A 68,708-nucleotide genomic window follows, 5' to 3' on the forward strand; every position below is an offset into this window, starting at 1 on the left:
GTCCGAAACTTGGAGCGTGTCATATGGACCGTGCGTCACCACGTCCCGCCTGGGTTGCTGTCACGCTATGAACAAATCTGCTAATGTACGTAGGACACAGAAGATAATATATCAATTAATTTCGCAAGCTTGTACTTTACCAAATCCATTTTGTATCCCGTGGTCACGACAAAATCTAAAATGCTTCCTCATTTTTGGAAAATAATAAAAGCATTTTTCGTCAACAGTTTAACAAACTATTTGAAGAATTTTGCAGGAATTATTTCGCCACCGTTTCCGGATGATTGATATACTCTCTGTCCAATCACTTAGCTTGCACTGTAATATAATGCGTTGTTGCAACATTCAGGGGTAAGCAATAGGACAGGTTAATTATAGTACTGTGGTTAGTACTACCCATTAAGAGTAAGTCTTCTATCTGACAGCAACAAATACTCTGCACTCTACTACTCTAGGACTGTTTTGATTGCCAAATTAAATTGACCCTGGATTATCCAGAAGCTAACACATTACTTAGCTTAATAATAATTCCACGGGTACGAGACACGTCTCTTGCACTAAACTGAAGAAAAGCTCAGTAGTGCTGAGCGTTGTGTAGCACAAAGTAAGCAGCAACAACCACCGGCCTTACAGCTAAAGCGAGGAATTCCCTTAGCTCCAAATCCACCGTTCTAACGCCAAAGCCTTTTTATTCAGTGTCGATGGATCAAAGCTTGACGAGGAAGAGATCTCGCTCCAGAAAGAAAATTATTGGTAAGGTTGTTGTTAGGTCGTAGAGGTGATCGGTAGTTCCCTGTGATCATGGCATGATCCATCTTGAATCCTTGCTTGCCATCAACAACAGCTACTCTACCTGTTATGTGTTACTTACATCTGCAGCTAGCTTCATCTGGCAAAGAGAGATACGAGCACAAAAGGAACAAGCTATATGTGCAACCTAAGAACGACTAAGAACGATCTGCTTACATCTGCAGACTGCAGCTAGCTTCATCTGGTACAGATATGGCAGAAAAGGAACCAGCATAAGAACAATCTGCTTTATGCCTGACAACACGGTATTCTGAGCTCTGATGAAATGTGGGTTCAGAATCTTCAGCTATATCTGTCTACAACCTATGGCAAGCCAGGTCAAAATGGAAAATGCTGGTTCTTCTTCCATGGGTAACACAAGAAACAGAGAGGATCAATGCCTCACTGGAAGCGTCCAAAGCCTAGTCCACTTTAAGCAGCTACTTGCAATGCAGTGTCGGGCAGAGGGAAAATCATGGGGGGAAAAGCGTCTGCCCCGGCGGCCATGAAAATGGCCTGCCTGCCTGTACTCAAGTTAAACGCAATCATCGTCCTTGCTTTCACTGGATTGAATAATGGTCCATGCTTACTTAGCAACAGTCCAGATTAGAAATTTTCTACTGAATCATGCACTCGCTAACCACTTTAGGAATCCTGCCATTTTGTGATTGCTCTCGTCTTTTCCCCGTACGCCAACTTGGAGAGCAAATAGGAACAAAACATATGGTCCTGCGCCTATCGGTGCGTTCTTCTCTTCAGCCCAAGCCTACAAAACTGAAGTACATTTCAGTGACAGTTTCTCAATTTCTGCCCCAATTTTGTTTCGTTTTGGGTGATTAATTTGCAGGGAATTTTAACTGCTATGAAGTGGGTAGTTAACAGAACTTACCGACAGTTCCAATTTTCTTCTGAAAAATGGATATAAAAAGTGGAGTAAAATGGAAAGGGAAAAGAAGATGGTCCAAAGGTGGCTCCTTTTCGCTGGGTGTGGAGCTGGCTGGCTCTGAGATGCACATGACATAGGGCTCAAGCAACACTCAAAAGAAACATATGCCAATATCCTTCCATTGCCTTTTCCCCCTCTACCCTGATGAGCAAGGACTGTACAACTCTCTCTGCCCGGTCTGCTTGAGCCATTGGAAACATCTCTGTGCAGCAATCAAGATGGCCAGGTAGGCCTTGAAGAGCTTTGGGGTGCATCATTGTCTCAGCACCGTAAAGGAGAGGAGGAGGGCGATTGGTGGCAGGCAGCTTGGCAATGCGATTATCCAAATGCACACATAGCCTCTTGACAACTCATTTCACGGCGAAAGCTGCCTCCAAAGACTCAACGATGTGTTGGCACCGAGAAAGATGTTACGACTACTAATTTAGGGAAATTGCAGCGGCTAAGTAGGAGTTGCACTTACGTGTCATGTTCTTTTTTTTCCCCTGAACATACAACATGAAACTATCAAAATGCCTATGCACTGCCGACACTGCGATCCTGCCTGTACATTTGAAGCTTTGCTCATCGTGGAGAGCTATGTTGGAATTTGGATCCCTTGCGTATTCTGCTGGGGGAATCATGGCCTGTGCTTGCATGTGATGTTTTCAGAGACTAAAATCTACTAGCTCGGTTCGTATATTCAGAAAGCTCAAATGATTGACTGCTAAAGTTTCTCCTTTCCAATTTATTTTAGAGATTTTTTTTCTAAATTTTTCAATTCTTGTATGAACATTTCAAGATAAACTATTGATCATGCAGCAATGTTGTAATATTAACTTCGAGACCCGAGAGCATCTTTCATTAGATAAGATAAGCAACCAAAGGAAATCATTGCGGGAGCAGCTTGCTGAGTATATGTATCTCAAAAGGCAGGGGAAACGAAATGAAAATGCAATGGAAAGTGTTCTTGGATGTATAGATTACTTCACTGATTGGCACGGGTTATGATCAAACAGCGCTACGATAAGCTAATGCAAAATTAAACATGACCAGGCTACCTAATCTAAGGGGATCTTAATGTAAGAATCAGTGGGCGATGCCATCATTGCACAGGATTGAGAGAATGGCTTCCAGCTCACTCGGGGTTTCCAATCAGTAAGTATATGGCCATGATTTCTCGGGGTCTCGTTCTCGCCGGGTCGTCTCGATATGATAGTCTGCTTCCTTGCAATATGATTTCTAGAGAATCACGCGTGCTAATCCAAATGGTTTTATCGTGGCAAAATTCTACTCACGCATAACCGGAGAGATAAATTCTACTCACGCAGTGGCCCAATTCACGGCCTTCTCAGGACCGAGAGAACTTGGCCCAGATAGCAATACTGGGAGGAAAAAGTACAACGAAGGTCCCTCAACTTGTCATCCAGTCACAAAATCGTCCCCCAACCAAGAACAAATATCCGGCGTCTCTTAACTAATCAAAATAGGTTAAAATAGGTACTTCGATGATTTTAACCCGGTTTTATCCTATGTAACAGCTGAGTCAGCATCCATATGTCAGGATGCCGCATCAGCGCACACTCTCTCTTTCCCCTCGTCTCCCTTCCTCTCTCCTTTTTCCCCTGGGCGTTGTGGATGGCGACAGCTTCATCGACGCAGCGGGGAGGAGGTCAGGAGGCCTGTCGTGGCCGGCGGCTGGCGAGGGACGACTGCGGCGGTCGTCTGCCTTCCCTCCTCCTCCTCCGCGTGCCGTGCGGCGCCATTGCCGTGGTCGAGAGAGCGGAGCGGGGGCGGTGACGGCGGGCCGAGCCGTCGGGCTGGACAAGGCTGTAGAGCTCACCGATGCGGTCTTCCTTACCTCCTCTTCCTCCTCCAGCTGCGCCGGCGCCGCCGCGGATGCCGCCGCTACTCCGCTCCGCTCCACCGCCCGAGTGCTCGCCTGCCGCCGCCGCTCTGCTCCGCCGCCTGCCCGCCCGCCCACTGTAGCGCTCGCCCGCTGCGCGCTCGCGGCCGCTCACTAGCCTGCCGCTGCCGCTCTGGTTCTCCAACTCTGCATACATATACCTCTCTGTCTCCTTCATCTAGATGCTCAAGGCATTCATGCCCGTCGCCGTCTACTCCCTCATCGTCTCCTTCCACACCGACTCCTTCCGCCGCGCCTCCATGCTCAACATGCTCGGCATCTCCGCGGGCGTCGCCGTCGCCGTCGCCGCCTACGGCGAGGCGCGGTTCGACGCGTTCGGCGTCATGCTACAGCTCACCGCCGTCGCCGCCGAGGCCACGTGGCTCGTGCTCATCCAGATACTGGTCACCTCCAATGGCAAGTCGCTGAACCCCCATCACCTCGCTCTACTATATCGCGCCGTGCTGTCTCGTGTTCTAGACGCTGCCATGGTACTTCGTCGAGCTGCGGATGCCGCCGCCGCTCCGCTCCACTCCACTGCCCGCTCGCTCGCCGCCGCTCTGCTCCACTGGTCGCGCGCTCGCCCGCTGCCGCTCCACTCCCCTCCATCGGCTGCCGCGTGCTCACCCGCCTCCTCGGGTCGTCTTCATCGACCTCCTGCTGCTCACCGTCTCGGCGCAGGCGAAGGCGGCGCCGCCGTGGCTGGCCGCGAACGACGTCGTCACCGCTGTCACCGCCGCCGGCCGCCGGCTGCCGACACCCTCCTCTCTCGTCGGCCTCCTCCCCACACTGACTAGCCTGCGCAAAGAGATGAGAGAGAGGAGGAAGGGAGAGAAGAAGAGGAAGAGCAAGGGGTGTGACATGGAAACCCTGACATGTAGGGCTCATATGGTCGCACGCTGACTCAATCGTCGCGTCATGGGTCCCACGCTGACTCAACCGTCAGATGGTTTTATAAGTTAAGAGATATTCTATATCTGGTATTATGGTTGAGGACGATTACGTAACTCAATTACAAGTTGAGGATCTTCGGTGTACTTTTTTTCATACTGGGAGGAGGCATGTGGGATTGTGGGCCATCCACATGGTTGCGAGTTGCGACCCACAGCAATGGCAGCAGTCTGACACCATTGTCGGTGGTCGAGGTGGCATTACCGACAGAGCAGAACAGAAGATGAGAAAGAGGGGAAAACGAACAAAGATAGCGATACATCAACTCAGGGTTAGTACATTGTCAAGTCTAAGCTTTGTGTCGTACAAAAACACAAAACGCTCACGAACTCCGCGGCACACAGGCTGCGACGAGACGACGACTCAAAGTGATCGCCGGGTTTCCCAGCGAAACGCCCATTCCTCTACCACGCTATAGCCAGCGTCGCACACGGAAACAACCGCACATAACACATTCGCGCGCGCGCCAGCGCCATGGTCACCGCCGCAGGCTCCCCCTCCTCCTCCTCAGCCCGCAAGCCAGCCTCCCGCCCGCGGCTGCCATGCCGCGACATCCTCGTCCACATCGAGGCCTACCTCTCCCGCCGCGACGGCGTCGACAACCTCCTCAAGGTCTCCCTCTACGCCGCCCGCCTCGCCCTCGCCCTCGCCGCCGGGCAGCCGCCGCTGCCCCACGCCGCCACCGCCCGCCTCAGGTCCTTCGAGTCCAGCGTCGGCCTCAGCCGCAAGGCCTTCCGCCTCGGCAAGTTCGTCCAGTCCATCAACGCCCTCCGCGCCGCCGCCTACCACCCCCACCCCCACGTGCACCCGCTCCTCGTCCTCCTCGCGTACGGCGGCCAGGGCGTCTACAACTTCCTCGAGCAGTTCGCGTGGCTGGCCAAGGCCGGCCTCCTGCCCGCGCGCCTCCTCCCCCGCCGCCTCCATCGCATCGGCGTCTGGGCGCAGCTGCTGGCGCACGTCGGCTCCATCGCGATCAAGCTGGAGGAGGTGGCAGAGCTGGAGTGTGGCGTCGAGGCGCGGCTCGAGGAAGGTTGCGGAGAGGAGAGCGAGGTGGTGAGAACGCTGAGCCGGAAGCTGCTGCTCAAGCTGATGTCCCTTGTGCAGGACATGGTGGATTCCGCGATGACGGTAGGGGACGTGACCGGCCGGAAGGGTTTGCTCGGCAGCTCGACGCTAATGGCGTCCGCCGGCTTGCTGTCCGCGCTGATCAGCGTTCACAAGAACTGGAATTCGTGCTGAACTGAAAGCCCACCAAAGGTACATGTTATAAAACATGATGTAATTGAACAATAATTAAATCTTAAAGTGGTGAGAGTTTGAATTAGTAAATCAAATTACTCCTGGACTCTGGATGTCGGGGTATAAATTAATCAAAAGGTGGTGCTGGTGCATTTGAGCGGATACAAAAACTGGGCTTTCTCCGCCATGGTGATCATTCAATTTTTTGCTCATGCTTCTCCTTATTAACAAGTGTATATCAACAAAGCCGATTAATATGTTTCCTCATAATTTTTTATTTCTTTCTGGAACTATAGCCTGTATAAACTTTTTTAAGATATATAAACTGTTTACACTGTAAGGCTGCTGTAATACTAACTTCAAAAGCATCTTTCGTTAGATAAGCAACCAAAAGTAAATAATCGTGGAGCTGCTTACCAAGTATATAGGAGTATGTCTCAAAAATTAAAGCAGAGGGAAAATGAAAATGCAACGGAAAGTGTTCTTAGATGTACTAGTATCCCCTGATTTTTTAGATTACTTCATTAATTGGCACGGCTTGTGATCAAACAATGTATGCTATCCCAAGCTAATGCGAAATTAAACACGATCATGCTACTAATCCAAGGAGATATTAACGCAGTAAGAATCAATGGGCGATGCCATCATGCATTCTTCAAAGAAAAGAGTGGCCTCCACATCCTCTGAAGTCTGAATTCCGAAGCCAGGCTTTCCGGTCAGTGCCAGTATAAATAAACATGATTTATCGATATGATAGGCTACTTAATTTCATGTGATATTTACTATGCATCCAAAATCACAAATGGTAGGTGCGTTGTGAGCGTCTATATTTGTACTGTGTTTCTAGAAAAAATCACAGATGATTTTGTTGTGACAGAATTCTATGTATACATAACAAGAAAATCCCAACAAAGTGGGTCAGGAAACACTGGGCTTAAAAGCAAAGGTCCAGAAAGATGATAAAGCGGCCCAAGAAGGTCCAATGTAAGAGTTTAAGGCCCATTTGCTAGGCTGACGCATGGGACCCATATTGCGGTTCGGCCCAATGACACGTCACCCTTCGTCAAGTCCAAGTTCCAAACCCGTACGAAACGCCCACTCCCCTACCACGACCAGCCCGCACCGCACACGCAACCACCGCCCAACTCGCGCGCACCCAACGACGGCGCCGCCGCTCCGCCTCTCTCTTCCACGCAGCAACCGGCCGCCATGGCCGCCGCCGCCGCCGCCGCGGGCTCCTCCGATTCCCGCAAGCCAGCCGCTCACCCGCCGCCCCGCGACTTCCTCGTCCACGTCGAGGCCTACCTCTCCCGCCGCGACGGCGTCGACAAGCTCCTCAAGATCTCCCGCTACGCCGCCCGCCTCGCCCTCGCCGCGGGCCCGCTGCCCCCCGCCGCCTCCGCCCGCCTCAAGTCGTTCGAGTCCAGCGTCGGCCTCAGCCGCAAGGCCTTCCGCCTCGGCAAGTTCGTCCAGAACGTCAACGCCCTCCGCGCCCATCCCCATCCGCCCCCGGCCGTCGCGCTCCTCGCCTACGGCGGGGAGGGCGTCTACTACTTCCTCGAACAGTTCGTGTGGCTGGCCAAGGCCGGCCTCCTGCCCGCGCACCTCCTCCCACGCCTCCAGCGACTCAGCGCCTGGGCCGAGCTGCTGGGATACGTTGGTTCCATCACGATTAAGCTGGAAGAGATCGGCAAACTGGAGTCTTCCGTCAAGATGCGGCTGAAGGAAGGTTGCAGGGAGGAGAGCGATGTGGTGAGGACGCTACGGGTGAAGCTGCTGCTCAAGCGGATGTCCGTTGTGCAGGACGTTGCGGACGCCGTGATGGCGCTAGGGGACGTGACCGACGGGAAGGGTTTGCTCGGCAGCTCGACGCTCATGGCGTCCGCCGGCTTACTGTCCGCGTTGATCAGCGCTCACAAGAATTGGAATTCGTGCTGAAGCCCAAAGGTATATATATATGTTGTAAAACACGATGAGATGAAATAATAAAGCTCAAACTGGAGCAAAATTAAAACAATAAACAAAAGTTGTCCCTGGATTATGGATGTTGGGGGGTATAAATCAAAAGCGTGGCTTTATCACCATGGTTGTTATTCAATGTTTTATTTGTGCTTCTCCTTAAAAAGGGTAATGGTTCTCATCAAAACCGAAAACCGATTAATATGTTTCCATATACCTTTCTCCTTTATGTAATAAAGAGTTTGTGTTCTTTCAACTATAGGTTTAGGTTTATGTAAAAGGTACAATTTGTAGTTAGAATTAAAAAAGAGAAAAGCTAAAGACACTCTGGCGGTGACTTCTTCTCAATGTCTTGTATACATAGCCATGCCAATGAAAATTACTTTGCACTTTGCAGCACTATATTTTCGTATATCAATTTAGTGATTGGTCAGCAACTCACTATAATATGGCCTGCATGCACAATGTACATGTTAGTAGAAAGATACTTCAAAATATTGGATATTTAAATCGTCACCGTTTTATCCTTTTTTCTCCTCTCTGTTCATATCAAAGAGACCAAGGAAAACTTGCCGAGTTGAACAGCATAAACAAAAACTATGAACAGCATGATTAAAGCCTGATACACCATGGAACTGAACTCTGTAGCATAATTATGTGAAGTGGATGAATACAAGCTGAAACCATGAATGAACTTGACAATAAGATGAAATCCAAGCCTGATTATAGTTCAATACAGTTCTAGTATCCAGTCCCTCAGTCTGTGATTCTTTGTTTTGCAGAATCATAAATCAATAGTACATGGAATTGTTAACTTGATCTAGAAACTTTGCCTAACATGGATTTGATACATTTGCTATTATGCTTGATTGCTACCTACTACTAAATTAGTTTAACTCAACATGCAACTATGCATAGTTGGTAACCACCTGCATCTTTTACTAGTATAAAACGTACCAAACTATCTAATTGGCATGTATTCATAGATTCCCTGAGTTACATAGTGAACACATCAGGATTGGTGAGAGTGTTGCAACTCTTATGTGGAATATACTATAATAAGGGCACCGATTGTCTGGTATTGTGTTGTGCTTGTACTTGCTGTTTTTTTTTTCCAGTATGTAGTCCACAACAATTTGAATGAGCCATTTCGGATTTTCCTTTTTATGAAAACCTTCTTTGTTTAGTTCATTACTTCCAAATTCTACCAAGAGTTGCCCTGCAGAGCTTACAGGCGGTCAGGTAGTTGCTTCTTATGTTCCTTCCAACAGTATTGGCCCCCTGGTGTATAAAGTTCTACTGTACTTTCTGTGAGCACTGAAGATCACTTAAAATTCACTCTTCTATTGAACCGGTGATGATGGAGGGCTCCGGCACTCTACTGAGGTAAGCAGTTGAAATCTCCAGAGGGCAGAGATCACTGGTCTGCACTAACATATTTGTGTCTGTTAAGCACCATTGACACTCAAATGTCTGAGCAATCGTTAAGCATCTTAGATTGGTATTTCAGCCACGTTTTGGATTAAGAGGCTGCATATGAAGAATTGATTGTCGAGCTAAGAAAATTGCATATATGGCAACACAACTCTGGTTACTTTGATTGTAGTAATGTCAGTTTAATTACTCGCTGTTCTGGCATTCAGCAACGGCTGACAGGCTGAGTAGGTGCTGTAATTTAAATTCATTTAATCATTTCTTCAATTGCTCAAAGAAAAGAGAAGAAGCCACAATATAGCTATTAATATTAGGATTGAAACAGCAGGATGGTATTATTAACCTATTAGCAGTTGACATAAAAATGTATCCTATGATTCGATGCAGCAAGTTACTTCTATTTCTGTCGAATTTGATTTGTTCAATGCCTGCTGAAAAAACTCGATTTCTAATGCCTGCTTATAATTTGACTGGTAGGAAAGAAATTATTCTGGGTCGTGATGAATTGCCTTTTGGGCGCTGTTTGACAGTTTGAGACGGCATGATTTTGGCAAATCATAGCTGCTGTGATTCCCCTTGGTGTGCCCCTTCACTGAAATCACGAAATGCCATAGTTGTCTCTAACCTAGATGGAAGAAACTCTCATTAATCTTTTGCACCCAGACCACGACATGAAAACAGATTTCTGTTTTAATAGCAATACCTGCCAAGGCGACCAATCATCTGATTCCTACTAGTGCTGCAGCCTGCAGGCTCGAGTCCTGCCCTGTCCATGGAGCAGGTAAAGCTACTGCAACTCTGCGAGTACTCGGGTCGGGCACAAGGCGATGCCGTCAGATTCCAGCAAGGGAAGGGAGAAAAAACGAGGGCCGGCCGATGCGCTCCGAAACGAAGCAATCCGCGCGTCTCCTTTTCCGGCTCCCCGACGAGTCACGTACACGTCAGTCTCCACCACCACCGGCACGGCACGGCACGACACTGCCCCCCACCGCTGGCGCACCCAGCGCGCGCGCGGGCACACGGCCGAAACCCACCAAAAAACCGATGGAAAAACACGCCCCGCCCGAAACACCAATCATCCGCACAGCTGCACAGGCATAGCAGCACGTGAGAAAACCGGGCTGCAGCGTGTGTACGTTCGCCATCGATACCGCGGCGAGCGGGGCGGGGGCGACTAGTCCAACTCCAGCAACGGGCCAACCAACCACTAGTAGCTAGGGAGCCGGAGCCAGGAGGAAGCCACCAGCCCGGCCAAGCCAGCCAGCCACCCCTACCAACGCGTCCCGTGCGAGGAGAGAGAGGTTGCAAGCGAGGATAAAGCGCCCGCACCTCGCCGTACTCCGATCCGATGCTTCCCCCCTCCGTCCCCTCGTAGCCTCCGCGTTCCCCCGTCCCCGTCCCGGCGCGCGCACGCTCGCCCCCCTTTCCGTTTTCGAGCCGAGCTCCTCGCCGCCGCCTTCTCTGACCTGCGCGTGGTCGTATATATTAAACCGATTCAAACCCACGGGGTAACCACTAGGCGCTGGAAAGGGAAACCACCAGATAAGCTCTGGAGCTGGTATTGGATTAGTGGGTGGTGGTGGTGGTGGTGGTGCGAGGCCGTCGCTGGGCGGTGCTGGTTTTCTCGCGCGGCTGGTGCGATCGGAGAGGTGGGTGTGTGCTTGTTTCGGCGTGTGATTTGGGCGGAGGGATCCGGCGATCTGGTTCTGATTCGTTGTTTTTTTTCTTCCTCTTGGTGTGTAGGGATGGGGAAGGGAGGGGAAGGGGCGGTTCCCGTGGGGGAGAGCGGCGGGCGGCGGCGGAGGAGGCCGGGCGAGGACGGAGGCGACGACGACGACGAGGAGTATGTGGTGGAGGAGGATGAGGAGGAAGAGTGCGACGAGGATCTGTCTGCCTCGAGCGCCGGCGAGGGAGGAGAGGGCACAGACGAGGAATACGAAGAGGGTGATGAGGACGAAGAGGAGGATGAGACCCCGCGGCCGAGGCAGCCTGTCAAGAGCCGCGAGAATGGGCGGAAGGGGAAGGCAGACCCACCCGTTGCGCGATCTCGTCGACGTAAGTACGAGGATGACGATGACTACTCGGAAGAAGAAGACGATCGGGTCGACGAGTACGGCGAGGATCTTGAGGAGGAGGAAGAGGATCTTGAGGAGGAGGAAGAGGAGGACGATGAGGCGCCACGATCCAAGCGCATGAAGAAACGTGGTGGCCGCAACGTGGAGGGGAAGCTTCCTCTGGAGCGATCAAATCGCCGGAGGTATGAGGAGGACATGGACTTTGACCCTGACATGGATGAGGAGGAAGAGGAGGAGGATGTTGATTTCGATCCTGAAGTGGAGGACGAGGAGGAAGAAGATTTTGAGGATGAGGAAGATGATGAATTGGAAGCGACTAAGGTGAGGGTTAAGAATATGGGGCGGCGAAAGTCTACTTTGAATCAGCGACGAGGGAAGATGAAGAGCAGCTCTAAGGTGGCCAGTCGGAAGGTGGGTTCAGTCAAGGCAAGGAACGCTGCGTCTATAAGACGGAGGCAGAAAAAACGTTCAATGCTTGATCGTTATGAGGATGACGACTTCATTGTGGAGGACGAGGTTATGGCTGATTGGCAACCAAGGAAAAAGGCTAGAATTAGGAAGCAGATGGAGGTTGATCCTCCGACACCAGTTTTTGAGGCTGAGATATGGCCTACTATTGATTCAGACACGACAGACTTCGAATTTGTAACATCCGATGAGGAAGCAGCCATTGCTGAGCCTACTAGGGTTATTAAGAAGGGGAGGAAGAAAAGGGTATTTGTGTCAGATTCATCCTCAGATTCTGAATTCGTTGTATCAGATAAGGAATTGGGGAATTTGAAGGAGTCTGAGCCTCCAGAGTCTCTGAAAGTGCTGCCTTCATCACCCAGGAAGATTTCTGTTACAGGTAATGGGGAGCACAAGGGGAAGGAGAAAAAGGAACCACAGGAGGCTGGAAGGGCAACGTGCGGGATTTGCCTTTCTGAAGAACAGAGAGTGACTGTGCAGGGTGTGCTGGATTGCTGTTCACACTATTTTTGCTTTGCATGCATCATGCAATGGTCTAAGGTTGAGTCAAGGTGTCCGTTGTGTAAACGGCGGTTCACAACAATCACAAAGTCGTCAAAGGAGGATACTGGTTTGGAACTGACAAATTCTGTAATTAGGGTTGAAGAACGTGATCAGGTAACCTTTCCTTGCTGCGGTTGTCATATAATATCAAATCCGACAGCTAAATTTGTTAACTTCATTTCTGATTTATATGGGCAGTCTATTCAAAATAATATTCATGAATATGTTTACTGTCATTCTGCTGTACACGTTTCATTTATTCTTATAAATACTCTTATCCTTTCATTATTTTTATGTGACTTCTCACTGTTACTGCGTTTGTTCATTTCCATGTTAGAACTAGTTGCCTTAGGGGACAAATGTTATTTGGAGAACTAATTTTCGGAACTATTTTTCATTTACCATTTACAAATCATAGGCAATGTTATTTTTTGCATTAGCTTTCCTGGTACTTCAGCTATATACAGTTTGCAAAGCCTTCCCCGTCTTAATGGTCTTTGCAGAGAAAAGTTATTCTTGCTAATCTGGTGGAGATTTTCCATCATCATACTATGCTGTCAATATAAAGACAAATCTTTATTGCTCTTACGATCAAGTATAGAAAGCTATTTGATGGATGAGATGGCATAGGATATCTGAGGTCCAACTTGTGGCCAGATGATGGGGAGGCTCTTGACAACGCCTTCTTTTGTTCCAAAAATGGAGGGAAAGGGCAAACTTCATGTTTGGTTTATTTTTGTTTGTTGATTTCTAAAATGCCAGAGATCTAGTGTTTTATATAAGAGTTTGTTATGTACAGTGCAATAATATTATAATCTTGGAACATCTGAACATGTAACATCCTGCACAGTTGGCGTTGTTGGAGTGTTCAATGTAAACCACATTAATTCCCTGGTTTGATTATGTTCTTGGACATCATATGCTGTCTCTTGATTTTTGCACAGGTTTATCAGCCTACGGAAGAGGAAATAAGACGTTGGCTAGATCCATACGAGAATGTTGTGTGCATAGAGTGCAATCAAGGTGGTGATGACAGTCTCATGTTACTATGCGATATTTGTGACTCCTCAGCACATACTTACTGTGTTGGTTTGGGAAGAGAAGTACCTGAAGGAAATTGGTACTGTGGAGGTTGTAGACTCGATGGCGAAGCACATTCATACCATAATCATGTGAATGGCAATTCTGGGATGTTTGGTGCAATTTCACCAATTGGCACTTTTGAAAGGCAGGGGATTGATCTAAATGTATCTCCAAGAGAGATTCCTAGGGGAAATCATTCTGTTGAGTCTCAAGCTTCTACTGCAGGAGCATCAACTCCATCTGGAAGGCAGACAAACGCAACGAATTTTAGAAGACGTCAAATGCATGACTGGATACGCAGTTTGCTTTCTAGACCAAGGACAACACTTGGGCCAGTTATGCATCATAATGGTGTGCATCAGAGTGGTTTTGTACCAAGCACTGAACCAGACCACATGAACTTTTGCGCACCATTAGAATCTGACACTTTACACAACACTGGGTCTGTACCACAAAGTGAACCAAGCCAGAACTTCCATGTTATGTCAGAAGCCAACACTTCAGAGACTTCCTTTGGAAGGCATGCAGCTCTTTCTGAAAGACGTCAAATTTATGAACGTTTTTTCATGTTGCTATCTAGACCAAGCCCGACTATTAGACCGGACTTGTGCCATAATGCCTCAGAGCATGGTAGTTCTGTACCAAGAGTTGAACCAAACCACATGAACTTTCATGCTCCGCCAGTAGCCAACAGTCCACAAACTCTGCTTGATGGCATTCCAAACCGCAGCAATGGTTTTTCTTTTACTCAGGCTCACAGTAATTTTGTAGATGGAAACAACTTCCAAGGAACTGAAGGTGTCTAGAGCAACAGCAACTTGTCAAGCAAATATGTATGCAGAGTACAAGTACTTGCTAGGTAAATTGCTAGTTAAGTCATTTCTTTATACTTCACTATACAAAAAGAATGGTGAATTTTGCTACGCATGCCAATGTAGCGAAGTGAAAGTATAGTTCACACTGTTTAGGAATTTACTTTATTTTTCTGGTGTTTCATAGGCTCTAACATGTCCTTGCTTGTTTCAGAAGAAACCCACAAACATATTCAGGGGAGTAAAATGTGCCCATCGATGAGAGGCTTATGGAAATCGAGACAAGGGGACGCTGGTTGTCATCCCTTCATGTCCTCCTAGCAATTGCTGTCATTCTCCGGGCAATTATTCTTGTTGAAAATAGCTGTTCATCATGCTGCTTATCTGTCAGCAATGTGATCGATGACATAAACGGCATGCTTTTGTAAAGTTTTTCTGTTTTAGACTAGGCATTTATATCTGCTGTTACTGCCATTTGTTCAGTCGTAAAGGCGACCTAAAAGATCACACAACGGCCAAGATAATTTGGATAGCTTAGAATGTATAGATTGTGCCATTGGGGAAATCAGGTTTTAGGAAGGCCATTCATTCTGTTGACACGCTCTTTCGCCCATGAATATTTTTTTTTCTAATTGAATTGCCCTATTTGTCTCATTTGTATGATTTTTTATTGTGATGTGGTATTCGATCATCTCTTAAAGGTGGTGGTTTTATCCTTTGCGGCAGGCTGCTCTTGGCTCATATCTTTTAATTTCGATAGAGTTGGGAAAGAAAATGTTATAATTCTAGATGTAAGCTGCCACCGCATATATAATTATAATGATATTAAGATTCTAATTGCTCACCATCTTTATAATCTATATAAAAAAGTGATGATTATGTTGCCTTAGGCGGCAGCTTCAAAACTCAATATTTTCTTTACCAGATTGACATATTTTACTTCAAGATGTATAACCACATACATTTGACATTGTAACTCCTATGTTCATCTTCGTCCGTCTTTGGCGTAATTCCTGGACTGCTGATGATCAGTCTGTAAAGCAGACTGGTTTGTGGGCTTACTTTGAGGGGATCTTGCTTTGCTGCTTTCAGTTTCTACTTCTGCGTGTTGTTTTTTATGCTACTTGTGCAGCATAGATGTACATACATACGTATACTTCTAGCACCTGCATGTTTTTTTCCCCTTTTTGTGGTCCAAATAATGGGAGCAGCAGCAAGAGGAGATGAAACTGAAACTGGAAGCTGTGGCAACCATCCCAGGCTGCGCGACCAATGGTCCATTGGTCCCCTTCCTCCTCCAAAGCTCAAGCTGGAGGGACTGTCTGGTCCCAACGGCAAGTGCTTCAATTCCAAATAATGCATGGCCTGCATGATGCTTCGCCGATCTGTTGTTGCCCTTTCAATGCTATTCTTGCATTAGGTGTGTTTCTTCAATGCGCGCTATTAAGCCTTGGTTTAAGGTTTTGATTGTTCTCCTGGCCTGTGATGCCTGTCCGCGTTCAATCCCCAAGCTTGAACAATGTCCTGCGCTACAGTGCTGGAGGAGTAGCTCATGGTGAAACGGCGAGTCCGGGGGTCAAACCTACTCTACACATGTGCAACCCTGAAACCCGGCGTGGTCTACGTGTGCTACAGCGCCTGCCTTTTGTCCTGGATGGATAGCAGCATCTTGCTGAGGCTGAGCTGTGGACTGTGGTAGTAGTACGCTGGTATGACCCGTCATGTAGCAGTACACTAGTACTGTAGCAGTAGTCGTTTTCCTGTGAAAGTTTCACACAGGATGGGCAACTGTTTCCATGCCTCGAGTTGATTCTTGGTGATTGGCACTTTGGCAGTGCGGCCCGCTATTTTTCTCAGTTCTGGCAGTTAAGTTTGACCGAGAATTCGTCAAAGTATTTTTCCGATCTTGTCTGAAATTTATGCGATTGCTGTGTTCTAAATACATGCTTAACTGCCAGAAGGTAGAAGAAGAGAACGGAGAAGAAGGCATCTTCCGATCTCGTCAAAGAAGGTAGAAGAAGAGAACGGGAATAGGGCATAACAGAGCGGAGAGCACACATGCAAACAACGTGTGATGAATTCTAGGAATACAAACTGGCCAAGCCAGATCACCGGCACAAGGTTTGCACATGGGACAGGAGGAAGATGCCTCTGTCCTTGATCGGCAGCGCCATTAAATCAACTCCTAATTGAGCTTACCGATGACTCCAGTCAGTGGATTACGACTAACTAATGATCGCCGATTATGCCCCAGTCAGAGTGAGAACCCGCGGAACTTGCATTTGTTCTGGCGGTATCTGCTTATCAATTATCATCAATCAACTTATGATGAACATGTGGAGGTGTAGTTGCACTACGCAACTTGCCATGCTCCTCTCTTCATTTTGCAGTTGATTTAAACTCTAACCCACCTTAATAAAAGCTGTTTTTGGCTCAAGTTGAAAAAAAAAACAAGATCAGCCATGACATTCAGGTATTACTGCGAAAAAGGAGGGCTTGAAATTTGGTCGATTAGCCGCTCAACTGAACAGTAGTAGCTTCTTTAAAAGAAAAACTGAATAGTTGCCAGCTGTACGTCATTCGTCACTGTATGCCAGACATACGCAAAGCTACAGAATTGGTCAAAGACAAGGCCCATCTAGAAGAGCGAAAAGAATAGGGAAAAAATACTTTTATATATTGCCCAAGAAAATGCCATACATCTGAAAACACGATGATTCCTTCACAAATATGCCGAGAAAAGTATTCCTGGACCAATATGACCGCATCGCTGCAGCTTGCAATGCAGGACAATGTTAATTGTGGCGTGCAAAAGCAAGTGATGCAGGACGGGCGGCGCTAATTGACGTAGAATGGTTGTTTGATGTACTTAAATTGATACTAGTACTAGCATCTAATGCAGTCATTAGCCTTAAAAGATGCAGTTTTCAGTTGATTGATTGCTTGATAGAGGCTAGGCGACGGCGATTGTTTCCAGCACTAATCACACATTCACACCCTCGCTCTTCGCCGTAAAGCAAATCACATCCTCCGCAAAAGGGTAAGAAAAGAAAAGGTGAAACAAATAACAAAATCGCAACGATCGACGATGCCATTTTACCCGGTGACCGTGGCGTGCTTTAGACTGGATATTTTGGCTCAATTTGCTCGGTAATAATATACGTAGTAGAAAAGGAATTCCTAGTTGTGCCTCCTATTGCAGCACTCGTGGTACCAATTGTGTAGTTGACCTCTACAAGTCACCCGGCCCGCTGGTGTGAAGAAAATTACTTTTTAGTCCTTCCTACGAAGGAGAGAGAGAGAGAGAGAGAGAGAGAGAGAGAGAGAGACCCACTTGTCTTTTACAAGTCCGGCTAGCTTTATAAACCTTTGATACGTATTTGAATAAAAGGTATTTTAAAAAAATATGATAACCTCCCTTTATTAGTGGATTATGGATTTAAGGTTACACGGCAAATTATCAATGAAAATCTTATTCCAGAAATCTGGTTGATATATTCATGATAGTTTAATGAGGATGAATGGAGAACTTTGTGCCCCTTTTGTTTTTTTAAATAATGGAATAGAATCCATTTGTTCAAAGAGTTACAACCAATTATTACACCAATTCAAACAAACCAAAAACACATGGCAAAAAAGTCATAAAAATACAGGCCTAAAAGGACAGAAACACACGCTAAGTACTAAAAACAAAAACAAGAAAAGACTACAAAATTATTGAATTCTATTTGTGAATCTCCATCCGAAGTTGGCAAAAAGTTGTATCACATATTTGCAGTTGTGCCCAGGACCAGAGCCAGTGTGTTGCCCTGAAAAGAACCTGCATATAAGATATAGACAGTGATTTATCAAAAACCATATCATCTCTACTCAACCATAGAGCCCAACATATAGCGGAAGCTCCTACCAGAATAAGTTTACTGGTTTTTTTTATCAATCCCCAGAAGCCAATTCTCAAAAATATGAGATATACTATGTGGAATATTTAAACTAGAAGAAAATTAAAATGCTCTCCAAACAAATTTTGCATAATGACATTCCATAAATAAATGTTGGATAGTTTTATTTTTTATACGGAAGCAACATTTCAGACTACCATACCAATTTCTTTTAACCAATTTATCCTTTACTAAGACAACCCCTTTAAACAGGTGCCCCTTTTGTAACTGTCTTAGAGATTGTTTGTATCTTTGTTGGCTTCTTTTAGGCTTTATAAAGAGGAATATTTTATCTACTTTTTCATGTCTAGGATATCACTATTAACAAAGTATTTTTGTTTATAGGAAGGGATATTTATTCAACTTTTTTCCCCTGATATTCATGCAACATGGTGGAGACTGAGTAGTCAACCTCATACCTTTCTAACCTGATCTTTCACCTTTGCTGAAGAGGAAGAATAAATATTCTGACCTTTTCTAGGCTGTGTTCTTCCCCATTTTCTCAACCCACCTCTCTCGTTTTTCACGCGCACGTTTTTCAAACTGTTAAACGGTGTGATTTATGCAAAAACTTTCTATAATAAAGTTGTTTAAAAAATTCATATTAATCCACTTTTCAAAACAAAAATAGTAAATACTTAATTAATCATGCAATAAAACGAACTTTGTTTTGCGTGCAGGGAAGGAGGGGTTCCCAATCCCCTCCTCTGAACACAGCCTTAAGAAGTGTAAGCTGAGTGCTACTGTGAATCATATATACATTTTTAGGTTTTGTGAGATATTTAGAGCATCGAACAAATATGTAGTGTGCAATATATGGTAAAAACACAAATTTGTAGGGCCACATTTATTAGTTTGTGGTAATTAGGACTTATGAGCAGTTTGTCATATAGACAGCGTCATGATAAAAACACCCTTTAAAGGAAATTTGATGATTTATTATTATCATTAAGATGATGGATTTGATGATCTGTCCAACTGGCCCGCACGTTATTGATACAAACGATTCGATATGTTATTGTCATATGATGATAAGCAGCAATCTACAGAGTGATAAATCATCAAATTTGACCCTTTAAAAATGAGATTTTACTTATTCGCTACGATAGTTGAATTATCTTCGTGAAATTGACGTAAAATTAAGGATAAAAAAGATTGTACATACTCCAATTAAACTAAGGCTGAAACTAGTCCCTTTTTTATTTATCTACATGCGTCCTGTCTCTACTCTAGACCGGTCAATACCAAACCTTGGAGATCAGTTGTCATGATAACTCGATTAACCCGTGTATTAAACATTTGGAGGTTGACAATTACAAAAGGATGACAAAAATGATGGTACACTGCAAGACTGGAGTCCACCCGGCAAAGACACATGATGCGAATCCGCGTACAACCTTCCACAAACCGAGCATCGCGTGTGCTACTCCTGATTTTTTTTTACTTTTAAAACATTTTTTATTTTTTATTTTAAAAGTAAACCATTTTAAAACATATTTATAAAATTTGAACCTTGGATGCTAGCTCGTCTAGCATGCTAAAATAATATTGTCATGCCACTTCTAACGAGCGGGACGGTTTAATTCTACCATAACAACCTAGCAGGACAATGCTATCACGCGATTCAAATAGCGTGGGAGTGTACTTTTGCCACTCCAACTCGTTTTGCGTGACCAATAATTCAGATACTAAAAATAAGTCTTACAAAACTTTATTTTTAAAATTTAAAAATAAAAAATTACTACTCCCCTCCAGCCTACTCCCTCAGTAAAAAAACTCAACCTAACAAATAGAACGGATCGAAAAGAAATTATTTAGATTCATGTTATTACGAGGAGTCACATTCTAGTCTAGTTTTTTTTTTCGAATGGAGTAGTCTATATCTAGCAAACAGACGAACAAATAAATCCATTTTTATTTTCGACTCGGAGCATGGTGCTTTTTTTATTTTTGGCTGTGTACACCCTCCAGCCTACTCTCTTCTTTGGCTGTGTACACCCTGTACATACATAGGCCGGGTTTAATATAAAGGAAAAAGTACGAATTACCCCCTGAACAATTGCGACAGTATGAATTACCCCCCAAACCACAAAACCATTCATACCAGACATATAACCCCCCCTCACACTGTTTTGACCGGTTTTGATTTCAACTTGTACACGTGGCGCCAACGTGGCAATCCAGTCAGAAAAAAAGTAACCGTTGGGGCCCACCTGTCATAACCCTTCATCAACCCAATCCCCCCCTCTCTCTCTCTTTCTCGTTGTCTCGCACACGTGCTCGGACGGCTGGCAGCGGAGGAGGGGCACACTCTCAGACGACCGACGGCGGAGGCGAAGCTCGTCCGGAACTCCGTCTGTGGAGGCGGAGATCGCCCGCGTGGTCGGCGGCGGAGGCGGAGCTTGCCTCAGTTGCCTGGGAGTCCGGCGGCGGAGGCAAAGATTGCCCAAGCGGCACTTGTACGAGGAGCACTTGTACGACAGGGACACCGGCAACTGCACCGCCGGCGTCGACTTCCACAAGTGCGGCCACTTCGTCTTCATGGTTTGACTCAACTTCACCAGGATCGGCTGCGCCCGCGCCGAGTGCTTCAACGGCGGCGTCTTCATCACCTGCAACTACTACAAAGACGAGGAGCAGCCGGCTGCCCGTCCTACCTACTCCTAGTTGCATGATATGCTCTTCTTCTTCTCTCTTATCAACACCTTACTTGCTGCCTGCCTGCCTGCCTCATGTACATATAGCTACCCGAACCACCGCCGCCGCCGCCGCCATCTTCTTCGCTCGGACCGCCGTCGCCGCCTTCTCAGCCCGACCACCGTCGCTACACTGGAAAGGAGAGGGAATCGGAAGAGAAGGAGAGGGGAAAGGGATGAGTGGCGGCCGTGGCCCTCCTGTGCAGCTCCATCTCGTGCGTCGCCGTCATGGACGCGGCCACCGACACCGCCCTCCGCTCCCGCCAGGACGCCCTCCGCCTCGAGTGCGACTCCCTCCGCCGCGACGCCGCGCTCCTACCACGCCCGCCCCCGCCACGCCCATCGCTCGCTCTCAGCCATGCCTACCGCCCACCTCGCCCATCGCCGGCTACCTAGTCGCCGCTCCCGGCGACATCTGAGAGAGAGAGAGAGATTGAGAGGAAGGGAAAAGGGAAAGAGAGAGGTGGGTCCCACCATGTTTTATTTGTTTTTGGCTGACAAGCGGGTCCCATATCTTTTTTATTTGTTTTGCTGACTAGAGTGCCATGTATGCATCCACGTAGGATCAAAACTGCCCTGGATCGACATAGGGGGGTAATTCATCCGATTTGTAAAGTTTAGGGTTAAAAATAACTGGTATTAGAGTTGAGGAGGTAACTCGAACGACCGCGATTGTTCATAGGTAATACGTACTTTTTTTTTCTAATATAAATCCATTATCTAAAAAATTTTCGACTCGGAAACCCGCAGGGCGAAAAAAAATTCTAAGAGGGCAGCCGCTGGGAATTTCTCCCACCTCCCCTCCCCCACACGAAGCGAAGCGCAACTCGGCAGCGGAAGCCGCGCGCGACGACGATGGCCGCCGCCGCCGCCGACTACGAGTACCGCGCCTACGGGGCCCCCGCCGACCACGACCGCCCCTACCACGGCCGCGAGGTGGTGCCGTACGGGGACCGCCGCATCGACGTCGTCGTCAAGCCCCCGGGCACCACCACCACCACCACCACGAGGTCGCCTCCGCCGCCGCTGCCGGTGACCAAGGTTGGGGGCGGGGGAGGAGGCATGGGATCCGCCTGGTGCTTCAGCGACCCGGAGATGAAGAGGCGGCGGCGGGTGGCGAGCTACAAGGCGTACTCGGTGGAGGGGAAGGTCAAGTCCTCCCTCCGCAGGGGTTTCCGCTGGATCAAGGCCAAGTGCTCCGAGTTGATCCATGGCTGGTATGGATCACTTCTTCTCCCCCTATCCTTTTCCTTGGATGATTTTATCATCACCTCGAAGCAAGCGCTCTCTTGATTGCTGTGACGGCCATGGCTGGTTTGGGGCCTGATCACGGTGGAGACCCATCCTTCCTCTGTGCAATGGATTTTTGTCCAAGAACCAAATTATTCCATTAGCCTTTTCTTCGGTTTGTTTGCGTTTCATCTTTAGAAGTTTCAGCATATTGAAGGACAGCCACAGGAATTCAGCAACTCACAAACTGGTCACTAGTTTTGGTCTATCAATATACTGTTCTACTTGGAAGTAGTAGTAGCTTGCAAGAAGAAGCGAAGATATTCATTTGTTCCTGCAAAATTTCTCTCATCTGATCTGTATTCCGTTCTGTTGTTTTCTTCAGAGCCGTGGGATCTTGGTGGAGTTCAGTTTGGGTTGGAACACGATACAAGCCTGCAACCATGTGCAAGGAGTGTACTCGCTACTACTAATTTTCTGCCAAAAATGCGGAAGGATTTGTCCAAGAGACCGAGGGGAACTGTTCTTGGGTGGTCAGGTTATAGGAAAGGAAAAGAAAACTTGTTAGGAGCTTTCTGATGAGATTGCTTCTCTTGCCGATGCTGTTGTTACTGTCTGCTAATTCTAGCCTAATTTTTTCAACAATTTTCCTAAGAGGAGTTGAATCTTCGCAAAGGAATCGATCCATTTGCATGAGACATCGATCGCTATCTTGTTTGTCCGTGATCTTGTGGAGGCCTATACTTTGATTTCGTACGAAGACCTTGCAAATAACCAGGTCGTCGTCTTCTTCTTCTTCTTTTTCGTTAGTGTTTTGGATTGGGACAGATTACCATTTGTATAGCCTACGTGATGAAGGCATGATCAAGCGAATAGTTAGAGGAGAGGAAGGAAAATCATTTGAATTGTATTTCCAAATGAGAGCACCTTCAGCAACCCTGTTTAGGTGAAATCAGCAAATCCACGATATAAATGCAATGCTACTACGTGCATAGTTGTTGTAGTTTACCCTGTTTCTCATGTTCCTACAGGTAGTACAGGACTACAGAGAACCTCAAACCTGGCAACTGTTGTTGCTTGTGCCATCTTATTACAAGCCTGACAAATATTTGCCCTGCTTATTATAGTATATATATGGCATTTGTCATACACTAGGTGTCAATTTTGTTATATTCCTGATTTAAGGCAGACTAATCAAGCACAATGACCTGTACAGGACGATATCCAAAGTTTAATTAGGAAACTAATTACTCAGGAGACAGAGTTCAACGAACGCTGATCATTCCTACTACTACTAGCAGACGAGTATTACTTTCCTTTGATGAAAAGCAGACGTCAAGACCCATACGCACTAGCATCAGCGTCAATCAGACCATCGACTACCATTACCATCAACTGCAGCTGGAGACGATGGCTGTCACTGCAGCTGGAGAGGGTGGCCCTGCCTTTGCCGGAAATTAGGCCGGTTGGAGAGGTTTGCGAATACGAGACGTACGTACTGTATGCCGTGACAGGCCCAGCACAACGAGAACAGCAGCAGGTGCCACTACGGATGGAAGGGAGCAGGTTGACGGGAAGCGATTAATTTCCTGTACCAACCGCCACAGTTTTGTTTTCCCGGTAGGTAGAATTGATCTGCAACGCCAGTGCCATCTTTAATCCGACTGGGCCGTTTCGTTGTTGCACTGACACGATAGCTGTGTGACATTGTGCCTTTACATGGACGGGTCGACGTGTCGTGTAATCGTGTTGCTTGCTGGATGAAACAACGAATTTTTTTTATTAAAAGTTTTACAAAAATAATTTTCCATTTTGAAAATTGACGGAAGTAGTCGCCTACCGCCCTCTGGGAAGGCGATTTTTAAAAATCGCCCTCCCAGAGGGCGGCGAAAATGACGTGGCAGACGGCCGTTCGCTCTCGGGCGACGGCCGTCAACGAAATTTGCAGGCGGCCCCCTTGCCGCCCTCCGCGAGGGCGATTTTGTACTGTGCGGGGGGCCGCCTGCAAATGGGCGGCGAGGGGGGGCATGGAATTTTGCAGGCGGCCCCCTTGCCGCCCTCCGCGAGGGCGATTTTGTACTGTGCGGGGGGCCGCCTGCAAATGGGCGGCGAGGGGGCATGGAATTTTGCAGGCGGCCCCCTTGCCGCCCTCCGCAAGGGCGATTTTGTACTGTGCTCTATATTTTTGTATAAATATCAATAGTTATCAAATCTTTTTATATTGAAAACTATACAAGATTAAAATTTTTCTTCACGACCAAATATTTGGTAAGGTAAAATTGCATTTGATCATATTTGGTTTGCTGCCAAAATGTAAAATTGTAGTGAAGAATGTTCTACATAATCTCAAATCTAGATTACGTATTACCAATGAATAGGCTTCCATTTTCGTGTGTTGTGTGCTAGTGGGAAAGAAGATATGAAGAGATTGCCTTCAGATTGTCAATTATATAGCGTCGTTTTCACTGGAATATATGTGAACTCAATGAGATACATTATTCATTAGATGTGACAAGACGATCACGCGTGGGCGTGATTCACTTTATGTAAACAGGCAGCGCCGAAAGTTGATAGTGATAACTCGAGCTGCCGCTTTTCATGTGTGCTGTTGTGGATTGTGCGCGCTACTGGATCTGACACTACCGTGCAGCGCCGAAAGTGTGTTGTCGTGAGCATAAGTTGTTCTAGCACCATATGAATGAAAAGAACTATGTAGACGAGACAAACACAAGTAGTACTGCAGTAGTAATAGCAAAAGTAGTACTGCTTTACAAGTTTGTAAGCCAAAAGAAACGGTCACATAAGGACTGAAGAGGTAGAACACTACTGACGAGGCCTCTTACCCCTGTCCCTCCTACCCTGCGCCCTAATGTGCCCGTGGGAGTACGTGAGTCGGTCCGGGGGTACGGCACGGCCAACCCGTCCTGCCTGTACAGGTGTGACCTCTGGCTGCTCCTGAGTGTGCGCCTCTGGAGCTCCTCCAAGCTGAGAGGAGCCTAGTACGTCGTGGTGGTCTGCACCGTGCAAGTCGTCGTCGTAGAACTGGCTAGTAGGACCAGTCCTACCGGCGTGAGACGAAGAGGCCCCAGTACCGAAGATCCCGGCTGCAAATCCTGCTGGACAAGGACCATCAGTTTCGTACAGGTATTTAACAGTATTAATAAAAAGTAAAGTACCGTGTGGGCGAGGGATCGACGCTCCGTGAGAGGAAGAGCTGGCGAACGCGCCCGAAGAGGTGGCGAACGCCCCTGCGGAGCTCGTGGAAGCGCCGGTCGTGCCTGCGAACGCGCTCGAAGGCAGACGAGGTCCTGCGATGAGGAAACGTGCAGTTAAAACATGGTGACATAATCGTGCAAAAGCTGAAACAAAAATGAACTAATATCTGGGCTGAACTGTACCGTGCGAAACCGGTGCTGTAGGTCGCACTGATCCGAAGCTAGGGGCGCTCGAAGGCAAACGAGGTCCTGCGAGGATGGATCATCAAGTTACGACGGGGTGATGTTTTCGTACAAAAACAGAAACAAAACTTAAGAAACCTCTGGGCTGAGCAGTACCGTGCGAAATAGGTGCCGTAGGTCGAGGTCCTGCTCCGACGGTAGGCGCGCGAGGCCGTGGTTGTACCGGACCAGCTGGAGGTACGACGTCCACGGCGCTGCGACAGGAGAAGACGCGCATGACCGCACGCATCTTCTCCTGCATCCGGTCGAAGGTCACCCTCTGCTCAACGTCAGTCAAGTGCAAACCTCTGTTCAACCTCACTTGGACTGCGGTGATATCGGCACTGATATCCCGTGCGGCATCAGCCTATGCAAGATGGAAATAACAAATTCAGTAGTTGTCCTATATTATGCAAGATAAATGAAATAAGTGTAAGAAGTAATACAAATTGGATGTACCGCCACGAAGTAGTCTCGGTCACGGTGCGTGGGATACGCGTCCGTGACAGCGGCAACGTGCGGCTCTGGGGCGTCTGGAGTGAAGGTCACACGCGCACGAGTGCGAGGAAGGTACCAACGAAGGTAGTCACGGTAGTTCTCCTCCGTGTGTGGGAAGAGCTCGTTGATCACCTCCTCTGTAGCTAACACCCAGTCGTCAACGTACTGCTGTACACGTGGAGCCCAAAGTGCGCCTGCTAGCTGTCCCCGTCGAGTCAACCTGTGAAGAGAGGTAAATTATATGGCTCGATGAAGTAATTATCATAAAAATTTAGAAATGAACAATCCGAACTCACGAGTGGTCGGCAGGGAGGACGGTCGGCTGCACGTTGCCCGGAAACACCTGCCTAAGTCCGAACTGTCTCATCACACGCTGCGGGCAGTGAGGCTCAACGAAAATGTCGAACACCATCGGCAGGACGGTGAGCCAGTAAGCCTGGTCGCGTGTGCACAAGGACGAAAGTCCTAGCGGTGCTCTCGCAGCGACGGCCTCTTCTGTGTACGGCTCCCAGATGACGTCGCTCGGCTGGAGACGGTCAAACTTGAACACGAAGTCCGGGTAACCACGTCTCACCTGGACGTGAGCGTAACGACGCTGCAATAAACATGATCGGAATTAGACATGTTATGTGAAGAAAAAAAAAGACGACTGATAAACTTATAACGCAGCGAAGTTGCACTAACCCCACGTCGACACCAGTAAGTCCCCATCGTGGGACCGTCCTCTGGCCACTGCGCGCTGCGACCAACCCCGTAGGGTGCGCTGTCCACCACTGGTCGACCTATGGCAAACCTCTCGGCTGCCCAAAGCTGAAGCAACATAGGGCAGCCAGCGATGATCGCTCCCGCGTCAGTCTTCGTGCACGCCTCACAGAGGGCACGGTACGTGGCTGCTAGCACGGCAGAACCCCAGCTCCACTGCGGCACGTCCTGTGGCTGAGCATCCGCGATGGACCGTGCGTAGTGGACCAGCCGGAAGTCCACAGCGTGCCCGTGGGTGCTAGTGAACATCACCCACCCGAACAACCACAACAGGTACGCCTCAAGGGAGCGTCGGACCGAGTAATCATCAGCGTCAGGGTGCAGAAGGTCCGCCTACAATTAAGAATGAAATATTAGTACAAAACAATCATTCGGTCGCAAATAAGCACGTATGATAATAACAACTTATTTACTTACAGTGAACTGGAGCAACCAAGCCTTGCTAGGCCCGACTGTAGAGTACGGAGGAAGGGTGGTGGTCGGTCCTAGGTGTGGAAGGCGCATCACCTGCTCGAAGCGCGCAGTGATATCCTCCTTCCACCCAAAAACACCGTCCACGGGACCAACTGCTGCTCCCGCCAGCGGTAGCCCGAGCAGGTACGACACGTCCTGCAGTGTCGGAGCCATCTCCCCACAGGGAAGGTGGAACGTGTGCGTCTCAGGTCTCCAGCGGTCTACAAGAGCGGCAAGGAGTGACCGATCTGCATCCCACCGCTTCGCTGGGTCACGGTCGTCCGCCGCCGCCTCAACAAGCCTACAAAGTGGTAGAAGGCCTGCCGCACGCAACCTGTATAGAGCAAACTTCAAACATAAGTACAACACAAAGCAAAGTTGAGTTGAAATGTGAACATACGCGTACCAAGGAACGTGACGGGGGTCGACACGCAACCACTCGCGCGACGTGCGTGGACGGAAGGTGCCGAGCTGTGCACCCTCGACTGCTGACAGGAACGAGCGGTGGTTCCTGTCAATCCCACGGTTCAACAGCGCCGGTGTGTCGTACGCCATACCTGCATCAAATAGGTTGATCAGAAACATATAAATAATTAGTTCAACATAAGTAATAAATGTTGAACTAAGCGAATTACTAACACATATTAAACAAGAGTACAAACAAACAAAAGTGTTTAGTCCGAACACTCATCACGATAACATTATGATACAACACCGAATAATTCGCAATACTACTAGTACAACAATAGTCGGAGGTACTCATTACAACAACATTGAATTGAAATTACACGATAGAAGTATTTAGTCCGAACACTCATTACATCACAACAGCATTTTATTTCCTAAATCGAAAGCATTGTTACACCATGGAATCGCCTGCTGCGCGACGACGCCTTGGCCTTGCGCGCCTGCTTGTTGTTCCTTCACCAGGTGGTCGCCTACCATCACTTGCCTGTCCAGATGGACTAGCATCTGCGCCGCTTGGAACTTCTGCATTCTTCGGGCATTTCTTGTAAGTATGGCCGCGCAGATCACACTTGCTGCAGCGTAAAGTCCTCCCACCTGCTTCTGACTCATCCATATCATTTCTGATGCGTCTAGTTTGGCGTCGACCCTTTTTCACCCTTAACTTAGATGGATCTGGAATATAAAAAACTTGGGCACTCAGCGTTGTGTAAGATCCTGAGATCCCGAACCCATATATCTCCTCACTCCATGTATGAAAGATTGCTTCTTTCCTGAAATAATTTGAGACGTACACATTGGGAGATATGCCACAATCACCGGCAGCAGCAAGAACGTGTGAGCAAGGAAGGTGATGAAGCTTCGGCTTCATACAACTGCAGGTACATCCACCATCCGCCTTCAAGACACATTCCTGCACGGCTTGCTTGCGATAGATACCACGCCTGCTCCTATCAACACATATTATTTCATACCGATGCACTTGTGTGCCTTGAGCAACAACTCGATGTCTCCGTGCCTTTTTGATTTTATCTTCCATGTACTTTGTCACTACGTTGCCAAACACTATGTTGTCATCGGCCATGGACGGACCAATTTTCTTGTATCGATCCCTAAAGTACGCTTGCGTGCCGTGAAGGATGAATTCAACAATAGCAACCAATGGAAGTACCCGAACTCCTCGCATTACCCAGTTGTACACCTCTGCCAAATTGGTTGTCATTATGCCATACCGAGATCCATCGGTGTCGAACAATAGAGACCACTTCTCCTTAGGCTCATTCTCAATCCACTGAGTGAAATTTCTGATGGACGACCCTGACCTCCTTCTCATTGTTGGTGGGTCATCATATAATGCACCAAGAGGTATGGGAGGCTCGTCACCTTCAACTAGTGGTCTGCGAGATTGCTCATCTGTTTGCTTCGTTGTCAACTCATCCAACTTGTCCCACAACTCATTAAATTTCTTCTCTTGGTTCTGTGCACAGAGCCTCTTAAAGAGCTCCATAAGATGCTTGTTCTTGAATTGCTTGTAGAAATTTGCACCCATGTGACGCATGCACCACCGACTCCGAACATCAGGCCACTTAGCTGGAAGTCCCTTCTCATCCCAACCGTTCTGCAAGTAGTCAATAGCCCGCAACATACCCGCATGACGATCATGTATAAGGCAAACGTTGGGCCTCATACGCACCACTGCAATGTGCACTCTCTCTAGGAACCAGTACCAGCTTTCAGTGTTCTCACTCTCTACAAATGCAAAAGCCATAGGTAGAACCTGGTTGTTCCCATCACACCCAATTGCTGTCAATATCTGACCTCGGTATTTACCTGTCATAAAAGTTCCATCTATGCATAGAACAGGTCGACAATGCACAAAAGCATTGATGCAAGCACCCAATGAGAAAAAGGCTCTTTGCAGCACACTCTTTGTTCGATCATCAACCGATGTAAATGTATGTAGGTCATAGTACGTATTATTATTCCTCTGGGCAATGGTGGCTAACAAACGAGGCAAATTATCATAAGAAGCTTCAAATGTGCCATACCTCATCTCAATGATCTTTTGTTTGGCTCTCCAGGCCTTTGCATAGCTTATGGTGTACTTGAATTTGTTCTCGATGTGCCTAATAATTGATTTTGGTTCAAAGCCAATGTTACCAACAACACTGCTGTACATCTCACTTGCCACAAAAGCTGAAGTGATGTTTCGGTGATACTTCTCCACCCCTTGTAAGTAGCACTTGTGCTCGGACACAATGCTAACTTTTCAATAATCATTCCATTTACCCTTATATGCATGGACACGCCACGGACAATCTTCCTTCATGCACCTCACTTCATACACATAATTTGTTGACTTGACCACCCTAAACTCTCTCTGCAAGGAAACTGCCCAATGCTTCACCGCCTCCTTCATCTCATCCTTATGAGCATATCTTGCACCCTCAATTACCTCGTTCTCCTTATACTCCCAGGGTACATGATCACCCTCTGATATAACAAGTCCAGAGAAGTCCTCATTTGCCCAATCAGTGGCCATTACATCACCTTCCTCATCGGATGATGCGTCGTCGTCCACTTCCTCATTATCCGAATCTTCCCTCTCCATTTCATCAACAATTATACCGACTCTCTCCCCCTCATCCGCCATGCCCATAGCCTGCTTCTCCCTTGGTTGATTTTCCTCATTTTGCATCGATGGTCCAACAACATCCCCTGCATTGATAGGACCCTCTACATCTTCGGTTTGCATTGAAACATTTATATCTTTCTCTTGTACCGACACAAATATAACGAGGGGCCATGACCGTTCAAAAGCCATTTCCACATACCGTCTCCAAGCATCAGTGCTGTCCATCGGCATTAGTTCCCAAAAATAACCTTCTGTTGCACGACTCACTACAACTGACACTGACATTGTGTAGACTTCTTGGTCTATTCTAAATCCTCTCAACAACCAACTATAAATTGACTGAAATGTTCTCTCCGCAGGCCTATCGATGCCCTTAGATGTCATTACAAAATCTGACAGATCAACACCATCTGGACCAAATCTAATATTTCCTTCACCGTGAACTATCTGAAATGTGACCTTACTTGACATTGTGCCTGATGAAAACAATAACTGCGTTAACCTCGCATTTCTGTACTACGCCCTAAGTTACATTCTCTACAATATTGTTCTCTAAATTTCTAAAATTACGTTACATTCTCCAGATCAAACTAAACTACATCTTACAATTAACACTACTGTCTATGTCTCAATTCATACTATTATATTCTATGCTTTGGATCTACACATATGTGCTGTGTGCTACAGATGTGCTAAAATATATGGAACTAAAACTAAAACGCAACATATATACTCAAACATAACATATTAGTACAAATGCAAAAGATGTATGGGAGCATACCTGTGATGAATTGAGCGAACCAGTAGGGCTTCGCCGCTCCCCTTCTGCTGCCCTCCCCTCTCTCTCTTTTGTTTTTTTTGGATTTTTAGTGAATATAATGAAATTTCACAGAGGAGGGACTGGGCTTTATAGGGGGAGAGGCAAAAATCGCCCTCCCCCAGGGCGGCAAGGGGGCCGCCTGCAAAATTCCATGCCCCCTCGCCGCCCATTTGCAGGCGGCCCCCCCCACAGTACAAAATCGCCCTAACGGAGGGCGGCAAGGGGGCCGCCTGCAAAATTCCATGCCCCCCTCGCCGCCAATTTGCAAGCGGCCCCCCGCACAGTATAAAATCGCCCTAGCGGAGGGCGGCAAGGGGGCCGCCTGCAAATTTCGTTGACGGCCGTCGCCCGAGAGCGAACGGCCGTCTGCCACGTCATTTTCGCCGCCCTCTGAGAGGGCGATTTTTAAAAATCGCCCTCCCAGAGGGCGGTAGGCGACTCCTTCCGTCAATTTTCAAAATGGAAAATTATTTTTGTAAAACTTTTAATAAAAAAAATTATAAATAAAAAAAATTCATGAAACAACACACAGGCGTAACTAACATCAGTGATATTTGGGCCGAAAGAGCCCATGTAAGGGTTAGAGGCCCGGTCCATCCAAACTTGCGGCCGCATCGCGGCATCCACCAACGAGGCCGTCATCTCGGCCCGCGCGCGGGCATTGGGCCACGGTGGCATCTCGGGCATTCCGGCCCACGTATCGGTGTAACGGCGAAATCACTAGCCGCACACGCGAGCGGAGCCGGAGGAGGAGACGGAGCCGGCAGGATCCACCACTGCTCCAGCTCTCTCCACTCTCACTCCCCGATTCGCCGGCGAGCAGGCGGCGGCGGCGGAGCTCAAGGCTTCCTCTCCGCTCCGCAGGTAAACACCAGGCACCATCCCCTCGGCTGTGGCTCCCCCGTTCCTCTTGTCCCACTCTCTCTTGGCCCCGACCCTCGGGAGTCCGGCGCTACCGAATCCGTCTTCCCCCCGGAGCTGTCGAAGGAGCGCCGCGTGCGGCCGTGCTACTCCCACCGACGCCGCGTCACCTCGAAGGCGAAGGGGCTCTTCTCCCCTCCCCTCCAATGGACTGAGGCGTATCCCGTCTAGGCCGATTTCTTCTGTTGAGACGGAAGCCCTAACATAGCTAGATTGCTTTTTCCAATGATTTGTCGCTTGCTACCAGCAATCAAATCCTTGTGTTATTTTTTGCTTGTCTGTGGCCACTCCAATCCACACATATAGTCGCATATTTGATTTGATTTTATTACTCGAATGGCAGCTTGCTTTGCAAAATTTTCAGAAGCGCAACTGAACCCTCGCGCCTGATATCTAAATAGCTGCTCACGAATCCACCTCCCTTATTGTGTACCAGGTACCAAGATGAAGGTCAAGATTCTTCAGTGGCATTCGGTGGCTTCTTGGACATGGGACGCCCAGGATGAAACCTGTGGTATATGCAGGATGGCATTCGACGGCTGCTGCCCTGATTGTAAGTTCCCCGGCGACGATTGCCCGCTCATCTGGGGCTCCTGCAACCACGCTTTCCATCTCCACTGCATACTCAAGTGGGTCAATTCTCAAACATCCACACCACTTTGCCCAATGTGCCGTAGGGAGTGGCAATTCAAGGGCTAATGGCATCTGAAATTATATCACTAGTATCTAGTTTGCATGTTTCCTTGTAGAGAACTGCAGGAAAACTTTTCTGGAACTTAGAAATGTTGTCTTCAAGTACTATGTACTAATATTTTCTGCAAATGCTGATGGTCACAATCTGCTAAGTGAAACTGTGAGCCAGTTTCATATCTGTAGTGTCCTTTTGGGAGTCTGATCGAGCAAATGAATTGTTACATTTGAAAGGCTGAATAATCTGAGGTTATCACAAATTTTCTCTTACTGTTTATTTTCAGAAAGATTATATATTTGTATTTACCAACCAAAGATGATTAATTGTGTTCGTGTAGACTAGTACAAAAGCAATCATGTAACATCTAGCAGGTTGTGTATATTTTTTCCCTGTAATTCCTAACTTCATCAAAGCATCTCTCCCTTTGAGGAGCAACTGATAGACCCTAACCTAAAAATGCAGTATGATTCAGAACGAGTTATACCAGTGTTTGTTTATATGGTGAGACCCATTGTACAGTCACTCACAGAAAGTTTTATCTTAATAAATTCATGACATGCTTACATAACTTAAATCACTAAGTGCTGATTAGGTATTGTTCTTTGTTTTGCACTCAGAGTTGCACGTGCATTTTGGATTTTATATATTGAAAGCTAAATTTTGATATAGGCTCGTGTTAGCTTAGAATTGCCATAACTCAAATGTAAGGATCTGTTCCAAGTATCCCCTTCCACCTATAAAATTGCATCTTGTACATGTTAATATTAATACTGTACCGCTGTATATCAGTATATGACCAACAAAGAACTGCAGAACCTTTTATATTTATGACCTAGCAAGTGACAGGATGAATCAATTTGAATGAATGAAAAAAAAACATTAATGATGAATGTTACTTTGTTGTATTGTGGTAAATGATGTTATCCATTCCCTGCAAAATATTTGCTCTCTAGTTTACTTAGGAAAAAGTACGAATTACCCCCCCCCCCCACTATTGTGGTCGTCCAAATTACCCCCTGAACCACAAAACCAGACATTCTTCACCTCCAACTATGTAAACCGGACGAATTACCCCCCTCGACCTAATCTGCGGTGGTTTTGGTCTACGTGGCGTACACGTGGCAGTCCAGTCAACATTCTATTTATTAAAAAACATGGGACCCACCTGTCATATCCTCTTCCATTGTTCCTCTCTCTCTTCTCTCTCTCTCTCTCACTCTCACTCTCACTCTTCCCCTCTCTCTCTCTCTCTCTCTCTCTCTCACGCGCACGGCAGCAGGCGGCGGCGGCGGCGCACACGCACCGGAAGCGGCGGCGAGGACAGCCGCAATAGTTCGAGGGGGTAATTCGTACTTTTTCCTTTTACTTATCTAGAAAATGCAAACAATAAAATCTGAAAGCTGTGTAATTGGGGATTGAACACCTTTGCATAACTTCTTATAAACATCTCACTTTTCTCATATCTGCGTCTATTCAGGGCAGATTTATTTGCATGTTGCTGAATGGTGACTATGTGGCTGGGTGCATTTCACTTTACTCATTGTCTACCAGTGATCAGAGCAGACCTTTTTTGCCTGTTGAGTAAATTGTGGCCTTTGTGGCAGGGCGTATACATTTATGTGTCTCATAATTTGTTGTCTTGTACTCTTGTAGAATATTGCAATTATACTCTTGTAGATTAAATTTGTGCAAGTAAGTAATCTATTGTTGTTGGCGGCTCGGCTGGTACGCTTTCGAGAATTTAATCTCTTTCTTTCTTTTGCAAAATGAGTAGAATTTCAGCCTTCTTGGAGAGGTTTGTTCTCTTTGCCTGGTTACTAGATAGCCTAGAAGAGCATTTTTTAAATTTATTTAGTCAAAAGTGATTTTTAGTGATATTTCCAGAAACTGTGCTAAAAATTACCATGTTTCTATATCCAGGTTCCAGCTCATTCTTTTCATTTTGATAAGCAAACTAGGTGTCCTTTTTTCATAAGCAGGAAGGGAAATCTTAGGATAAATTAGTACCCTTCCTGTTTTTAAAATTTATTATAAGATACGTTGAAGTATTCTTTTGAAATAAAATTGGAATTTAAAGCAATCTTCCAGGCCGTTAATTGGGGCCATACAGACTGGGTCTTCACTTTTCTAATGCCTTTCGGTCTGAATTATGTTTCGTATAGCTGCTCCTTTTCTTTTCAGGGCAGGAAGCTGCACCTCGTCCATGTTGTGCTGTCCAGGGTCCAGGCTCCAGGCTCGCTTGCAACTGTGGGCAAATCTCGTGGTATTTCGTGGCCGCTACTCCACCATTTCATGCTAAGCAGCTAATGCCTGTCGGGCTAATGGCATCACGCATTTCATTAGCTACTGACAAAAAATGATATTCTCTCCTCCTGATGATGGTTGCCAGCAGTGAGCGTTACAGTTAAGCTTGTTCTCCAAAAATATCATATTGTTCTACTACTTGCAGATCTCCCATTCTACATGGCACCAAATTTCAGGTGAACTGCTCCTTTCCAATGGAGCCTTGGCACGAAAGCGACCTGGATTTTTCGAGGCTGCCACTACGTGACAACAATTGTGATAGGCAGTTTGGTGGTGGCCGCATGCAGCTGCTTGCCTTGACTGAAAATTGATTTTCCAGCTTGTGACCACTGTTTCTGGCTGTCAGCTTGCTCCGGAGATACATACCATGTGACCCCATGGATCAGTGGCATGGAATTCCTTTGGTGTTTTCAGGTTGCTTGAATTTCTGGGAAGCTTCCTGTTAGGCTACAACGTTAACAGTGTTTGAGCCAGTTCGTTTTTAGTACTCCGTACATTTCAATCCGTGGTAAGACCTGAAAAAATTTCACGTGTGTAGCCATGCTCTGATTTAAGCCTGTTCGGTCGCTTTGTACAGCAGTACAGGCCAGGTCATCTGCATTGGTTGCTGGGTGTCCGTATACGATTTTACCTGTGCCTGGTCACCTGGCCTTGCTGCCTTGCATATGATAAGCTGTATCCCAGTGAGGCTTGACTCGGAGTAAACTAGTGCCATTCTGAAACGGGCGCAGCCGCGGAAATTACGCTGTTATGGTGGTTGCAGACTTGCAGCTCATGGCAGAGCGCTACGCGGTTCACATCTTAATCAATCGAGGAAGCCATGTTCCCCACTGACGAGCAGCAGCCAGCTACCGAGCATGGTGCGCTGTTACCCTTGGACATTGGATACTTTGGGGTATCATTACGAAATTGTTACTGACGCAGCAACGTTGTAGGGCTAGCCGGGCAGCGGCATCTGTTTCCCGATTGCAGTAAATGCAAGTGACGAGATCGAGGCAAACATGAGCCGGAACTCTTATCTTTTCGTCTATGCTTATACTCCCTCCGTACTTAGAGAGTCGTTTAGAACAATGTTTAAGTCAAATCTTAAGAATATAAATCATGAATAACTCTTAAGTTGTTGAGTTTGAAAATATAAAAATTATATGTATAGATTTGTCTTGAAAAATACTCTCATAAAAGTATACATATATCACTTTTCAATAAATACTTTTATAGAAATAAGAAATCAAAGTTGTGTTTTGGAGACTGTGTCGCTGTCCTAAACGACTTCCTTTACGAGTATGGAGGGAGTACTTATCAACCAAAATTTAAATTTTCAACCTTAAATTTAAAGATGTTTTTAAAGTTTTTTTATTGAAGTTTATTTTTTCAGCCTTTGCTTTTAGATCGCTAAGAATACATATATAAAAGTTCTATTTACAAATTACTACTTTCTCCATTTCACAGCATCAATATGGATGTGAGAAATGTTAGAATGACTTACATCATTTTACAAATATAGCGTTTGGTGGGGCCGCTGGATTCTGGAAGTAACCGAGAATGATCAAGGAAAACTCGTCAAGTTCTGGCACTTGTCAGAGTGAAATTTCGGAATACTATCCTCCTGATAATTCGATTACTAGATTCCTGATAATTACCCGGACGGGCAAACCGTGTCAGGGAATTCGGTTTGTGCATCCAAGGCACGAAACGGGTGAAGTGAACAGAGCGGCACGTCGGGGCGACAAGGGCCCCACCGTTCAGTTTCAGTGGCACGAAGCGACGCGACGCGTGTTCGCATGACCCGCCGCATTCCGCGGCCGTGCCGAAAGTGTGAACGGTGAACCTCTCCCCTGGCCCGCGGGCCCCACCCCCCAATCATCTTCTCCTGGCCTTCAGCCTCCAGCTGATGCCAACTGCCATGTCAGCAACTAACGCGCTCGCTTCCTTCCCGCCTCGCCTCAACGCAAAGCGAGATCCCCCCCTATACCTATTAATACCTCATCTTGTCGTCTCGTATCATCTCATCTCATCACATCAGCACACATCACACGCGCCGATTCCGAAGAAATCAATCAACCAACTACTAGGCGAAAGCAAGAGCGGATCGGGTGCTGCATTTCGCGGTCGTTTTCTTCCTCTGAATTCTGGTGTTTGCGGTTGCGGCAATGGCGTTGGTGGCGGCAGCGGCGGCGAATCCGAAGCAGAAACAGAAGCAGCAGAAGGCGTCGATCGGGAGGCGGGCGTGGCGGCTGCTGCGCCTGGCGGTGCTCTGGGCGAGGAAGGGCAGCGCGGTGCACAGCCTCCGCCTGCTCAGCAACCTGCGGCGCGCCGGCGTGGGCCTCGGCGTCGTCGGCCGAGGCGACCGCCTGGGGTACGGCGAGCGGGAGTACTCGATCGAGGAGACGCCGGCGTTCCGGTTCCGCACGCCGTCGGCGCGGGTGCTCCGCCTAATCCCCTGCATCGCCCCCGCCGTCCCGGACACGCCCGGGCTCTACGGCGACGAGGACCGCTACTTCTTCGCCCGCCGCGACACGGAGCCCGAGTGCGGCGGCGGCGTCGGGTATTACGACTACAATGGCGAGCCGGGCGAGTGCGGCGGCGTGGACGACGAGAGCTTCCGCGACGGCGCGATGGAGGAGCAGCTCCTCGAGCTGTCCATGCTGGAGGCGAGCGCCGCCGCCGTGACGGAGGACGCCGGCGTGGACGCCAAGGCGGAGGAGTTCATCGCCAAATTCCACGCGCAGATGAAGCTACAGAGGCAAATCTCATGGCTGCAGTACAACGAGATGATGGAGAGGAGCCTCCGCTAGATGATTATTCCTACCCAATAAGATCCATTTTTTGCGTTTTGTTTCACCGATTCAAATTCATACACCAGCTAAAAATACAGAGATATTGAGGAGTAGCTTCGTATACGTACAGTACAGATCAATACATTTTTAAATTTATTTTTCTTCCTTGAGCATTGATATTGGTTTGGTTCATTGGTTGCGAATTGATATCTGTACATTTTGTGCATTGAGAATAAACGAGCAGAGCAGAAATTTCAGATTCAGGAGGAGGCTTCTTCTTGGACGCGCAGAAGAACATGCAGTTGCTTTGGCTCAATGTAAGCTGTACTGCTGTGTATCCGCATGGTACACTTGCTTGATTCAATTGTGGTATTACTCTTTACCTAATTTGTTCGTTGGGTTACATAATTAGATGTACGTACACCTGGATCTTGAATCTAATGATGACAGCATTTGACGATATTAATGAAAACCCGTACCAAGGCTATGTTTAGTTTCTAAAATCGAAGAGAAGTTTGGAGAAAATTGGTAGTTTAGAAAAAAAGTTGGGAGTTTATGTGAGTAGAAAAATTTTCGATGTGATGTGATGTGATGGAAAATTGAGAGTTCGGGGGAAGTTTGGTTTGAACTAAACAGAAAATTTGTTTATGGATGATTATAGTGAATTCGTGTCACAAATGAGTATGTTCACGTCAACCATTGCTGCCTTTCTAGTTTGATTTCACGCCAAAATTAAAGGTTTGGTTAAAATTAGAACAATATAACAGAAAAGTTAAAATTTTATGTGTGTAGAAAAATTTTGATACATGAAAAAGATAGAAGTTTGAAGAAAAAGTTTAGAACTAAACAGGGCCTTAACCAATCAGTTCGGCTCGACTGATCTAGACATCACAGTTTATGCACTAGTACGACCGATCTGCCTGTCCTTGTTTGCGTCGTGCCGACCGACCGCCACGCCGTGGCTGGGTCTAGCGGAAACCAGCGACCTGCCCTGACGCCGTCAAGCGGCGAGGATTCAGAATCCTCTGCTGCAAGGCTGGAATGGAAAAAGGCTGCTAACACAAACCGAGTCTGGCGATCGAATCATTTCTGTACCTGTTATTACTGGTACTATAAATCAGCTTTAAAATTTTTTATATATATTATTAAAATATGTTATATTTTGGGAGTGTTTGGGAATTAGGGACTAAATTTAGTCCCTCTCACAAAAGTATAAGTTCCTACCATAGGAACTTATAGGAACTTATACTTTTGTGAGAGGGACTAAAGTTTAGCCCCACTTTAGTCCCTCCAACCAAACACCACCTTTGTATTTGGTTTATTTTGAAGTGGGAACAGTAATGAGTGATGTATAGAGTAATCCACGTTTCACCGAGCTGCTGTTGGCTCGTAGTTTTTTTTTCACTGTTTAACCACTCGTCTAATTCAAAAAAATTTAAAATTATTATTTATTTTTTACTTACTTTATTATTCAAAGTATTTTAGACATAACGTTTTGTTTTTTATATTTACATAAATTTTTTAAATAAGACAAGTGATCAAACAATATAAGAAAAACTAAAAATCCTTATAATAAGACGGAGGGAGTAATTTTTGGGCAGATCGTCTCTCGGAAGTCGAGAGCAAGAACGTGAGAGGTTATTATTCCTTGACCGAACCGAGCTGATCCCTGTAAAGAACGTGGTGCGTGGAAGATGGGCCGGACGATCTTCGGAACTCCATGTGAAGTTGCAAAAGTCTTGACGGCTATAGTCCTTGCACGTTTGATTGGGCTTTTCAGCCATGAACAACGCAAAACCACAACTAGAAGTGGTCTCGGGGACTGAATTTTCCCTTTTGTCTTTTTCTTTCAAAAAAAATATTTTATAAGTAGATCAGTGATAAAACTTATTTCGAGAATGGAACTTTTTCAACGTCATTATCATTGATGTCGTGATTCAACATACTAACGCTAGCGTCATCTCTCTAGCCTCGTCGTGAAAGCTAGGTCACTTATGTTAAGAGCGAGGGGCCAATGACATTAGCACTGATAACCTATTTATATTTTTTAAAAAATGATTTATCTGTAATTAAAAAAACTATTTACAAATAGTTCCTTAGAGCTAGTGTCATTGACATTGAGGCTATATTTAGTTAATATTTTTTATTATTACAAATAGATCATTTTTACTTTTTTATAAATAGATCCTTGGCGTCAATGGCATTAGCACCGACCCCCTTCATACAAGTGACTTAGTTTTCACGGGGAGGCTAGTGGGACGTCACTAATGTCATTGATGTCGAAAAAGAGTCTATTCTCGAAAGAAATTTTTTAGGGTGCCTATTTATAAAATAAGTTCTTAAAATTCTAAAATATATATAAAAAATCCATATCTTAGGGATAGAAAATATGCCATATAGGATGAGACTAAGATTAATGTTAGCGGTACTACCTTTCCCATGTACAGTAGCTTCAAGTATAACACATTCATTATTTTTATTGCCCATTTTAATTTTGGCTCCTCCATTTTACATTCAAGTTCTTATATAATTTTACAACACAAACTCCTAGATAACAAAATACACTCACATATTAAACCAATAGTCACAGCCGTTCCTCCCTTCACCATCATCGATGACCGCTCCACCATCCTTCTCCCACTCCGGCCACCGCAACATCTCCCGCTTCTTGCTCCGGCCACCAAGCTGCTCCCCTTTCACTCAAATCTTAAAAGTGTGGAGTTCATCTTCATCGGGTCGCCGTCGCTTCTCCTCTCTTAAGCGGCGCCATGACCCCCCCTCCTCGTCGTCGTAGGCTACATATGGATAAGATGGGGGTGGCTGACTGGCAGTCGAGGAGGCGAGGTGATGTCTGGCAATGAGGTGAGCCTAGGTGAGACGTCGGCTCGTCTCTTTCAAGGCCAATACCGGTGAATCCCCAAGCTCGACGCCAAATCCTTATGCATAGTGTCTTCCTGCTCATTGTGGGCTTCATCTCCACTGTCCAGTCTTGTCGTTCACCTAGAACATGCCATAGTTGCAGGCCAATAAATGCCAACATGGTGTAGATCAACATCAAAACAATGAGTTCCCCAATACAACTGCTATCTCTATGTTCTTCGACCATCATTTTTCCCTATCTCCTCTCCAATTGCCCTTCCCCTTTGCGGCCGCCTTCTACCAAGAAATCAAGCGAGGCAGAGGGGACCACACTGGTCGCTTGGGAGGTACGCCGTCTTGACACAACGTTGCTTTTGGCCATGTCTACACCACCATGTGGCTTCAGGGCTGCAAGGCACTAATGTTGTCTACAAGCCACAGTTGGCTCTAATGGGCCTATGCACAACTAACAATGGCAAACGGTATAAAATTTGTCAAAAATAAATTATTTTTAAATTTTATTTGAGTCTAATAGGGTTACCGCGGTTTTACATTTACCGTATCTGACGGTAAGCGCAATTACTGTGTGGTTACCGCCTTTTTGTAAACCATGGCTATGAGTGGTGCTTATGCAAATTTGTTCAGGGGTAAGCTTGCAAAGTTGCACTGAGTGGTGCACATACAAGTTCGTCCTGCCTAGGGTGTGTTTAGTTCACGCCAAAAATAAAAGTTTGATTGAAATTGGAACGATGTGATGAAAAAGTTGGAAGTTTGTGTTCGTAGGAAGTTTGATGAAATAAAAAAAACTAGCATGGTGGCCCGTGCAGATTGCGTGCCTCTGCGCGCCTAGCATCATTATATTTTCTTTCATATAATATCATATATGTTTTCTCATTATATTATTCAAATATATTAAAATAACAACATAATTTTAAATTTTGCAATAACTTTACAAAACTACTAATGTGTAATATTCATATTATATTTTATATACGTGTTAGTTATTAATTATTTTTAATATCAAATTTTAGTTATTTGTAAATTATATATATTCCTATATGGACTCTAGACTCATCTTTTAATATTTCTTTTTTTAATTTCGAATTTTCTGTAAATTATATTTCTATATAGACTCTATGCTCTTCTTCCCATATTATTTATTTTTATTTCTGAATTTTTATTATTTCTAATTGTATTTCTATGTGGACTCTAAACTCATCTTTCAATACTATTTAATTTTTAATTTCGAATTTCAGTTACTTCTAAATTGTATTCCTATATTGACTTTAAACTCTTATTCCAATGTTTTTCTTAATTTTAAATTTTAGTTATTTGTAAATTGTATTTTTATACGGACTCTAAACTCTACTTTTAATTTTATTATGTTTATTTCAAATTTTAGTTATTTTAAATTCCTATATGGACTCTATACTCTACTTCTAATATTCCTTATTTTTTAATTCCGAATTTCTATTTTTTTCTTAATTGTATTTCTATATGGACTCTATACTCTACTTCTAATATTCCTTATTTTTAATTTTAAAATTCTATTATTTCCTAATTGTATTTATATATAGACTCTATACTCTACTTCTAATCTTCCTTATTTGTAATTCCGAATTTTGGTTATTTCCTAATTATATTTCAATACGGACTCTATACTCTACTTCTAATATTCCTTATTTTTAATTCCGAATTTCAATTATTTCCTAATTGTATTTCTATATGGACTCTAGTCTCATTTTCTAATATTCCTTATTTTTTAATTCCGAATTTCAACTATTTCTAAATTGTATTTCTATATGGACTCTAGTCTCCTCTTCGAATATTCCTTATTTTTTAATTCCGAATTTCAGCTATTTCTAAATTGTATTTCTATATGGACTCTGCTTTTTCTTTCTATATGGACTCTAGTCTCCTCTTCTAATATTCCTTAGTTTTTAATTCCGAATTTCAGCTATTTCTAAATTGTATTTCTATATGGACTCTGCTTTTTCTTTTTTCTCCGATTAACATGGGAATTTCTAGCCCATGAAAGTGAACGTGATGCCTCTTTTTTCTATTCCTTTAATAATATAATAGATTAAAAATTTGAAGAAAAAGTTAAAGAACTAAACCAGGCCTTACTCTAGTCAATGGCTGGGATAACGCACCTGATCTAGCATGTACTCCCAGACGGCAAGATTGCACGCCCAGGATTACGATTCTATGCATCGGCTACAAAAAAAAAAGTTGTGGACGATACTGATCGCCGGATCCCAAGATTCAAATCGATCTGGTGGCATCGGCTGGTGCTGACCTGCTGATGCAATCGCCGGCCCTGCCACCGAACCAGTACCAACGGCTCAATCCAATCCGGGCCCACCTGTCATACAAATATCCACGACAACTCTCCCAACAAAATCATTTTTTTCAAACCGCCCCTGGCCCACCACCCAGATGTGTTTGACCCGGGGCTCCAAGCCTCCAAACTCTCGATCCGAACAGCGCCCACCCAATAGGACCACGCCACGTCACCGCCTACGGTGTTCGCTGCTCGATCGGACATCCCTGCCGTCCGTCACGCGCATCAAGATTCGCGCGTGGTTCGCCGCACGCTTCAGCCACACCCCTCCTCGTGATGGGATTCCCCTTCCGCACCGAGAAGAATTTGAAATCCTGGTCGCTTGAAAAAGAGCCGTTGCCTCCTCTTTCATCGTTTTCCCCACCACGCACACACCACCTGCTCCCGTCCACGCCACGGCGCGGGGACTCTCACCGACACGTGGGACCCACCCGCGCGTGGGGCCCACGCGTCAGCCTCGCTCACCACCAACGGTAGTGCGGGGCCCACCTCCCCCCACCCCCCGAATTCGAAAAAAAACCCACCACCATTCGTGCTGCCGCTTGCGTGTTGTTATTACTCCTTGGATCGACTCGGCCAGCATAAATGCCCCGCCTTTAATGGCTTCCCCGATCTGATGCTTCCGCCCTCCGCTTCTCGCCTCGCCGCCGCCGCTGCCGAGAATACCGCCGCTGCGGCGCTCCACGTCGTCGCCGTCGCCGCGAGGCCACGTCGGTAGGCAGGTACTCCCCCGTGTTCTTCTCCCCGCTCTCTGTTGTTAGGCTCGTGTTGCGTCGCGATCGATTTGATGAGGTGTTTGTGGCTCCGATCCGTTGGTTTCTGTACGGGTGAGGTGAGGTGGATTTTTATGATTGATTTTGTGGTAGGTGTTGTATTGGTGATTTTTTGTTGCGGGGGATCGAGCGGATCGGATGCTGAAGAACGGGGGAGAAAAGTGTTGGTTTTAAGTAGAGATTGTTTGGGATTTGAAGGGAGTTGCTACGAGCGATGGGGACGGAGAAAGGTGGAGCAAAGATTGGTGGCGGCGGCGGAGGAGGAGGAGGAGGAGGAGGTGGGGGTGGGCTGTTCAACCTGTTTGACTGGAAGCGCAAGTCCCGGAAGAAGCTGTTCTCCAACTCACCCGGTAGGTGTTCGCTGGAATGCCTCGCTAGTTTTGTTCTTCCTCTGTTGCCGTGCTTTCTTAGCCTTTTTTCGCGTCATCTTTGTTACAGAGGGTGCTAAGCTCGTGAAGAGAGGCGAAGAAACCTTGCCGTCTGGGCGCCTCCACTTGGTGAGTGATCTCTGATCTTGTCGTTGCCCTTGCTCTGCGCTGTGATTTGCATTGTGCCGTGGAACTTGTGTTCATGGGTGTTTGCGGTATTGTATCTGCAGATTGATGATGATGAGGGGATTGGTGTGTCAAGCTTCAAAGGGAGCAGCGACTACAGCTGTGCTTCCTCGGTTACTGACGAGGAAGGGCGTGAGATGAAGGCGCCAGGAGTGGTGGCCAGGCTCATGGGCTTGGATGCCATGCCCTCTACCGGGGTCCCGGAGCCGTACTGCACACCATTCCGTGACACACGGTCGTTTAGGGACAGCCAGAGCCTAAAGAGAAGCCCAGAGTACTCCGGGAGTGACCAGTTCAGTTATGTGCCACGAAGAGTTGATGGCTACATGAGGAAGCCATTGGATCTGAGAGCTCAGAAGATGCCGAGCAGCCCGATTGAGAGGTTCCAGATAGAAACATTGCCGCCAAGGTCAGCCAAACCCTTACCAATGTCCCATCACAGATTGTTATCTCCAATCAAGAATCCGGGATTTAGTTCAGCAAGAAATGCGGCTCAAATCATGGAGGCAGCAGCCAAGATTCTTGAGCCAAGGCCACAGGTCAGTTCTAGGGAGAAAATCTGCTCATACAGTCCTGCGCGGATTCCTTTGAGGATTTCTGAGACACGGGAGAATATCCCAGCTTCTCAGAGGGCAGTGTCTCGGCAGCTGCAGTCATCTCGGACCAATCTTGAGCTGCCTGATGTGAGATTTTCCAGGGGGCAGCAAATGAACAGGAGCTGGAATAGCGAAGATGACATAGTGATCTTTAGGACTTCATCTGATTCTTATGAGATTAATAACCCTGGCTTTTCAAAGAACAACAAGGGGAAGTCCATTTCATTGGCACTGCAGGCAAAGGTGAATGTGCAAAAGAGAGAAGGATTGGGTTCTTCTGGGAAGAATTCAGGAGGACAGAAAGATCGTGATGAGTGCAGAACAAGCCAACCTTTTAGGAGTCAGTCCAATGCCCAGAAGAATAAGCAGCAGAAGAAGCCGTCATCATCAGGTACTTCCTCCCCTGTCCTTAGGCAAAACAACCAGAAACAAAATTCTATGGTAAGCAGAGGAAAGTCAGCACCAAACAAATCAGTCTCAAGCCAGCAAGGTAGAAAGATGGCTGGAGATTCCTCAACTGGGAAGCTGAAGAATGCAAGCAAAATATCTAAAGGTGGCAGCAGAAAGGATATTGTAGAAAGCATAAGTTGTGATAAGGAAGGTTCATCGTCAAACAACAAGGACTTTCCACAAAAGAAGCGTTTGATAGAGAGGAACTCCACCAATGAGAAGGGTATGTTCGTGCCTGAAAAATCAGCAGCTAGACTTCAGAAGCAAGTTCAACCTAATGTTGTCATGGATGAGCACATTAAGTGGAACAACGATAGTAAAGATTCTACAGATGTAGTATCATTTACCTTTACCTCACCATTGGTTAAACCATCAGCAGGACCCTCCAGACTGTCAGGGAAGTGGGATACAAGAAGCAATTTTAATTTGGATGCCATAAATGAGAAGGATGATTCAGACAAAAAGTCCGAAGGGCTCTCATCAGTAGGATTGAACTTTGTAAATGGTGATGCTTTGAGCCTTCTCCTAGAAAAGAAACTAAAGGAGCTAACATCAAAGATTGAGCCATCCATCAACTTTACTAGGGGCGACACATTTGTGCCCGCAAACTTTTCCTTGGAAGAGCCCGTGGTCTCCTCTTCCAGCAATTGGGATATGGAAAGCGGAGTATTTGACTGCAGCCCTTCTGAAGGAAAACCTTCTCAATATGTTGATTATTGCCAATCAGCGCAGTCATCAACCAAAGGCCAAATTTTCCGTGGAAGTAAATTACAGGTAAACAATAGCACAGAGCCACACACTACCCCTGTTAGAACAAAAGTATACTTCCATGCTGGCAGGAATAATCATTTTTTCAGTCTATATTCATCATTTATCTTTGACAAAACATTTTTTGAAGAACTTCCTCTTTATGTTAAAATAGAAAATTTGGTCAGCATATCCATTACATATTTAAATAGCATTTTTAGGGCCTAATGTTTTTACTTGAAATCTTTATTTTCAATGATTGAACACTCATTTGCTGCATACTGGGGACCACCCTAATGTTTATGAAGAAACATCAAGCTTCCCTCCATAAATCTGTAAATTCCGTCATTGTGTTATTGAAGAAAAAGATGATACAGTTCCAACCTTCTGCAGGCTGACATTTTTTTACTGTTTTTTGAAGTTTGAACTCTCTGTTGTGTTGAACATAAACATTATAAGTGTGTATTTATGATTTAAGTGATTCCATTACCAGCTCTCGTCATTTGTTCATTATGCTTGTCTTCTCCACCTTGATCCTCGAATATTTTGCTTCTCGGGTAGTTAGGTGTTGGTGCTGAGCCATGTACATGTCCAGTAGATTTCTCTGTGTTATGGCACATAGATTATTCTATTATACTAGTGTTATTGATTTTGGTATGTCTGTTTGTGTGGCATCTCCTAGCTAGTGTTATTTTATTTCTGAGAAAATTCACATCTGGGTGTAGTATTTGTTATGCTATGTCTGTTTATGTGGGCATCACCTAGCTTGAGTTATTTTAGTTCTGAAGAAATTCCATTTCATCTTAGGTGGAGGAACCAGAAGAATGCAGCAGCATAAGCAACGCAAGGAAAGAACAGGAGCATGAAGATTTAAGTCCCCTCTCTGTTCTTGAACCAACCTTTCTAAATGAGAGTTGCTGGTCTTCTGATTGCTGCTCAGGCAGTAGCGATGGTAATTCAACTTATTGAAATTCTATAATTTGTAATTTCTAACTGTACCATTTACCTTTTCCTGAGTCTAAGTCATGCTTAGTCTTTACAGGAAGCAAAGGATATTCATCATCTTCTGAAGTTAAAAACATGCCAAAGAATTTCCTAAGCAATCCACCATCAGTGGATGCTGAGGCCAAGACAACAGATTCAGTGTCTTCTTCATCGATTGATGCATCAGACACCTCAGCATCAATAGATGCGTCGGACATCTCAGATATCACCCAATGTTCAAAGAAATCTAGAAACTCAGAGCTGGAGTACATTGGGGATGTTCTAGGCAATGTCAACCTGACAAAGGGTGGATTGGGGTCATTATTCATCAGTCAAGATGATGTATCGGTGATGGACCCCCACCTCTTTAACAAATTGGAGAGCATGAACTTGTATACACAAGGGAAAAAAAATTTGGACCGGCGAGGGTACAGAAAGCTCCTGTTCGACTGCGTAAGTGAATGCCTGGAGACGAGACGTCTCACATACTTCAGGGCAGGATATGCAGCATGGAGCAAAGGGATGGCAGCGATGAGCAGGGGCATAGAAACTGAAGTCTGCAATGAGATAGGTGGTTGGAGGAGCATGGGCGAATGGGTGGAGGATGAACTTGTCGACAAGGACATGAGCAGTGGGCTGGGCACATGGGTTGATTTTCGGGTGGAGGAGTTCGAGACAGGAGAAGAGTTGGAGAGGGAAATACTGAGCTCACTGGTCGACGAGGTGATCGGCGACGTCTTTGTGAGACGACGGGACGGCAGGAGTGTAAATTTGTAATCTGATCTCGAGTGTTGTTGTTTTTGTTCTGTAATTTTGTTTTGTTAAGTTATATCCATCCCTATTTGATTTGTCGACCAGACTTGATCAAATCAGTTATATATATGTGTTGATTTGAGACTGCATAGTAATCTCAATCAATTCAAATACTGAATGTGCTCCCCTTGGCCGAGATGATTTCAAGGACTGCAAGTTCAAGTGACAATGTTATACTGGGTAATACTAGTGCATTTGAACGTTCTTATACCTGCCAATGTAATGCAAAGGTTATCTCTACAAGCTGAAGCCACCAGTTATTACTAGTAATAAACTGGGAATTGATTTGCGCCTCACAAGTTGCTGGAATGCTCTTGGTGATGGACATAAAACCCCTCAGGTTCAGCATGATGTGTTGATGTGGTCTTCATAAATAAGAAGGTTAGGATCATATTCATGGGCGTGCCGACAGGTCACGCTGTCCTGGCCTAGCATTCTCGCTAGAAGCCAGATGCCAGCATTATTTGTCCAATGCCATCGAGATCCTATCCTATACATTTGATGTGTGATGTTATTTGGTTCTGATCCAGTTCTGCAGTTCCTGTGTTTTAACATTGGTTGATGCAGTTCCTGTATTTTTCTGCAACTGCAATCTGTTAGTTTGTGACATCATGCTATACTGTACTACTCCATCCCTCCTAAAATATAATCATTCTAGCTTTAGTATTAGTTTAAGTAAGTTTATCTAACACGTCAAATAAGTTTAAAATTTTTAGTTGAAACCAAGTATTCACTATCGTAAATATAATTCAGTTGATCTAATAAGGATGTTCACTATCATAAATATATAAGCTTAGGATGGTTTGATTTAGAACAAAACTATACAAGTGATTATATTTTTTAGAGCGATGAAGTAGCTTTTTGCATGTGGGGCGCGATCGAAACACGTGATATATGGTTTCTCCAGCGAAGTTTGATGGCGGCGGCAACGGGATAAAATAGAGGACTCGACTCTGTCACCGTGAAAATGGGCGACCTACAAAACTGAGAGACTGGCCTACATATGGTGTTGGGCTTGTGGAGGGATCGGACTAACTGTTCGGTGTGATTGCACCATACCTTCTCTTAATTTCAAAATATGGGAATTCTACAACTAAGATTTTTTTTTAAAAAAAATACGTACTAGACCGATATATCTTTTCAGTGCGATTGCACTGTACCTTCTCTTAATTTCAAAATATGGGAAATTCTACAACTAAGATTTTTTTTTTGAAAACTATGTACTAGACCGATATATCTTGAGATTGATGAAGTCATCACATGCATACAGCTGTCGACAGTTATGCCATCTGCCATTGAAATATCCGTAAATAGTAGAACATGTGTCAAGTCTATAACTAAGGGCTTGTTCACTTTATAGCCATTTTGAACCATTCCAAAATTTGGCATTTCCAAAATTTTGGCAAAATGACAACATTATCAAATTTTAGTAGCATATATTAAATGTGATATTGTTAAATATATTGTATTATTAAGATAGTTTTGAAATGAGGCACCACATTCGCTGTGGGGGTTAGAAATTCTCATATTAATCGGAGAAAAAGAAAAGCAGAGTCCAAATAGAAATACAATTTAGAAATAACTGAAATTCAGAATTAAAAATAAGTAATATTGAAATAACAGTCCATATAAGAACCCAATATAAGATTAATAGAAATTTAGAATAAAAAATAAAAATCGAAATTAGAAAAAAGAAAGAAAGAAGAGTTAAGTAGAAATACAATTTTAAAATAACTGAAATTCAGATTGAAAAATAAGCAATATTAAAAGAATAGTCCATATAAGAATGCAATACGAGTTTAATTAAAATCCAGAATAAAAAATAAAATCCAAAACTAGAAAAAAAATCAAGTAAGAATACAATTTTGAAACAACTGAAATTGAAAATAAAAAATAAAATAAATTCGAAAACTAGAAAAAAGGAAATAAGAGTTCAACTACAAATACAATTTATAAATAACTAAAATTGATAATAAAAATAAATACTATTGAAAGAAGAGACCGTCTAGAACTCGAGTAATCTTGGATATGGTCTTTTCTCGGTCGATGCATTCCCTTCTAGGGTCGAAGTAAAAACCGCTCCTCACTAGTTTACCGAAATTCAACAAAAACCGATAAAAACCGATGAGTTTCGATCAACGCCGTATAAAAACCGGCTGATACTGACTGGTTTTCATAAACCGAGACCTTGCAGTTTCACGAAATCCGATTGATTTTCGTGAAATTCCATCGGTTTTGTGAACCCCGTTGTACACCTAGGACGGTAGATAGTCTATAACTATTCTTGCACTATTTGAAAATTTGATGTACGGTAAAAGAATAACGGTTTTGAATTTTTTAAAAGAACTGGTTTATGTTTCTTAGGATAGTGAGTCTATATGCAAGATAAGTTCGTTACGATTTTAGGTCATTTTGTAAATCCGAAGACATCATTTACTACTTACTGTAGAACAGTACAACAAGAAAAAAATATCTTCAAAACATAAAAATATTATGGAACCGGAAGGGCGCTACGCATCAGATGTCCTGAGATTTGCATTATATGTTAAAAAATGTTGCAATGTTTCATTGCTCGAAAAAAATGTTTCAACATGAATTGTTTTATGATGTTTCATCTTTCACTGAAGAATGTTTCACCGCTTTAACGAAAATGTTTCAATCAAATGTAACACTCAAGAACGGTAACAACAACAACAAAAACACATTATGTGCAACATCCAATATTGATTTAAAAAACATTTAGAAAAGACATATTGCAACATCGCAAAAACACTGTATGCAACAATGCTCGCTAGCTCGACCTCGTCCGAGCGCCGCCACCGGAGCCTAGGCACAGTGGAGGCGTGCTTCGCCCCTACCTCCCCTCGGGCCGCCGCACCGCCGCGCTTCTCTGCTCCGGCACCGCCACCGCCTCGTCGCTCCGCGTCCGCCCGCTTCTTGTCGTTGCTAGCACACACATGGGGAGATAAGAGAGAAAAATGAATGGTTGGAAATAAAGATTAGATTGACTGCCGGAGAAAGAAGATAGAGAGAGTAGTTAGGTGGGACCCACTAGGTTAGCGTCCGATTTTTTATCATATGCCGGACGTACGAGTTAAAGCATTTTCGGAAGAATACCAGTACTACCGCTCTAGACATGTACTCCCTCCGTTTCAGGTCATAAGATGTTTTAACTTTGGTCAAAGTCAAACCGCTTCAAGTTTGCCCAAGTTTATATAAAAAAATAGTAATATTTTTGACTTGAGATATTATAAAATTATATGTAATTATTAATTAAAAAAACTAATTTAGTAATGTAAATATTATTATATTTATCTATAAACGTAGATAAATTTAAAGCAGTTTGTGTTGGACTATTCTTATAGCTTGAAACGGAGCTGAGTATCTTACCACTGTTGTAAATTTGTTGTGAACCTTGTGATGCCCTCGCTGGACTGTTCCTTGGATCAAAGACGTGGCGGCAGTAGGCACACCGCCCAAGTTGGATTAGTTGGAGCAGTAAATACTATACACCCCATCCAAGGAGGCGTAGCGGCTGACCCACCCCCCCCCCTCCCCCACCATCCCATCACCATTTCACCGCCCCTGCCTTCTCCTCTTCTCTCTCTCTCTCCGTTTATAACCCCTCGCATCGCATCTCCCTCCACCTTCCCAAATCCCAACCCTCGTTCCATTCCATCCCACCCCCCCGCCACTACCATCCAAGGGCGCGCCGAGGCGCCATGGACGACGACATCGACAGCAGCTGCTCCACCCCATTCGCCAGCGCGCCGTCCAGCCCCGGCAGGTCGCCTGCCACCGGCGGCGGCTACTTCTTCAGCGCGCCGGCCAGCCCCATCCACCACCTGCTCCTCTCCTCCTCCTCGGTTGCCTCCGGTGTGGTGTCGGGGGCGGGGTATGGCGGCGTGGGCGATGCGGAGTTCGAGTTCGGCGGCCCCGGCGGGCCCATGATCTCCGCCGACGAGCTCTTCCACAACGGCCAGATCCGGCCGCTCACCCTGCCCCCGCTCCCGGATCTCGACCCCGGCAGCGACGACGACGACGGCGGCGGCGGCGACTTCCGCCCCGGGCCGGTGCGAGGCCGCGAGCTGACGCTGCGGAGCGGGTCCGTGCACCGCCGCACGCGGTCCATGTCGCCGCTCCGCGGCGCGTCCCCGCGGCTCAAGCTGCTCAATGCGCTCGTCCCCGCCCCGGATCTTGGCTCCGAGCCAACTCCATCGCACTCGGCTGGGTCGGAGGAGGCCACGCCACCGGTCACCGCCTCGTCACGCTCGTCCTCCTCCTCCTCGACGTCCTCGTCCTCGTCCTCCTCGTCGTCCGCCCGCGGGTCACGGCGGTGGGTGTTCCTCAAGGACATGCTCCTCCACCGCAGCAAGAGCGAGCCAGGCGGAGCCCACGCGCACGACGCCCCCGCCAAGCCCGAGAAGGCGTGGCAGTTCTCGCCCTCGTGGGCATCATCGAGAGACAGGATCGCCGCAAAGCTCCGCGCGGCGAGGTCACCACTACCACCACAGCCACAATCGGAAGCGTCGTCGGACGCCGGCGGCGGCGAAGAGGCGCAGGCGACGCGGGGGCGCGCGAGGGGCGGCAAGGGCAGGCGGCGCTCGAGCACGGTCGCGGCGGCGCACGAGCGTCTCTACGCGGCGCGGAACCGGGCGCAGGCGGAGGAGATGCGGCGGCGCACGTTCCTCCCCTACCGGCAGGGCCTCCTCGGCTGCCTCGGCTTCAGCTCCCGCGGTTACGGCGCGCTCCACGGCTTCACAAAAACCCTCAACCCCGTCTTCTCCCGGTAAAAACCAAAGGCAAACGCCTCATCGGCCAAAAAAACTCCAAAATAGAGAGCAAATGGGAAGAGCTTAACCAAGTTCTTCGCTGTTGCCCGTTAATTAATTAATATTATTATTTCCTGTGTAAGCGAAGCTTGTACTACTTTGTTTTTTTTTCTTTTCCTTTTTCTGCCTTCGATTTGTGCTTGGGTTTTGTATAGGCAGGCAGCGTGAGAGGGATAACAGGATTCCTCCCTTCGTTCGGAGGCGTTGGTGGTAGTAGTAGTTGTCACAGGTCAGTCACATCAACTGGAAACATCAGCGGTTGGTAAATGTGGCGCGAAGCAGAATGCCTGGTGATTTTTTTCCCCTTCCCCTACCCATTCTTGTGTGCATGGAACTATCATCTCAACCCTGTACTACTCGTAGTAAGTGGAGTATATACACGTTCTACTAAGTGTCATCTTCACATGAGATTCTTGTCACTGCATTGTGTGTGTCAAAGCACACATGAGTATACTAGCAGTATTACGTACACGAGCTTTTGCCTACTCCAATGCGTTAGATTTGCTTTTGGTGAAGAGCCGTACGGCCGCAGCAAAGCACCACCTTTCCTTTCCCGAGCCACGGTACGAAACAAAAAGATCGCCCACGCCTCCACGCGCACCGGTTCCAATTTCCAAGGTTCGTCCGACTTCCGCTGCTCGCCACGAGCCCCGGGAGTTGGCGTCACCAGTCACCACCACCACCAAGCATATCGTGTCCGTGTCACGGTGGAGCCCCGCGCGCGGGCCAGCCGCGTGAGTGATGAATGAATACTAGTACAACAAGCAGGCAAGCGGAGGGGGCGCACGATCCACATGGGGGGCGGGGGCCTCACGCCGGGCACGTGCCGTGTCGGGGTGGTGGTGGTGGTGGTGCCCGAGTCGTCGTCCTCCTCGGCTCGACGGCTCGCCCTCCCCTCCTCCAGTCCAGCTGCCGCCGCATAATTGGGGTGTTTTTCGAGATCCGCAGCGCGCGTGCGGACGGGGAAAAAAATGGGGGAAAAAAATGGGGTTCCACCCCGCGCTGACTGACGTGCGGGCGCCGCGGGAGGGTGTTCATCCATGATCGCGCGGTTTATCCGGTCAATCTCGAGTTCGCGACGTGTACTGTGTACATGAGTTGCTGCTAATAAATATATTGTCCCTTGAACAAACCGATCGATAAGTATATGATCGCGAAAAGGTACAACTTGATTAATCTTATGTGCTCGGATGAAGGTGCGGTTCTTATTAGGGGAAAAAAAGATGATCTGTTTTAAGTGTTTGTTAGGAGACGACGTGGTAGGCATTTTGAGCTGACAAGTACACTCCTTTAAAAGGCTTTTGATCTAGTTTAGTCCTGTACATGCATGGATGAAGCTAGCGTTAATTAGTTATCACAACATTAACCACTCTTCCAGATCAGTACTAGTACTCGTCATCACAGGAACGGGCTTCATCTTGCACGTGTTAATCTAGCTGTCGATCGAGCTTAATTATCTTTCTTCTCTTTTTTGCGAACGGTACATTCAGCAATACAGTTGTTGTCTTAATCTTCAGGGTGCTGCTGGACTGCGGCCATGACAGATGCTTAGTCCGCATGGGTCATGGCTACGGTCTACGTAGCGCGACGTGTTAACCGATTGTATCAGTGGGCACAGCAATCGGCCAAAAGATGAATAATGGAGGAACAAGCTGATTTGTTTTTCCTGAAAAGTTTGGGGGACCCAACAAATAAACGTATCACTGTTGCCGTTAGTAAATTTCTCTTCCAGAAGATCCAACCAGCTAGCTGAGATGTGTAAAAGAAAACGGAGCAACTGATCTCCATACAAGATGCTTTACTTCGACTCTGCAGAGTGCAGATCGATACTATATACTGCTACTAGTATACAACAGTGTCCGAACACTTAATTTCTGTTGTGCCTCCTGACGTCTACGACTCGCATACAATGCACCACAGCGGCAGCATGATTAGCGACGCTCCAACGCCAATTAAAACAGACCGAGCAAGAGAACTCAAAACAGCTCGCCGATGAGATCGCTGTGCGATGAACGCCACCGGACAAACCTGCATCATGCCGCCGCACAGTCCCGGCCGGTGAGCAATCCAATTCGCGCCCACCGGCAGAGATTATATACATATGGGCCCTGAAATCCCCGATTATATTCTCGATTAGCATGAACAAACACGTATTAGCGGCCCAAAGCTCGTACGCAGCGCGACCCTTGTTCGATCGATCGGCCGCCGCGACATCAATACAACTGCATGCGACCATGATCCATCCACGCATAGGAGGTTTGATGGTGAGACGTCGCCATGGATGAGGAATTTCTCGGAGAGTTCAGAGACTTTCAGTTAAGTTCCAGACGCGAGGCTGGGTTTAGCCAGGTCATGTGAGCGCATGTGATCGGCCATCAATCTCCTTGCCACAAGCTGACAGTCGCGCAGTGGCTGGCCGGCTGCTACAATGGATTGGTCCCGCGGCTCTCGTACGCACGCTGCGGCGCAGACACGCACAATTATTTGAGGGGTGTACCCGCGTACATAGAGGCTAAAAAGACTCACAATGAGTGACCCCGGTTTGACGTAGCTAGTAGATCGATCGATCGCAAAATAATTGCTGAAAAGGAGACACGTGAATTTGTACACATAGTGGGAGGAAAAAGCTGAACCAGTTCAGTCCTACCTTAGTGCAAATGATATCCCCTTCCTGTAGAGATCAAAAGTCAGTTCACGGCTTATGGCAGATCCACAATTAATACAGGTAGGAGTAGGAGTTTAGCTACAGGCTAGTAGAAACAATACACTGTAATTAGCTAGGACTAGGGTAGTATAAGTACACTGTGATTACACTGTATAAGTCTAGGTAACGAGGGAGCAAAGTCAGCCCTAATCTTGTGCACCAAAAATCTGACTGTAATCAAAGTAAAATTATGTCGTCATAAATATAGCAATACCGCTGGAAGAAAGCACCGAATTGACAGCATCCTAAATATCTTTGATCATGATTTAGCACGCTAGAGTAACGCCATCGACGAACGGGCGTACCCGTACATGGGCAGCATCGACTGATCGATCTCGCACCCCCATTTATTCAGAAGATCTTAAGAATCTGACGCGAGTGCCTGATTCAGACTGCGACACCGAAATTGAATCGATAGTTGGGAATGCTAGCTAGCCAAGCCACACACGTCCGAGCGCTGCCCTGTTCACCGATGGATGAGCTGGTACGGCTGTGCCGATAGATCGCTTTACCTGCCGTACTGGACTACCGGTAGCGATCGCCGACGCTACAGTCGCCGGACGCTGACCTCGCAGCGAGCGCTCGCCACGGCGTTTGTCCCCCGCGAGACCTGACGGAGCGAGACCTCACGGAGCGGACGAGCATGCCCCGCCAGAGGCGCGTACTAGCTCCAGATGCGCGCCTGATTCGATCGGGACGGCTTGTTTGGCTCCCCGTCTCCGGCGCCGGTCCGGGCTGGCCAGTGGCCACTCGTGGCTCGTTGATTGCTGCCGCGCGTGTGCTCATCAGCTCGCGTAGGATCTAAACGTGTTAACGTTGATGGCGTCCTTGTTGGCCACGGGTCACGGGTGTTCTGAATTTCTGGAGTAGTCGATGTCCACCATGCTTTGTTTACATCGCGACCGCTGTACTGGTAACTTGCAGAGTTTTGCGTCTTTGTTGCGCCAGGTTTGGCTCTGAAATTATCACTGTCAATGTCTTGAAGGTGTCGTCCGGTCCATCGATGATTCGATGGAGTGATCTCATCTTACGACAATAAGAAGTCGATGATTTGGTGGCGGCACAAGTGGACAATTTCTCTGGACTATCAATAGTACGTACGATAGCATTGTACGTAGCGTGCGTAGTTTCATTCAATAGAGTGAGGAAAAATTTCAAGGCTAGCACCCAGGTAAGACAGTAGCAAGGAACGAAAAAAGAAAGCCCCAGCATGCACTGGTAGCGCCTACACACAACTCACAAGAAGGCTAGCACCGGACCGACTGTCACTAGACCAACAACGAAGCTACAGTCGGACCGCTCAAAACCAAAACCTAATAGACGAGCACCACACTCAACTCTATCCCCGCCTTTGGGATTGAAAGGAGAGAGAGTGAGAGAGAAGAATGAAACCGCTCTTCCCCACAAGGCCCACCAACATAGCCAACTTATAAAGCTAAGGCACCGCTACAAGAGGATAAACATCTAGAGAGAGCATGCACAAATTGTTGGAGAGACGTTTTGGTAGGGGTCTCCTAGACGACATCTCCAAGAAGAAGAGCGACGATGAGTACTAACGCCGTCATCCGTCGAGGTCTCAAGAAAACCAGGAGTCCAGGACATGGTTTTCACCCAGCAGCCCCACTAAAGGGAGAGGAACGACTCATTAATGCCCCCAAGAGGAAGAACAACGCCCGAAGCACCATTGTTTCTCCTATCGATCTGAAGCTATCGCTCCATTTCTCCACCACCGGTCATTCTCTGTCAGTGTATGGACATCGTCGTGCCAACGCCTCCTGCCGGCAAACCTCTACATGCCTTTGTGGAATACCCGCTGTCATCAGCCTCCCTATCGTCGCCACACCGGCCGTCTTACCATCGCCGTCGCCCACACTGACCTCCCGACGCCACCCACGCCGGTCTTCCACAACCATCATCGTCTCTGACAAGCCCCCTGCCACCACTGTCTATGTACCGTGCCGCTCGACCAGATCCGTCGTAGGGGCTCCCGTGGGCTCCACCATCGTCATCGTCCATGCACAAATGTGCCCGTCAGCACCATCGCCGTCTTCTCCAATGCCGATGCTCCCTGTCGTCACTGTCGCTGTCGCTGAGGTTCGCCACATGGGGAAGGGGGACTACCTCCCTTGTTGGAGAGGCCAAGTCTTGACGGAGGGGCGCTGAAATTGGCCAGAGGGGCATCAGATCTAGCGGCTCCGTTCATGGTGCGCTCCCTCTACCCTATCACCTTTCCTCCTCGTGCCGCCTCCACGCTCTCAGCCTCGCTGCTTGCATCTCGTCCTCCACCCTTGCAGTCTCGCCCTCCTCGGAGGCACCATGCCTCCTCCGCGCGAGCACACCGCAGGACTCCTCTGTCATCGACGACATCCTCCTCCTACTCCCCATCGCCACAACCTCCTCCTCCTGCCCGGTGATGCGTGGTCAGTGCCGCCCCCTCCCAATCTGGCCACGAGGGGGCAAATTCCGTCTCTGGTCGGATATGCCGCAACCGGCCCCGACAGCGTCGGACCTAGCCGCTGTTGCTTTGCCGCCCCTCCACTCGAACCTTGTCAGCGCCCCAGCCACCAAGTCTTGCGTGAAGGGAGAACGTCCTGCCACCGCCATCCTTGCCGCCGCCCAGCTTTGCCTACGGTTGCTCGGGCAGCGGAGAGAAGGAAGGTGGGGCAGTGGCGGGACTGCGACGTCACCTCCCGTGTCATTTTGGAGCAGAGCGACACGAGAGTCAAGTTAGCAACATAGTACTAGTAGTATAATAACACTTGTAGTATCGCCTTCAGTTTACTAAGGTTGTGTTTAGTTCACACCAAAATTGAAAGTTTGGTTGAAATTGAAAATGATGTGACGGAAACGTTAGAAGTTTGTGTGTAGGAAAGTTTTGATGTGATGGAAAAGTTGAAAGTTTGAAGAATTATTTTGGAACTAAACACGGCGTAAAGACGACACGAAACCTCGTGATGGGCTGATGTCTCGTCACTGCAGAAACGCTGTAATATGCCCATGTCGACCACGAAATCTATATGCCATTGCTTGTTGCTGGGTGCTACTCTTCTCGCTGGAACAGTTGCATCCCATACGGAATGTGACTGAACTGACGAGAATGACTGTACCAAACTTATTCTTACACACTGGGTGGGTTTAATTCACATCAAAACTGGAAGTTTGATTGAAATTGGAACGATGTGACGGAAAAGTTGAAAGTTTATGTGTGCAAAAATGTTTTAATGTGATGAAAAAGTTGGAAGTTTGAAGAAAAAGTTAGGAACTAAACCAGGCCACTGTCCTGGAGAAACAGACAATACAGAACTGGTGAAAAACTCTATTAGGGTTCAGGAACATCTTTCAGACTTGTTTTATTGGTGAGAAACAAACAATAGTCTCCTCTTCTCCATCTAAAATGCAATTAGCTCAATCTTGTTGTAAAATCAAAGGTGTTTTTGATTATTATTCTGTGATGAACAATTGGGCATTGGAGATTATTGGTTTTGTTATTTAGAATTTATTCACGAGGTGGTTTTGGAGATGATTGGATTTCACAGGTGATCACAGGATTCGTCATTTTATGTGACCGGTCAGACCGGACTCTGGTAGCTGGTCAGACCGGCGTGTATTGCACGGTCAGATCGGCGTAGCCCGCGGTCTGACCGGCCGTACTGTGTCGGTTTCGGTTTCGGGTTGTTTACTTGGATATTCGTGATTATTTCATAATTATGGCTTCTAGATGGATACTATACGTATGTATTACTGTTGTTTGCTACTAATGAGTCAAGTTGGAGATTGCTTGGTCTCGGAATATGGTTTCTTTGTTTATTTGATGTGTATGTGACTTGATGCCTCGGGAGAGTATTTGCGGTGATGGACCGGAAGTCGGCTTGAGGATAAGACGACGTCCGTGGTGGTCAGAGATCATGCAGGATACTTAGGCTAGAATTGATGCACATGGTTGATGGAGATTCCATATGGCATACGATGAAGGTATTGTGTGCGTATGGGATGCGGAGTCGAATTTAGAAGGAGTCCAAATTTGGTACGATTGGTTATGTAAAGTTTCTTTCTTGTACTAGTGGGTTTCCTAAGGTGTTTAGGACTCCTAGTATGAGTTTGGTTCGTGGTTTTAGGCTGCCTACCTCATGTATAAATACAGGGGGAGCGTGAGGCTTCCCGGTATCACTTTACAGAGCAATTGAGTTGAGTTTTGAGTTAGGGTTTCGAGTTTAGTCGAAATTTTGTAAGGAGTGCTGTTGGTGCACTTTGTAAACAAAGAGAGAATCAATAAAGTTGTCATCCACTTTAAGAGTTCTTCGATTTGTGTTTCACCGAGTTTCGGCGGTCCAACCAGCGATATACCGGTGGTCCGACTAGCGGCAAGCGGCGGTCAGACCGGCGGCGGCGACAGTGAGCGGCAGCTGATCTCGACGGTCAGACCGATCGATCTACATCGGTTAGACCGACGTTCATCAGGCGGTCAGACCGGTGCATACACTTTGGTCAGACCGCGATCCGTCGAATTCGAGGGTAACTTTTATTTCCGCTAAAAGTTTTCGGTTTTTGGGTATACCAACCATTCACCCCCCCTCTGGTTGGCTTAGTTCTTGTGATTCGATCCTACAAGTGGTATCAGATCCTTGTTTTCTTCTTTGGATTTTTATCAATCTAGAGTTTTTGCCATGGTTACTCCCGCTATGTTTTCAACTAAGCCTCATGTTTTCGATGGAACGGATTTTTGTCATTGGTGTAGTAGAATACAATCTTACATTATGGCTGAAGATTATGATATTTGGACAAAAAGTTTCTCATCCTTATGTTATTCCTGAAGAGATTAATACTGCTGCTTTAAAAACTGAGTTTGAACAAAATTACAAAGCTCGCAATATTCTTTTGAGTGGGATTTCTCGTTCGGATTATGATCGTGTTGCTCATCTTCGAACTGCTCATGAAATTTGGAATGCCTTGAGTAATTTTCATCAAGGAACAAATAATATTAAAGAACTTCGTCGTGATCTTTTCAAAAAGGAATATATTAAATTTGAGATGAAACCTGGAGAAGCTTTGGATGACTATCTTTCTCGGTTTAATAAAATTTTGATTGATCTTAGATCTGTTGATTCTTCTTATGATACTAATTATCCACAACCTGAGATTTCTCGTCACTTTTTGAATGGTCTTGACATGTCTATTTGGGAGATGAAAGTTACATCTATTCAGGAGTCTGTTAACATGTCTACTTTGACTTTGGATTCGCTTTACACTAAATTGAAAACACATGAGATGAATCTTCTTTCTCGAAAAGTTGATTCTAAGTCGAGTGCTTTGGTTTCTTCTTCTTCTTCTTTGGATGTTGATGCTTCTTCATCTAAGCCTTTTTTTCTTGCTGTTTTTAATGCCACATCCGATGATCAACTCGAACAAATCGAGGAGGAGGATTTGGCTTTGGTTGCTAACAGAATTGCTCGAGCTATGAATAATGCCAGGAACAGGAAATGAGGTGGTCCAAATCGTTGCTTTGAATGCGGTTCAATTGATCATCTTCGTTCGCATTGTCCTAAGCTTGGAAGAGGCAAAAGAGAAGACAAAGATGGTGATAAGACCAACAACAACAAGCCGAAGGGTTCATACCAAAGGAGGAAGATGGAGAATCTTAGGAAGGCTTTTCAACAAGTTTGCGCCGCCTTCGAGCCACTAAGTGATGTAGATGGTGAAAGTAGAGATGATGATAAGGGAAAGAACATCTCTGATGTTTGCTTCATGGCGTGTGGTGAATCTGACACAGAGTATGAAGATAATGAGGCTTTGGTGGCAAGGAAGGAGAACGTGTGGATCGTGGATTCCGGTTGTTCGCGGCACATGACCGGTGATAAAAATTGGTTCTCCTCCCTCAAGAAGGCATCTAAGACTGAATCTATTATCTTCGGTGATGCTTCTACAAGTGTCGTTCTCGCTACAGGTTTGGTTAAGATAAATAAAAATTTTGAATTGAAGAATGTAGCTTTGGTTGAGGACTTAAAGTACAATTTGCTTTCGGTTTCACAAATTGTTGATGAAAATTTTGAGGTTCACTTTAAGAAAACTGGAAGTAAAGTTTTTGATTCTTGTGGTGATTCTGTGTTGAATATTTCTCGCTATGAAAGAATGTTTAAAGCTGATTTTAAAAATCCTGTTTCACCTGTGATAACATGTTTGGTTGCTAAGTTTGATAAAGATGTGATGTTTTGGCATCGTAGACTTGGACATGTTGGTTTTGATTATTTCACTAGGTTAAGTGGTTTGGATCTTGTTCGTGGTTTGCCTAAACTTAAGAAAGATCTTGATTTGGTTTGTACATCGTGTCGTCATGCTAAGATGGCTGCTTCTTCACATGCTCCTATTGTTTCTGTGATGACGGATGCACCGGGACAACTATTACATATGGACACTGTTGGTCCAGCTAGAGTGCAATCTGTTGGAGGAAAGTGGTATGTGTTGGTTATTGTTGATGATTTTTCTCGATATTCTTGGGTTTTCTTTATGGCAACTAAGGACGAAATTTTTCAACACTTTCGTGGTTTGTTTCTTCGATTGGAGCTTGAATTTTCTGGCTTTTTGAAAAGAATTCAAAGTGATAATGGTGGAGAGTTTAAAAATGCTTCATTTGAACAATTTTGCAACGAAAGAGGTCTTGAACATGAATTTTTTTCTCCTCGTGTTCTCAACAAAACGGTGTTGTTGAAAGAAAAAATCGTGTTTTGGTTGAGATGGCTAGAACGATGTTGGATGAATATAAAACTCCTAGAAAATTTTGGGCTAAGGCGATTAACACTGCATGTTATATTTCAAATCGGGTTTTCTTAAGGTCAAAACTTGGTAAAACTTCTTATGAACTTCGATTTGGACATCAACCCAAAGTTTCACATTTCGTGTTTTTGGTTGCAAGTGCTTTGTCTTGAAATCTGGAAATTTGGATAAGTTTGAGGCACATTCTACCGATGGATTGGTTCTTGGTTGCCCCGCACACACTCGTGGTTATCGTATACTTATTTTGGAGACTAACAAAATTGTGGAGACTTACGAAGTTTCTTTTAATGAGGCTAGTCCAGGTACTAGACCCGATATTGCAGGTACACTGTCACAGGTTCAGGGGGAGGATGGTTGTATTTTTGAAGACGAGAGCGACAACAACGACGGCGATGAGGTCGGCTCGGCCGGTCAGACCGCCGGCACACCTCCGGTCAGACCGGCACAGGAGGTGCGGTCAGACCGGCCAGGGTCGTCGGCTGAGGGTTCTGTTGATGCTGTTCGAGATGGTCCTCCAGAGATTACTACTTCGACCAGTACTGATACAGAACGTGGATCAACTTCAGAAGTCGCTGCTCCTTTGCACATTCAACGACGACATCCGCCGGAACAAATTATTGGTAATATAGGTGAGCGGACTACAAGGTCTAAGGTAACGACTCATGATGTTTGTGCAAATTCTGCATTTGTTGCTTCTTTTGAACCCAAAGATGTGTCACATGCATTAACTGATGAATCGTGGATTAACGCCATGCATGAAGAACTTGAAAATTTTGAGAGAAACAAAGTTTGGACTTTAGTTGAACCACCTTCTAGACATAATATTATTGGAACCAAGTGGGTTTTCAAAAATAAACAAAATGAGGATGGTTTGATTGTGAGAAATAAAGCTAGACTTGTTGCTCAAGGTTTTACTCAAGTTGAGGGTTTGGATTTTGATGAAACTTTTGCTCATATTGCTAGAATTGAAGCAATTAGATTTTTGTTGGCTTTTGCTGCTTCAAAAGGTTTTAAATTGTATCAAATGGATGTGAAAAGTGCTTTTCTAAATGGTTTTATATAGGAGGAAGTTTATGTCAAACAACCACCAGGTTTTCAAAATCCTGATTTTTCCAACCATGTTTTTAAATTGTCTAAAGCTTTGTATGGTTTGAAACAAGCTCCTATGGCTTGGTATGATAGGCTTAAGAACTTTTTGGTTGCAAAAGATTTTACAATGGGAAAGGTTGACAAAACGCTTTTTGTTCTTAAGCTTGATGATAATCAACTTTTTGTTCAGATTTGTGTGGATGATATAATCTTTGGTTGTTCGACTCACGCTTTGGTTGTAGATTTTGCTGAGACTATGCGCAAGGAATTTGAGATGAGCATGATGGGTGAGTTATCGTACTTTTTGGGATTGCAAATTAAGCAAACACCTCAAGGTACTTTTGTGCATCAAACGAAGTATACGAAGGATCTTTTGAGAGGGTTCAAGATAGAGAATTGCAAGCCAATTTCAACACCAATTGGTTCTACAGTTGTGTTGGATCCTGATGAAGATGGTGAAGCTGTTGATGAAAAGGAATATAGAAGTATGATTGGATCTTTGTTGTATCTAACTGCTTCTAGGCCAGACATACAATTTGTTGTGTGTTTGTGTGCACGTTTTCAAGCTTCTCCTTGTGCTTCACATCGTCAAGTGGTCAAGCGAATAATAAGGTATTTGAATCATACACTTGGGTTTGGAATTTGGTATTCTACTTCATCTTCTGTATGCTTAAGTGGATATTCCAATGCTGATTTTGGAGGTTGTAGAATTGATATGAAAAGTACTAGTGGAACATGTCATTTTCTTGGTACATCATTGATTGCATGGTCGTCTAGGAAACAATCTAGTGTTGCTCAATCAACTTCTGAATCTGAATATGTTGCTGCTGCTAGTTGTTGTTCACAGATTCTTTGGCTTTTATCTACTTTGAAAGATTATGGTCTTACTTTTGAGAAAGTACCTCTCTTTTGTGATAATACTAGTGCTATTAACATTGCTAAGAATCATGTTCAACACTCACGCACAAAGCACATTGATATTCGTTTTCACTTTTTAAGGGATCATGTTGAGAAGGGAGATGTTGAATTGCAGCTTTTGGACACAAAGTTGCGAATTGCTGATATTTTCACTAAACCTTTGGATTCTAATCGCTTTGCTTTTCTTCGTGGTGAATTGGGCATAATTCATCCTTTTGGCATGGTTTGAGGGGGAGTTTGTACCTCATGGTTTTATCGAGCAATAATATGACAATGAGAAAAATTGATAAAAGAGAGCTTTGTTTATGCATATGGTATTTTCTTGTGCATGCTAGCAATACTTTGAAGGTTTATTTGTCTCTAGCATAGTTTGTATGTATTCTAGTCTTTTCATGATATTTAGATTTTGCTTTTAAGGGAGATGATGCATGACACTTAAATTCTATACTTGAATTAAGCAAATATGCAATGTTGATGCTAGCATGTGGTTTGATTTGTAAATGCTCTATGTATATGCTTTATTGAATTGTTATTCCTCAAATAGCTTTAATTGCTCATTGTGAAAAAGAGAATAAAAAATATAAGAAAATAAATACCGAATCCTTGGAAACAGTCTTGACGACAAGGACGTATTCGATATGAGCAAAATAATGGGTGCCGAATTCATGGAAACAGTCTTGACGACAGGGACGTACCCGGAATAAAAGAGAAAAATATGAGCAAAAAGGCTCTAGAAAAAGAAAAGTTATAAAAAAATTTCTTGGTTATTTTGTGCTAAAGTTTATTTGAGAAAGAGTGATAAATGCAATAGGTATATGTGTTTAGTGTTTATTTTCAACCTATATGCTTGTTAAGATGTTGCTTTATAAATCGTATGAAATCATGAATTTTGATTGTTGATTCAAGCTTAATTGTAAAATCTTTGGTTCATGGTTATACTTTAATGCATGCTTGTTATATTATACATGGGTTTATCTTCTTTTTATTGCAACACATGACCTGATATACTATATGTATGCTAAGCTCTTATATATTAATGAACATAATTCCTATGTTTGATGAAATCATTGTCAAAAGGAGGAGAAGTAATGTGAAAATTTTTGGATTTTTGTAGAAGCAAGGTGAATTTTTGTAGTGTGCCTACCTCAAGTATAAATATGAGTTTGGTTCGTGGCTTTAGGCTGCCTACCTCAAGTATAAATAGAGGAGGAGCATGAGGCTTCCCGATATCGCTTTTCAGAGCAATTGAGTTGAGTTTTGAGTTAGGGTTTCGAGTTTAGTCGAAATTTTGTAAGAAGTGCTGTTGGTGCACTTTGTAAACACAGAGAGAATCAATAAAGTTGTCATCCACTTTAAGAGTTCTTCGATTTGTGTTTCACCGAGTTTCGGCGGTCCAACCGGCGATATACCGGCAGTCCGACCGGCGGCAAGCGGTCTGACGGCGGTCAAACCGGCGGTGACGACAGCGAGCGGCAGCTGATCTCGACGGTCAAACCGATCGATCTACATCGGTCAGACCGACGTTCATCAGGCGGTCAGACCGGCGCATACACTTCGGTCAGACCGCGATCCGTCGAATTCGAGGGTAACTTTTATTTCCGCTAAAAGTTTTCGGTTTTTGGATATACCAACCATTCACCCCCCTCTGATTGGCTTAGTTTTTGTGATTCGATCCTACACTTGTGTCACATCACATGGAGTCGTAGATTCTGATATATTGGGTAAATACCACACCACTATATAGTATCACAACAGGTGTTCTGTTCTCTATTTCTCTTGCAGCGTGAGGATAGTGTAGATAGGTGAATTGGATTGTATGATTGGTTTATTACAAGTTATTTCCACGGTTCTATGACTTCATCTACCTCTTAACCAAGCAAACACAAAACACAAAGATATCACAGAACCAAGTGCGACAAACTAGAACAGCCCAACACGAAAGTTCAGTTCAGTTCACAAAACGGTGCAAACAAGTTCAAAGGTGTCCTCCACTCTACACTCCACAGCAGCAGCGCGTGAAACCTGCCGAAGTGCCGATTTTCACTACAGCCTACATGCCGTGTGAGGCAAATGACTCTCCATTGCACGAGAGACCGAGAGAGGAAAGCCCACAACTACGAAACAAACTAGAACTAAAAAGCTAGCAAAATTTGTACAAGTCCACGACGCCAACCCTGCTGTGCTGGTCACGGTTAGGTTCAATTCAGCAGGAGTCCGAGAGGAGCCAGCTCGCGAACGACTCGAGCTCGTCCGAGCTGCAGCCCATCGAGCCGTTTGGCTCGCCCGCGTCTTGGACAAGGCCGCCCCTCTGGGCCGGATCGCCCCACAGGTCGGCCGCGAAGCCGTCCCAGTCCATGTCGAGCAGGTCGTCCGCCTGGGCCGCGACGTCCAGCGGCTCGAGCCCCGGTATCCCGGGGCCGTCGGGCGCCACACCGCCGCACAGAAGGGCCTCCATCTCGGCGAACTCGCTCTCAACCTCCCAGAGGCCCATCTCCATCGGGTCCAGCGACGTCGGCCCAGTGGCTGTCTCCTCGCTGCACGGCCCGTCCGGCGTGCCGCCGCCGCCGCCGCTGCTGCCGTTGTTGGGCTGGCTGCTCGGCTCCTCCGGGTCGACCACCACGCTGCCGCTCCGCGCCTCGTCGCTCTGCGCGCGCCGCGGGCTCGACTCCGGCAACGGCGTGTCGGCGGCGGCGGTCTCCTTGGGCGGGTCGTCCTCCGCGCGCTTCTTGTCGCCCTTCCGCGACTGCCCGGCGGTCCGGCCGCCGCGGCGCTTCCCGGCGGCCTGGAGCTTGGTCACGTCGATGGTCACGGCGGCCTCGCTGGGGGCGGTGTACGTCCTCCGGTACGTGTGGATCTGCCTGCTCAGGTGCGAGTTCCAGTAGTTCTTGATCTCGTTGTCCGTCCTCCCCGGGAGGTGGCTCGCGATCAGGGACCACCTGTGCAAGCAGGCAGACAAACCAGATTTTTCACGGTTAGCTGTTTCGATCTAAGTATCACGCGATCCATGATCATTCATCACAGCAAATAGGAGTAGAAACACTAGTATTCGCATTTACTGCACGTCTACACGTGACGGCGATGCCATTGCTACTAGGCTCTTCGTAATAAAGTTTGTGTGGGGATACTGTTGGTAGTGGCGCGCCGCTTAACTGCGCAGCGACCCGTACATGGACACCAGGACGGGCGATACGCCGTGGGGCGACCTGGTTCGTATGATTGCGGAGCGCGGAAAGCAACGGAAAGTTCAGTAGAGAAATTAAGCGAGGCCCGCAGGCAGGCAGGTGCAAAGGCCGGCCCGGGGGACCTCACGGGCTGGCCGGTTTCGTTCGCTCTCGGCTCTCCCAACAAAATCTGCATTTCTGATTTGTCAAGTTAAAAGTCATGAGGTCTACGTGGGACCCGCAATTAATCCTGGAGGGGCCCACGGACAGCGGCAGGTGAGCCAGATGTACATGATTAGCCAATTAAAAAGGGGGCGCCATTAGCGCGATGATGATCTGCGTGAGAGGGACATGCCCCCTTTAAAGAGGAAGGAGAAATATACACTTGGAAAAAAAAAAGCGCGTCCAAAGTGCAAAAACCTCGCGAGGGTAGCGTGACATGGCTGCCGAGACGGGTCATGTGTCAGCAGTTAAGCCTGACGGCCCAGCGATCGTTTTCCTGCCATTTATGTGTACCCTTGACAGATCAACCGGGGCTAATTAATCTTAGCCATGGCTCCGATAGCTAGCTTTTTGATGCTACACGTACGTACGCCCTGTCCGCGGAAGTACGCATGCACGGCACATACGCATTGCATCTCTGCGTTCGTTTTAGCCACAACGTGACATGGCCGAGGTAGACGCCAACAACATGCACACTCCCCACCCATGCCGCGAGTCCGGCCCTCAAAAAACAAACGGAAAATTGATTATACTAGCAACCGCATGCACAGTATGTGCAGCAAATAAATGCTCGGATCAACTACTCATGTACGTGTTGGTATATATTCTATTAGAAACTTTACATATGTTTACAGTAGTATAGTACAGCTCCTGTACGCGAGCGGCAGGCAACGGCCGCATGCTCGTCGTAAGCCACGCGAAGCACGCGCATGCACAACAATATTTGTCCCACAAACGGCCGGCCGTGTGTGCGCAACGAGACGTGGAAGGCCCAGGCCATATACATATATAGTCCAAAAGACCAAAACTCTTATGCATGGCTTTACCGTACGTGTGTGTTTTGTTGGAAGCAGTAGTCACGTGCGCCCAAACACACGTAGTCCATCCGTTTCACAACGTAAGACTTTCTAGTATTATCCACATACATATAAATATTAATAAATCTAAACACATACATATGTCTATATTCATTAACATATAAATGAATGTGAGCAATACTATAAAGTCTTACACTATAAAACGGAGGAAGTACTAGTTACTACATACAACCTCCGTCCCAAAAAAAAGGCAAACCGTGGGTTT

The 68,708-nt window shown here is 46.1% G+C and overlaps 10 protein-coding genes and 2 long non-coding RNA genes across 15 annotated transcripts in view; 9 read left to right on the plus strand and 3 right to left on the minus strand.

Moving 5' to 3' along the window:
- Nucleotides 1–5,016: 5,016 nt before the first annotated feature.
- On the plus strand, nt 5,017–6,148 carry LOC9267541 (peroxisomal membrane protein 11-2). The gene has a single exon (NM_001424237.1). The coding sequence runs from the start codon at nt 5,046–5,048 to the stop codon at nt 5,808–5,810; it is 765 nt and encodes a 254-aa protein (NP_001411166.1). The 5' UTR covers nt 5,017–5,045; the 3' UTR covers nt 5,811–6,148.
- A 780-nt stretch (nt 6,149–6,928) lies between these two features.
- LOC4332579 (peroxisomal membrane protein 11-3-like) lies at nt 6,929–8,115 on the plus strand. Its single transcript, NM_001417597.1, has one exon. It carries the CDS (start codon nt 7,020–7,022, stop codon nt 7,746–7,748), a length of 729 nt encoding a protein of 242 aa, NP_001404526.1. The 5' UTR covers nt 6,929–7,019; the 3' UTR covers nt 7,749–8,115.
- Nucleotides 8,116–9,431: 1,316 nt separating this feature from the next.
- LOC136355523 (uncharacterized) lies at nt 9,432–10,197 on the minus strand. The gene is made up of 2 exons (XR_010739792.1): nt 9,907–10,197; nt 9,432–9,828 (listed from the first exon to the last, which is right to left on the minus strand). It is a non-coding gene; the product is annotated as an uncharacterized lncRNA (long non-coding RNA).
- Nucleotides 10,198–10,713: 516 nt separating this feature from the next.
- Nucleotides 10,714–14,838, plus strand: LOC4332581 (uncharacterized). The gene is made up of 4 exons (XM_026024331.2): nt 10,714–10,852; nt 10,947–12,403; nt 13,234–14,231; nt 14,399–14,838. The coding sequence occupies exons 2-3, from the start codon at nt 10,949–10,951 to the stop codon at nt 14,176–14,178; spliced, it is 2,400 nt and encodes a 799-aa protein (XP_025880116.1). The 5' UTR covers nt 10,714–10,852; nt 10,947–10,948; the 3' UTR covers nt 14,179–14,231; nt 14,399–14,838.
- A 6,797-nt stretch (nt 14,839–21,635) lies between these two features.
- Nucleotides 21,636–22,746, plus strand: LOC4332582 (uncharacterized). The gene is made up of 2 exons (XM_015773423.3): nt 21,636–22,035; nt 22,434–22,746. Coding segments are annotated over exons 1-2 (363 nt in total). The 5' UTR covers nt 21,636–21,673; the 3' UTR covers nt 22,435–22,746.
- Nucleotides 22,747–24,767: 2,021 nt separating this feature from the next.
- Nucleotides 24,768–27,743, minus strand: LOC136355584 (serine/threonine-protein phosphatase 7 long form homolog). Its single transcript, XM_066308321.1, has 9 exons — nt 27,605–27,743; nt 27,163–27,532; nt 26,668–27,078; nt 26,280–26,578; nt 25,945–26,203; nt 25,603–25,852; nt 25,447–25,512; nt 25,225–25,356; nt 24,768–25,161 (listed from the first exon to the last, which is right to left on the minus strand). Exons 2-9 carry the CDS (start codon nt 27,370–27,372, stop codon nt 24,872–24,874), a joined length of 1,917 nt encoding a protein of 638 aa, XP_066164418.1. The 5' UTR covers nt 27,373–27,532; nt 27,605–27,743; the 3' UTR covers nt 24,768–24,871.
- A 4,119-nt stretch (nt 27,744–31,862) lies between these two features.
- On the plus strand, nt 31,863–32,999 carry LOC4332583 (anaphase-promoting complex subunit 11). Its single transcript, XM_015773651.3, has 2 exons — nt 31,863–31,982; nt 32,476–32,999. The coding sequence occupies exon 2, from the start codon at nt 32,484–32,486 to the stop codon at nt 32,736–32,738; it is 255 nt and encodes an 84-aa protein (XP_015629137.1). The 5' UTR covers nt 31,863–31,982; nt 32,476–32,483; the 3' UTR covers nt 32,739–32,999.
- Nucleotides 33,000–33,961: 962 nt separating this feature from the next.
- On the plus strand, nt 33,962–35,712 carry LOC112938211 (uncharacterized). The gene is made up of 2 exons (XR_003241248.2): nt 33,962–35,133; nt 35,211–35,712. It is a non-coding gene; the product is annotated as an uncharacterized lncRNA (long non-coding RNA).
- Nucleotides 35,713–37,042: 1,330 nt separating this feature from the next.
- On the plus strand, nt 37,043–37,972 carry LOC4332584 (uncharacterized). Its single transcript, XM_015773892.3, has one exon. The coding sequence runs from the start codon at nt 37,185–37,187 to the stop codon at nt 37,827–37,829; it is 645 nt and encodes a 214-aa protein (XP_015629378.1). The 5' UTR covers nt 37,043–37,184; the 3' UTR covers nt 37,830–37,972.
- Nucleotides 37,973–43,629: 5,657 nt separating this feature from the next.
- Nucleotides 43,630–48,087, plus strand: LOC4332585 (probable GPI-anchored adhesin-like protein PGA55). Of its 4 annotated transcripts, none has more exons than XM_015773131.3 (6): nt 43,630–43,736; nt 43,881–44,137; nt 44,226–44,284; nt 44,386–46,161; nt 46,942–47,086; nt 47,168–48,087. In XM_015773131.3, the coding sequence occupies exons 2-6, from the start codon at nt 44,002–44,004 to the stop codon at nt 47,893–47,895; spliced, it is 2,844 nt and encodes a 947-aa protein (XP_015628617.1). In that variant the 5' UTR covers nt 43,630–43,736; nt 43,881–44,001; the 3' UTR covers nt 47,896–48,087. The 4 variants fall into 4 exon arrangements, with proteins under 4 accessions (XP_015628617.1, XP_015628619.1, XP_015628618.1 ...); XM_015773133.3 differs by having other exon boundaries at nt 47,177–48,087; XM_015773132.3 differs by having other exon boundaries at nt 43,986–44,137.
- Nucleotides 48,088–51,545: 3,458 nt separating this feature from the next.
- On the plus strand, nt 51,546–53,154 carry LOC4332586 (uncharacterized). Its single transcript, XM_015773600.3, has one exon. The coding sequence runs from the start codon at nt 51,654–51,656 to the stop codon at nt 52,722–52,724; it is 1,071 nt and encodes a 356-aa protein (XP_015629086.1). The 5' UTR covers nt 51,546–51,653; the 3' UTR covers nt 52,725–53,154.
- A 13,009-nt stretch (nt 53,155–66,163) lies between these two features.
- The window catches only part of LOC107280253 (transcription factor Y1), a 6,512-nt gene continuing 3,967 nt past the window's right edge, over nt 66,164–68,708 (minus strand). The window contains exon 3 of the mRNA XM_015773843.3: nt 66,164–67,178. Within this exon, the coding sequence (XP_015629329.1) occupies nt 66,446–67,178 (733 nt within the window). The 3' untranslated portion in view covers nt 66,164–66,445. The remainder of the gene's footprint in view (nt 67,179–68,708) is intronic.

This window comes from Oryza sativa, chromosome 3, assembly GCF_034140825.1.
Source record: "Oryza sativa Japonica Group chromosome 3, ASM3414082v1".
NCBI lineage: Eukaryota > Viridiplantae > Streptophyta > Magnoliopsida > Poales > Poaceae > Oryza > Oryza sativa.

What these genes read in the sequence shown, in the direction of transcription:
- LOC4332581 (XM_026024331.2), top strand. Translation starts at nt 10,949, where the DNA reads ATGGGGAAGGGAGGGGAAGGGGCGGTTCCCGTGGGGGAGAGCGGCGGG. An exon ending in GGGTTGAAGAACGTGATCAG is followed by an intron (nt 12,404 to 13,233) that starts GTAACCTTTCCT and finishes ATTTTTGCACAG; the next exon opens with GTTTATCAGCCTACGGAAGA.
- LOC4332579 (NM_001417597.1), top strand. Translation starts at nt 7,020, where the DNA reads ATGGCCGCCGCCGCCGCCGCCGCGGGCTCCTCCGATTCCCGCAAGCCA.
- LOC4332582 (XM_015773423.3), top strand. Translation starts at nt 21,674, where the DNA reads ATGGCCGCCGCCGCCGCCGACTACGAGTACCGCGCCTACGGGGCCCCC.
- LOC4332583 (XM_015773651.3), top strand. Translation starts at nt 32,484, where the DNA reads ATGAAGGTCAAGATTCTTCAGTGGCATTCGGTGGCTTCTTGGACATGG.
- LOC4332584 (XM_015773892.3), top strand. Translation starts at nt 37,185, where the DNA reads ATGGCGTTGGTGGCGGCAGCGGCGGCGAATCCGAAGCAGAAACAGAAG.
- LOC4332586 (XM_015773600.3), top strand. Translation starts at nt 51,654, where the DNA reads ATGGACGACGACATCGACAGCAGCTGCTCCACCCCATTCGCCAGCGCG.
- LOC4332585 (XM_015773131.3), top strand. Translation starts at nt 44,002, where the DNA reads ATGGGGACGGAGAAAGGTGGAGCAAAGATTGGTGGCGGCGGCGGAGGA. An exon ending in CGTCTGGGCGCCTCCACTTG is followed by an intron (nt 44,285 to 44,385) that starts GTGAGTGATCTC and finishes TTGTATCTGCAG; the next exon opens with ATTGATGATGATGAGGGGAT. An exon ending in CTGCTCAGGCAGTAGCGATG is followed by an intron (nt 47,087 to 47,167) that starts GTAATTCAACTT and finishes AGTCATGCTTAG; the next exon opens with TCTTTACAGGAAGCAAAGGA.
- LOC9267541 (NM_001424237.1), top strand. Translation starts at nt 5,046, where the DNA reads ATGGTCACCGCCGCAGGCTCCCCCTCCTCCTCCTCAGCCCGCAAGCCA.
- LOC136355584 (XM_066308321.1), bottom strand. Translation starts at nt 27,372, where the DNA reads ATGGCTCCGACACTGCAGGACGTGTCGTACCTGCTCGGGCTACCGCTG. An exon ending in CTTACTGGTGTCGACGTGGG is followed by an intron (nt 26,579 to 26,667) that starts GTTAGTGCAACT and finishes TGTTTATTGCAG; the next exon opens with CGTCGTTACGCTCACGTCCA. An exon ending in ACCGAGACTACTTCGTGGCG is followed by an intron (nt 25,853 to 25,944) that starts GTACATCCAATT and finishes CATCTTGCATAG; the next exon opens with GCTGATGCCGCACGGGATAT.